Below are 72089 nucleotides of genomic sequence, written 5' to 3' on the forward strand. Positions count from 1 at the left end.
GTGAAGTAAATGCTATTATCTTATTTACTTGTGAGGAAACTGAGGCCAACAGATTGAATGACTTACCCAGCATCACCTACCTCGTGAATGTCTCAAGTGGATTTTGAACTTGTCATCCTGATTCCATGACAGAGACAAACCAAGTTTGGGGCCTAAGAAATTAGGCAAAGATCCAAACTTTGGAAATAATATTCCAGGTCTAAGGACAAAGATTGGAATGTAAATATCTCCCCTATCCCAGTAGACTAAATATCTTAGGAAGTGGCACAGATGGCCGGAAAAACAATCTTGAGAAAGAATATGATGCTTTTGTACCCATTTAACCATGAACTTGCTGAACCCCTCATGTACTCATGCTCCAACCCCACTCCTTCATTCCTGTGGTTTTTCCCTTTAAAATCTCTTCCCCTACTCAATAAACTTGACTGGCACAGCCCTTCTGACCCCAAAGATTCTAATTCCTCTGGTCTTTATTTCTCCTACCTAAGGGACCCTCAGCCCCTGGTCTGAGCCTTTGGGGCTCTTCTCCTCCCCCATGGGTTCTAACAATTCCAGGTTCATTGTTCTATCCATTCAACCAAGCTGCCTAATTACAAAGCCTCTTATATGAAAAGGACTATGTTAGAGTTTAGATAGAAGGAATGAACTAGATCTAGGTCCTACACACATAATTACAATTGAATTTTAAAACAAGTACACATGAGTGGTCCATATAAAGGGTTTTAAGAAATTTGAAGACAGAATGGATATTTCCACCTGGGAAAATTAGAGATTTCATGGAGAAATTAGACCATAAGTCCAGAGGTGAAAAGAGACTTCAGAGACCATTTAGACTTACCCTTTCCTTTTACAAATAAACAAACAAAACCATGGAAGCTAAGTGACTTGCCCAAGGTCACATAGCTAATGTCAGATAAGACTTGAGCCATGAGAAAAGGGTAAGATTTCCACAAGCTTAGATGGATGGAAAGAATCTATTCTAGGTCTGGGGAGATGGCATGGATAAAAAGTGATGGAAAAGAATGGAATGGGATTGGAGCAACATCTGATATAGAAGATAAAATATTTTCTGGAATTGCTTAAAATATATGTAACTTAGTCTTGTTACAAAATATAGGTGCAGACTGAAAGATATTGAAACTGAATTGAATTTGAATATTAGAATCTACCCACTGAAAAAGTTGAGATTGAAACTCTAGGAATCATAGCTGTCATTCCTGGAATATCACATCCTGGTTCCCTCTAGCAGATCTGTTTCAAAAATTCAATTTCTGCAATTCAATAAGAATTTTTTGAGTGATAGGAAGTAGCTCTGAATTTCAAAGTATTTTACAAGTAAGATTTTCTTGTTCTTTAATAGTTTATAAAAATCTTACCTGTAAAATAAGAATAAAGGTATTTCTTATTGCAATAGGTGAATGCAACAAAATTTGCAGTAGAACAATAAATGATTTTGCTATAAACTTTAATATGAAATTGGATATGCAAGAACAGCAACTTCTTGCCTACAAGTAGCTTACATTCTCTTTAAGGAGAGGGGTATGTAGGCATGAATTTAAAAAATTATCTAATAATCTAATTGTGACCTATACCTTGCAACCTTGTCAATCTATTCTGTCTTCTGGCCCCACTTTGCTCCTGGTCTGATTTTACTAAACTAACCCCTCTCCCTGAACCACCTATACTCAGCAATGTCAGTGCTGAGCTCAAGTACATCCAGCCATTGTGTATCATTGTTTTTCTGGCAAATACAATGTGAATTTTCACTAGGGGCACCAATAAGGCAACTCCATCAAGTACAAGATCTTTGTCAGGGAGTCAGAATAGATACCCTTGAACATTGGACTCATACCAAGGAGGTATGTTTAGAGATGGAATAAATCTTAGAGGTCCTCTAGTGCATTCCTTTATTTTATATATGGGAAAACCAAGGTCCAAAAGGTTTGGGGACTTTACCAAGGTCATATAAGTAGTAAACATTAGAGTTGAGAGTCTCTGATGGCAGTGACAGCATTCTTTCCATTCTACCACTAATGATTTCTTGGATTAGCTGTAAACCTATAAAAGAAAGCACTTCTACATCTCTATGCCTTCCTATTAGAATAAATTCTCTACATTTGTGTAGCTGCATAAGAGAAAGCATGTATATATACACTGCCTAAGAGAAAGTAGCTGTCTGTACTGTATAAGAAAAGTTTCCTCTATTTACAAGATCATCAGATCATGAGATTTTTGAGATCAGAGGAACCTTAGATCTAGTTAGACCCATGTTTTTGTTTGTTTGTTTTCCAGAGGAGGAAAATTTGGTAAACCCCAATCCAAATTCTCTTGGGGGGGGTTTATATGCAAAAGTATGATATTGGAATTTTTTATGGTAATTTAGAATACTATTTGAGAGTTCTTTAGTGGGTATGAAGGGGATTGTTAGACAAGAGGACACCAATCTCAACTAAGTATTTAATTACCTCACTCTTTTTCCAGTGGTTTGATGCCTTTGGCATAACACTGTGAAGCAAAATTTTGGTAATTCCCTATTTCTCCTCACTCTACACGCCTGGACCTGACTTGGTGATATGACACAGCCCTTTTGTCAGCTTCATATATTTCCCTCCAGATTCTAATCTCTGCATTTTTAGCTCTAGCCTCATGACCCCATGAGCCAGATTTCTTATTGTTCCCTTTGCTTACTTGTTGAGTTCTGGTATTCTTGACTCTTGCCTCTCCTAACTTTAATTAAATCGGCCATAGTGACTCAGCAGGAAGGACCCCAAATCCCTATTTAACCCCATCAGAGGGCTTTCGGCCCAGTTACTGACCCTTTTCCGTTGTGAGGGTCCAGGTCCTCCCAATGACATTTATTTTGTTGGGTTTGTGGGCTCCAGTGAATACCAGTAGCACTCAGGGAGTACTCTAAAAAACAACATTGATCTTACAGAACTCCTGCCTCTGTCCCTTTGTTGGCAGCAGTTAATCTGGGAATCTGTGCTCAGAATGGATTTATTGAATGACAATCTTGGTTTGAGGCCTCACCCACCAGGAAGACTCCACCCTCCTCAGCAGTGTGCTATATACCAGTGAACTCTAGACATAATAATATGGCATGTCACCATAAACATGACTGACCTTAATGCCACCTTTATTTGTGACCATCAAGCAAAAGAGATGACACAAACATGTTAGTTTAGGAGTGGGTAGATTAAGTCAATTAAGTCACTTTTTGTCCTTTTAAAATCTTTGATAAAATGCCAGCATCTGATACATTTATCAAGGGAGAACACTAAATGGGATTAGAAGTCTACTTAGATTGGCAGAGGGATTTATTTGCTGTTCCTTCTGTAATAAAACCATCAAGCTAGTTGGAGATTTGGGCTCTTGGCATTTCAGAGTATAGTATATTCTGCCTAATGCCCTAGAAAAGACTTCATTTGGAGGAGCAAGAGAAGCAGAGTTTGTAGTCTTGGTCTCAATCTTTCCCTACCTTGGCCAGAGCTTTTTGAATTTTAAAGCATTTGGAAGGTTTGGACTTCCCACAGACCAGATAGAATGAGGAAAGCCAATTCAAGACTCTACAAAGAATTCAGCAGAAAAGCAGCATCATACCTCAAGTGGATATCTAGTGTACTTGCAGAAAGACTTCCAGATACTGTGAAATACCACTTTGGCAAAGGTACCCTCTAATTTTCAGCCCACTTTCCCCTGAACTTTTTGTGTGCTGGTGGGAGAGTGGATCATAGATTTGGGGAGAAGTTTTGTTCTTTCTATACCACTTTAGTGAATACCCTTTTACAAAGCTAAGCAGGTCTGGCTAATTGATATCAACTAATAATTATGCAGGGGCATTTATTGGTGTGGACTCACAAGCTATCTATAGCATTAGAAAGAAGACATCCTCCAAGCATTGAGGGCTATTTCTAGTATTCTGAGGGAACAACGAACAACGTAGCTGAACTCCAGGAACATGGCCTGCCAATGTCAATGGAGATTGTAAGAGTCTCCCCAGAGAATGTGTTATATTTAAATAGCTATCAGTAGGTTACAGATCTCTAGCTTTGCTGACAGCCAGATTCCTCCATTCCCTTCAGATGCTGAGTTATCATCATACTTCTTCTGATCACAGATTGTCCTAATCTCTGAGAATCACAATTTGAGGTCACCCAAAAGGCAATAGAGCACCACATGGTAGACATAAGTATAATGCAGGACCATTACCGCCAACAAATTACATGTAAAAAGTGGCCTAAAATAGCATCAGAGCTATATGAGTGATAAAGGAGATTGTGTAGGAGCAGTGAGACTTAATAGATGGACTAGAATTATTCTGTAGTGGTACCTAGGTACAAAGGCTAAGATCACAAAGACTAAAAGAACATCTGGGTAAGATTTCTTTGGTGACTTAGATAAGACTCAAGGTGAAAAGGTGCCAAAACATTACAATTGGCACTGATAGAGCAAATACCTTTGTTAAGAGGATCACAAATTCATAACATGGGAGTGTACTGCTCCGTGGCTTCCTGGGTATACCATACAATCAAATCAATGAATATTTTTCAAACCCTCCCCAAAACTGGAAGGGAGTTCATGTGTGTGTGTGTGTGTGTGTGTGTGTGTGTGTGTGTGTGTGTGTGTGTGTGTTTCTGGAGGGGCACAGATAGCTTCCTTTCTGAGCCATAGAAATGGATAAATAGGGCACAAACAACCTTATAATTTAGTATGATTAAGTATGTGTGAGAAAGCAAAGTAAGAATTATTATTGATATTATAATAGCCAGCATTTATAGAGGGCTTTAGGGCTCATAGCCAAGTACTACATATAAATGTATACATATGAAATTTCATTGTGTCCTCACAACACACTTTTGAGATAGGTGGTGCTATTATTGAATTTTACATAGTTCTTATAAAACTTTTGTTGTTGATGTTGCCTGAAAACTTTGGAGAACTTTCAGAAAAGAAAATTTCAATTTTTAGCTTATAAAAAGAATGCCAAGTTAAATTACTATAATACCACCACCTATAAACAATTCTACATGATCTAGCTTAAAATATTTTTTTCTACTGGCCAGTCACAATTCTGGAATATCAATGATAAAACATGCTACTTACCCCCTGACAGAGAGAAGAGGGACTTAAGATTAAGAATTAAACATACAGTTTTGGACTTGACCAATGTGGAAATTTGTTTTGTTTGACTCCGTATATTTTATATAAGGGTTTGAGGTTTTGTTTTGTATTTCTTTTTTTTATCTCTCTCAGGAGATGAAATAAAAATGCTTGTTAATTGAAAAACAAATACATTGCTTTTTTATTTGATAGTTATCAAATATTAGTTTAGAAAAAGGTATGTTCCATTTAGGAAGTCAGTGAAGAACTTTGAATGAATGAACTGGCATCAGGCCAAAAGGTAGGGACATTAACTGCAACCCTTTTCAAGAAAGGGATTTGACAGTCAGTGGGAACAATCAGGGGTTCAGAACTTCAAATGGTAAGTCATTGACAACATTGGCAAAATGACAAACAGAACAATTACCAATTACTAAGTAATAGGGAAGTAGTTGATACCTTTCATTTCAGTAGCAGCCAGAAATAGTTAAGGCCAGGAACCATTAAAAAGTCCTGAGGTAAAGGACAGAGTAAAAAATGGCTTCCCTTCAAGGTACAAAAGATAGTAAAATTTTAGATAAATGAAACCTAGACCAGTAAAGTAGGAGAAAAAGCACACCATTTGTAGTTCTGGTTTTATACTTCTTTCATTTCTTGCTGTCTGGGGGTATTTTATTGCCCAAAGTGCAAACTAGAAGTTAAGCAACATATATATATATATATATATATATATATATATATATATATATATATATATATATTTGTATGTATGTATGTATTTAAAATGAGGAATTCTGTTTTTATGGGGAAAGCACAGATATCTGGAACATGTATTTTAATCCTGCTTGCCTCTGAAATTCAGACCTGAAAAAAGTCTGCTTCTTGTATCCAATATATCTTTTCAGCAGGTACTATCATTGAATAAAAGCTACCCAAAATATAAGCATATAATTCTTAGGAGGTCTTATTTCACCTCTATAGAGATAGGCTCTAAATCCTTAATTCTCTTGTAATGTTGCATATTTCATTCTTCTTGGGACTACCTTCTTCTCTTCTTTCTCTTTATCTTCTCAATAATTGATCAGCTTCAATTCAATCGCTTATCATCTCCATGAAAATAATTCCCAAATCTATATAGCCAAATACTAATATTGTATTGGGAGGAAAACACTAGTAGTAGAAGGTTTACACGTCTATGAGGATTTAGGGTTCATTGAAAATACTGTACAGTTTTCCAAATGTGATTCATTTTTATTCCTCCTTCTACTTACTGTCACTTGCAACAATTTGACTGATCCTATAGGTCACTGAACAAGAAGGTACTTCCCACCTTTTCCCTCCTCATAGCAGTAGAAACCTCCAAAGAAAACTGGGCTACCTCAGTACCTTAAATCCAGTGATAAGGGGCTCTTTTGAGAAATCTGAGACCAGTGCAATAAACAGTATCTAACCAGAGCTTATCAGGGCTACACAAAGAGTGGAATCCACTTCCAATAGTTAATTGTGCAAGGAAAAAGAGATAGAGATGAGGCAAGGCCAACACTTCAATGGATCCCTAAAAGACGAAGATACAACCCAGGGATTAAGGCAAAGCAAAAGACCTAGTACTTGCAGCAGTTGTAATGAAAGCCAGAAAACAGATTAGAATAAAAAAGGATCTAATCAACCCATCTAAAAATATCCAAGAAAATGGTGGTCTAGCCTTGGAATAAAGCCCCAATCCAAGAACTGAGGCTAGAAATACAAAGAGAAGAAAGAGTGAATGTAATTAAAAAATAAGGACAAGAGTTAAACCAAGAAGAAAAGGATAACTTCAGAGAAAGTACATGCAGAAGCTCAAATTTAAAAAAAATAGTGGTCATAAGAACTATAAGAGTAGCTGGGAAAAAATAAATAAGAAATAAAAATAGATTAATTAAAGGCTTTGAAGAAAGAATTGTCAGCCACAAAACTCTTCTCATGAAAGGAATGCAATTTTATATCCTTTACAAAGTTTTTTTGTGTACCATTTGTGTGATTTATTCTTTGAACCAACAATTTTTTAGTAATTTAATCATTTGATTTAAAATAATTTTCAATTGGCTATTTAATATAATTTTATTGCATTATAATCATGAAAGGACATATGTAATAGTTATGCTTTTCTGTATGTTTGTGAAGTTTTATGACCTAAGGTAAGATCAGTTCTAGATACATTGAAGAAATGTTACTCCTTTCAGTAATCAACAATTTTTCAATCTCTAGTTTTCCTAAAATTATTCAGCTCCTTAACTCCCTTCTTACTTATGTTTTATTATATTTATCTTAAAAATAAAGTTAGTATATGTTTCATACAGAAGGATGTTATATTCCTTATGGCTCTCAGTCATTTCTGAGAACATAAGAATATATATATAAGAATATAAAGAAAATCTTCTAAACCTTGTTATTCTTAATTTCTTAAATTCGAGGCTACCTTTATCTTCTTCTCATATAGATTTTGTTGACAAAGATGCCCTAAAATATATATATTTATGTATATTTTAGATCTTTATGGCAAAAAACTGGGAGATAAAATATGTACATAATGTGAATATTACTACAGTGGAAGATATTTATGATCCTGATGCCAGGAAACAAGACAATTTGCTTTTTAAGCTATTGTTAAATTCATATTTTGTTGTATTTATGTATGTATATATTTCATTTTTCATAAGACACAGTTTGACTTACTATTGACTTGACTCTATGAAATAATGACCTTTGTTATAATGGGATCTATACTATAATTTGTAAACAAAATAATTTGTTTTTGTATCTGGGGAATGTTTATCAAGGGTGAGTATTTTATAGAGAGGAGAATAAGCAAATGGGTTGATACATGCTGATACCTTCTCTGTCACATTTCTTTGGTAGAAATCTCTGGTCTTTTCTGTTCTTTTGGATTCTTCTCTAAGTGACTTATAAGTGGTGTTAGTTCTAACATATTTTTCTTTAGTATGCATTTTTCAGGTATTATTTTTGTTTTATATACCTACAAAATAAAAAATTTAACACATCTGAATAAGTAGTAGCCAAGATTTTTAGTACTAAGACAACATTTTTGTTCATGTTTCCTAAGTAAAATATTTTAAAGGTCTCCTTATATTCATTGTACTTATTAATGCCTCTTCCTAGAATGTGAATACTAAAAGTAATTTTCTGCTATATCTCCAACCTTCTTGTCTTAAGCACTGAAATCTTCACCAAGTAAGAATAGGAGACTGAAGATTCTTAATGATGAATATTTATCTTCATTTATGTTTAAGTTATATTATAGATTTCTTGTGTGGTTTTTAAAAGACATTAAATTATGCTTATTATCTTTGCTTATATATATATATCTTATAAGAATGCATAACTGCTATATATGTATACATTTTAACCTTTTTCTCTACAATAAAATAAAATATGATCTCAATACAAAAATCAGAGCATTTTTATATAGTTTATAAAAGAAGGAAAGGACTTTAGACTAATTATAAGAGATTGGCAAAGAAGAAAAAAACTCAAAATTTAATTTGAAATAATTTGATATAGGAATCACTAACCTAAAGCACCCATGAGACAATTTCAAATGGTAAGTGCTACCATAAGTAAAACTGTTATGAAGGCAAAGTTTGTCATCCCAACTCTTCAGACTCATTAAAATTGACTGGTATTTTGATAAAAATTGATTTGTTAATTTTAAATGGTTTATATAGTCACCATTTGTAGATATAAGCAAAGTAAAGAAATATGTTATTGAAGTCATAACTTCTTAAATAAAAATTAAAATACCCTGCCCCACATTTTTTTTTTATAAAAACCTTTACCTTCCATCTTGGAATCAATACTGTGTATTGGCTCCAAGGCAGAAGAGTGGTCAGGGCTAGGCAATGGGGGTCAAGTGACTTGCCCAGGGTTACACAGCTGGGAAGTGTCTGAGGCCAGATTTGAACCTAGGACCTCCCGTCTCTAGGCCTGACTCTCAATCCATTGAGTCACCCAGCTGCCCCCCCCAACCCCAATTTTTGAATCAGGGGGGGAAAAAAACTACCTTAAATTATCTGTGTGGTCTAAAATACTGGAAGAATTTAGTATGCTTTAGCTATCACAAAGTGTCCTGATATCAATGTTTCCTTTTGGGGACATACCAAAACCAGAATTGTTTGGATGGTTTCTAATAACAGTCATGTTAAATCTTAGTAAAATATTTTGCAAGGGAAAGAGTGACTCTATACTAATACTTTCTTCTAGACAAAATCTTCCTCCCCAAAGTTGATATTCCAGTGCTTTACTGTGCTATGTGTGTGATCCTGGGTTCTTCAAAGTTGTATCAACAGAGAACAATCTCTGTTTCAGGTTCTACCCTGCTGGAAAGACTTTGAGTATGGCTCTGTAATAGACCAATTCTGTTTTCCAAGGATCAATCTAGCTGATTATGAAGAAGCACATCACCAGCAAGCTGGTCATCTGGGAAATAGCTTCTTGTTTGTTTTGTTGTTCTGGCCAGGGCAATTGATAAAACAAAGGAATAATAGCCTTCAGCCATGAGAGGACCACTTTTATTTCTGCCTTTACTGTGGTGGGAAAGGCAGCAGAAGTTTTCAAAAATCAGATAGTTTTTCGATCAAACTCCACTTTGCCCTTAAGAACTCCAAATATGAGATTCTTTTCCAGTCACCAATGAGTAGACATATTTTTATAGGAACTGTATCATATCAATCTCGACATTCTTTCTATAAACAAAATCAGAACAAGGTTGCAGCTAAGTAGAAGTATGACTCACCTGTACTCCTTGGAAACTCAAAGTGAGAAGTTAGTGGAATGGACTTTATCATGTCTAGTTGTAACGTGAAACATTAGTTCATAGGATACTTGACCATTGTGTATTTTGGTACTGTTATGGAAAAATTTACTTTACATATTAACATTTGTTTCTGAGGACAAATGTTGGAAAGGATATGGCAAAATGGGGACACTAATGCATTGCTGGTAGAGTTGTGAACTGATTGAACCATTCTGTAGGGCAATTTAGAACTATGCCCAAAGGGCTATAAAATCATGTATACCCTTTGATCCAGTAATATCATTACTAAATCTGTATCCAAAAGAGACTTTTTAAAAGGAAAACAACTTATCTGTAGAAAAATACTTATAGCAGTTCTTTTTGAGGTGGCAAAGAATTGAAAATTGAGATTTTCATCAATTAGGCAATGACTGAACAAATTACAGTATATAGTTATAATGGAATATTATTTCTCTATAAGAAATGATGAGCAGGATAATTTCAGAAAAATCTGGAAACATCTACATGAACTGATGCAAAGTGAAGTGAGCAGGAGAATGTTGTACACAATAACAGCAATATTGTACAATGATCAGCTGTGAAAGACTTCACTATTCTCAGCAATACAATGTTCTAGGTCTTATTCTAAAGGAAATATGACAAATAATGCTATATATACCTCAAGAAAAAGAACTGTTGGAGCCTGAATAAAGATCAAAACATAATTTGCATTTTTATTTTTGGGATTTGGTTTTAAATGATATTTTTTCACAATAATATAAATATGGAAATATTTTGCATGATCATACATATACAACCCAGATCAAATTCCTTGCCATCTCAGGGAGCAGGGAGTGAAGAGAAGAAAAGAGACAAGTTGGATCTTATAATTTTGGAAAACATATACTGAAAATTGTTATTACATGTAATTGGGAAAAGAAAAGAAAACCCAAATCATTTGTTTTCAAGGATGAAGTGATTCAGAAATTCTACAAAGAACTTGATAAGACCCTCCAAATCAAATGAATATACACATTAGTAATTGATGACTTCAAAGAAAACATGGGGAAAGTTGAGGATGAAAAAAAGTGTATGGAAAGCATGGCTCAGGAATAAGAAATGAGAGAAATTGAAGACCTAGATCATACAGAAGCCTCATACCTTCATAGCAGGAATACTTTTTTTGAAGAAAAGAAAAATAAGTAGTAAGCAATGGATGTAAAAAACACCAAACAGCACCACAAATAATGAAAAAGATATTTTAATGCATCAAAAGAAAATTTTGTGGGAATAATCCCTAAGGCAACTCTTTCTTTTTTAATATCAACTGATCAGGCTAAAATCAGATTGTATAAAAAAGAAGTATTAGAAAACACAAGGTGTAAAATTAAAACTGTTTAACCCTGAATTATTTAAACAAATAATCGAAATTAATGAGAGGTTAGTTACAAAGCTAATAAGTGTCAGGATAAGTAGTAGAATTTGAATTCAGGTCTTCCTGTCTCCAAGTCCAACTCTGTATCCACTGTATCACCTAGCTGCACATGCATATGTATAAATAATTAAGACCTTTTTTTAAAAAATCAATATCTACAATTTTCAATGAGTTCAGTGATAGTATACTCTAGCTAGTATATGTGTTGGTAATTTCATGGAAATGGTTGATGAGGTGCAAACAAATTAAAAAAACATGAATGTAAAAAAAAAACTGATACTGACATTAACTACAATAATTTTGTTCAGAAAAATTTAAACAATTGCCAAAACAAGGAGACAAATAAAAGAGCTCAGAAATGCCCAACCCAGCAAACTTTTAACTTTCTTTCCAGATGGCAAGAACCAGCTGCCAAAAGTAAAGTTTAGAATGCAAACTTGTTTGCAAAACTTTAAGATGAAGGCTAATGGATGATTATATACAGAATCAACTCACAAACGTACGAGAACTAGTGGAGGGCAAAATCAGTTTAGCTTGGCAAGATATCCACCTAAGCTTAATCATTCTGAGAGCTTTCAGGGATGAAAAATGAAAAAACTACAAACAAGAAAAATGGAAAACATTTGCAAACATCATTTTTCACACTGCTTTCTCCATTAAAGAGAATTTTTATATCCGAACATCAGAGTCCCGGATATACTTATTGTGGAGGAAATGGCACTCAAAAGAGCAAAGATGGGAAAAGCTGCTAGATTGGATGAATGTATAGAGAAGAGATCTGTGCTAAAGGTGATACAGCTATGATGGTACTGAGAAACCTATATACAAAAATATGTGAGAGGAACATATCAAAAATGTGAACCTTATTAATGCTGAAAAAATATGATGTTGAGAATATCAGAAACTACAGATCCATATACTTAATCTCATCTATTAAAATATTTATTTTTAAAAATATTTAATTTTTTCCCAGTTACATATAAGACAATTTTTATATTTATAAAAACTTATAAAAATTTATAAAAAAATTTGATTTCCAAGTTCTTGCCCTAAATAATAAATAATAAATGAATACATGACCGAGGTATAAAGGAAGGTATTAGAAGAATAGAAACTTATGGATATAAGAAGAATTTATTAATAAACAAGAGATAGAAAGTAACATGAGATGTAAAATGTATAATTTTGAATATATTATATTAAAAGGGTTTTGTACAAATAAAACAAATGTAGCCTAGATTAAAAGGAAAACAGTAAATTGGGAGGGATTAATAGTTTCTCAGAAAGAGATCTCATATCTGAAATATATATAGAATTTTGTATTATATAAGAATATGGGTCATTTCCCAATTGTCAGATAGTCAAAAGCTATAAACAGTGTTTAAATGAATAGATCAAAGCTATCTGTAACTGTATGAAAAATGCTCTAAATCATTATTGATGAGAAAAATGTAAATCAAAACATCTCTGAGATATCATCTCATACCTATAAGATTAGCTAAAATGATAAAAGAATAAAATGGCAAATATTGGAGCATATATGGGAAAATGGGGGCATATACACCATTATTGGGACTGTGAATCAATCCAGCCATTTTGGAGAGCAATCTGGAATTTTACTCAAAGTTATATAAATCTGTGTATATCTTTTGACCCAGAAATGCCTTTGTTAGGCTTTTTTCCTAACATGATCAGGAAAAAAAGGAAAAGAATCTATATATTCTAAAATATTTAAAATAGCTCTCTTTGCAGTGGCAAAGACCTGGAAATTGAAGAGATGCTCATCAATTGGGAATGACTAAACAAGTTGTGGCATTTGTGATGAAATGCTTCTGTACCCTAATTAATGATGAACAGCTTAATTTTGGAAAACCATGGAAAGACCTACAAGAAAGTATGAAGAGTGAAACAAGCAGAATCAAGAGATCTTTTATATACAGCCATATTAATATCGTTTAAAGAATGTCTACCTCTAGAAAAAGAACAGTTAAATAGAAATGAGTAATGAGTTTTATATATACACTTTTTTTTTAGTAAAATGATGCCTTCTTTAATGGGGAGAAGGGAAGGACAGAGTTAACAGTTTCCTATTTTAAAAATGCAGAATGTCTCTAGAGATGATATTCATGTGTAAAACTAGTAATAAGTTTTAGTGTGTTTCATACTCAAATAGTAGCATCAGGATATAATGGAAAGAATAATGGGGAAAAGCCAGAATTAAGAGCCAGGAGACTTGGGTTTGGGTACAAAAATTTTTGCTAACTGTATGTATGTATGTATAAGGTAGTTAATGTATATAGTTCCTTGGTTTTCCACATTTGTAAAATGAAAACATTCCAGTTAGGCTGGAATATTCTTTAGTCCTAATTTTACATACTTGTTTTACATGACTATTTTTTTTAATGAGGGAAGGCTTTTATTTTTCCCTTTTTGATGTGGAGGAGATTTGAGACAGAATAAGGAGGTAATGATACTCATATTTAATAGGAACCTAGGTGATACAGCACTTGGAGTCAGAAAACCCGAGTTCAAAAGTGACCTTAGATCTTGCTCCTGGGCAAGTCACTTCATCTCTATCTGCCTCAGTTGGTTAATGTGTATAACAGGGATAATAATAATAATACCTATCTTTCAGGGTTGTTTTGATAATAAAATGAGATATTTGTAAGTGACTTTGCTTATTTTAAAGTACTATATAAATGCTAACTGTTATGAAGAAGGAGAAGAAGAGGAAGAAGAAGGAAGAGGAGGCGAAGTCAATGAATTGCCAAAATATAAACAGAAGAGAGCAGAAAAGTTCTGATAAAGAAAATACATAAACAGGTTAGTGATGAAACTACCATATTAAATTTGAAGCTTCATATAATGAATTAAAAATAAATTAGTCTTACAGAAGTTCATATTTCATATGCAGCTGTCTTTTAGGTTTTTCTTTGTATTTTGAAATTTGTTAAATTATAATAAAAAAATTAAAATCCAAAAACCTGACTGAGCAACTGGAATATGTAGTTAAAGTAGAGATTTACAGGTTTCAGGTTTTATTTGTAATGAGAAGTGATATGAAGACTTCATTTTGGCCCTAAGGACTAAAGCTGATTCAAGGGACAAATAAAGAAACATCTCCTTCTTCTTGGTAAAAAGATAGGGAACTACAGGGGCTGAATGTCATATTGCTGTCATTCTGCTGAATTAGCTAGTTTTCCTTAACTGTTTTCTTTTGGGACCAGGAGAGGATTCCATGGCAACATAGGGTGAAGAGCATATATGCAAGCAGATATCTGTGATGTCAAAAATAAAAGGTAGCAATAAAGCTTTTTAAAGAACAAAACCAGGAAGTGATAGAAAGCTATAGCAGATGATTTCAACTTGATTATTGTACTTTGAATCTTACTTTTTTTTTAAGTTAGACAAGCAACACTCAGCATTATGCAACAAAGTAGTACCTTGTCTTCTTGTTGATTGTCCTAAAAGAAAGCAGAGCTATCTATACTGTTATAGCATTGACAATCTGCCTCTAGTCTTGAAATTCAGTTTTCCATTGTCAATATCAGAATGAATTGGGTGAACTAAACATTGCTTTTCATGCTCTTTTCTCATAAATGTTATCTAAACAATTGTGATACAAGATATATTTGTAGACATCACTCTGTGAAAGAATTTGCCTTTGATTATGTTATAATTTAACAATTTTAGATGGATACTTTTTATGAAAATTTTTTCTTTTTAGTTTCTGCTTTATCAAGCAAGAATTTGACTTACTTTGTACTATGTTAGAAAACAAAACAAAAAAAGAGCTGGTATTGCTCTTCTCTAAGGTCATATTTTTAGTTTGTCTTGGGTATACACCCATTCAAGCTATTGTTTCCTCATTCAGAGGAGGCTTATCATGAATAAATAACAACTACTCAAAACTAGATCTTTTATATCAGCAAATGCAGCAGTGTCAAAAATACAGAGTAAAAATTACTAGACACTTCATTCATTCATTCATTGAATACTTAGGTGCCAATTCTGAGGTATTTTGTTATACACTGAAGATAGATATAAGGAATATGACATAGTACCTAAAATCAGCACCAGTGGAAAAAAAGATCATACTAGTTCCTAGCTGTTACAACTAAAATGAATGTATTTTTCTGACTTTCTGCTTGAACCTATATGATTTTGGTGTTATTTTATTTTAAAATCTTACATAAATAAGCCATAAAATATAAATGTTGACTATAAACTCTCCAATTCTTCTCTCTTTATGTGTTGATTCAAGAGTTTGCCTAGGATGGTAGATTTGAATAGGTTGTGATCTGAACTTTTCAAACAAATACCTACATTGATGAGATAACAGATTTGTTAGCACTATCGAGTATTTTTTAAGAAGAAAAAAGTAAAAGTTTCATTGACTTTTTTTTGCTCAATACACTACAGACTTTTTTTCTGATATTATTTCCCATTCCTATCCCCATAAACATTAAAGTCTTTCTAGTAATAAAAAACAATTATGAAAAACCAACTGATAAAATGACTGACAATGAATATGTATGGCACCCATAGCTTCTCAGATCTTTACAAAGATCAGGGATGTGTGTTTCATTGTTGATTTTCTAGGACCAAGATTAGCCAAAATTAATCTGAGTTTGTTTTTTAGTGTTGTTATAATTCATATTATTCTAGTCATTGTGTATATTCTTCCTCTGGTTTTGCTCAGTTATATGATAGTTCTTGTGAGTCTTCTTATGTTTTTCTGAACTCATATTAATGAATAATTTTCATTCAATGGAGTCAATTAACACAGTTTGTTTAGCTATTTTATAATCAATAGCTAGCCACTTGGTTTCCTTTTTTCCTTCCTTCCTTTCTTCCTTCCTTCCTTCCTTCCTTCCTTCCTTCCTTCCTTCCTTCCTTCCTTCCTTCCTTCCTTCCTTCCTTTCTTTTTTCTTTCTTTCTTTCTAGCACAAAAAGTGTTACTATGATTGTAGGACCTCTTTTTGCCTTTGACCTTCTTGGGATATATGTTTAGGAGTCTTCTTTAATTTAATTCAATAGGCAATAGATCTACCTATATAGAGGTGAATATGCCATTTGAAATGTTCTCACTTTTCCAAGGATTTTGATCTAAATTCCAGCTCTGACATTACAACTCACTTAATCTTCACAAGCCTCTTTAGTTCCCTAGACTAAAGTTCCTTCCTTCATCTCTAACATCTAATAATATGAATTGTAATAATACTAAAACACTAAAAAGTTTGCTTCCAGCTCCACATCTGTGGTCCTAGGAGGAGAAAGAAAGCTTTGATTATATAATCTGTACCACTTTTCTCCCAAAGTACCTCCTCTGAAGCCTCAAGACCACCAGGTAATGAATGTTTTTGGCTATATCAACTCATGAAATCTTCTACCAAGTCATGAAGGGAATGAAAAAAAAACATTCATGCCAGTGAAATCACAAGTTTCAAATCTGTATCAAAATTTGAAAAAGGCAAACGATCTTGAGAACAATTATTTTTTTCCTATAGTTTCTGCATCTTTTTTTTTTTAAACCCTTACCTTCCATCTTGGAGTCAATACTGTGTATTGGCTCCAAGGCAGAAGAGTGGTAAGGGCTAGGCAATGGGGATCAAGTGACTTGCCCAGGGTCACACAGCTGGGAAGTGTCTGAGGTCAGATTTGAACCTAGGACCTCCCGTCTCTAGGCCTGGTTCTCAATCCACTGAGCTACCCAGCTGCTCCCTCTGTATCCTTTTTAAATGGAATAACAATGATCTAAAAACCAGCTTTAACTTTAAAATAATGAGAGTAAATATTTTAAAGAAGTGATTGCCTGACTTTCCTTGAAAAGTCTACTTTAATTTTCATATTTTTGAAATATTTTATCTTAAAAAAATTAGACTACAATGTTGACTAAAGCTGCTGACTGGCAACATAGTTCAAGAAGAATCATAGTGTTCTTTTCTGAGAAAATATGTTTTACTGTAGCAAACAAGAGACAGGGACTCTGAGCTACAGCCTTGCCTCTGACATTCTCTCTGACATTAGGTCTCATGACCTAAGTCTTGATAATCTCTATTTGGCCTTGTTTCTGCATTTCCGGTTGGCCAGTAGAGCAGTGTTTCCTGACTCAAGTTCTGTTGAGCACTCTAAGATGTCTATGTTTGTCTGCCATGGACTACGTGACCCAATCTCAGGCTTCTCATTGGGCAGGTATTAAGAGCTAAAGAAAAAAAAGGAAGGACTTTTAATAGAAGAATCTTTCAGACGTGTAAAGCTTTGGCATAAACCAGTTGTAAAACGTTGACATAAAGTACATGAAATAGGATAAGAGTGGAAAGGTAGGTTGGAGCTTGATTGTAGAGTGTCTTTGACATAGTCAATACATCTTTTAGAAGTTCACATCATGCCATAGGCTAACTTTAAAGTATATAAAATGTATAAAGGTGTGATTATTAGATTTTTTATTCAACTTCCTGAATGATTTAATCAGCTATATTTATAAGGCAGAATTAATTTGATGCAATCTTAATTAAACATCTGCTATGTGAAAGATATTTTGTAGGTTCTGAGGGTACAGAGACAAAAAAAAATGAAGTAATATCTGCCCTTAGAGAGCTTATATTCCAGTGAGGAAGGTAGGGAGAGAGGAGCAGGACACAGCATATATGTATACGGATAATACGGATAAATGAATGCTCCTATAGTTTTAGAAGGGAGATTAGGAAAGTCTTCCAGTAAGAAGTGACAACTGAGATAAGATCTGAAGGGAAGATAAGGGAATTGGTTATTAATTCCTATTTGAAGCTTGAGAAGAGATGCTAAGAGAAAAGAAAGTCATCATGTCTTTAAAGTTGTGTGGGAATTTAGAGAAAATCTAGCACAAGTCACACAGGCAGTAAGTAGGAGTCATGGATCAAAATGGCTAATTACCATTAAAAATCACAATTAAGCCCCTATTTCTAGGAAATGGTTAGCCCTATTGCAAGACATGTGATTTTGTAACTCATCTTAGTTTGGCAACATACTCTGAAGAGATATGGACATTTCGTCATTATGATCATTGCCTTAACTTGCTTGGAACCAGGCCTACAAGCCACTTACTAGCCATCCAGTAACCCTGGTTCCTCCTAGGCCTGAGGCAATTTTCCTGAGGGACAGCTCTATGATACTGAATGCTATATGTGGAAACAGAGATTTGACTCTTGGGTGACTGAGTTGAATAGGGGCCAAATAGTTAGGGAAGTAGTTCAGGAGAGATGGTTCATGATGAGGATTTGGGGATAAGGATAAACTTTTGAATGTCAGATGGGAGAATTCAGACAGAGCCAGACTTTATTCTTATTGCCTTCTCTCTTGGAGACTAAGAGCTGACTGATCTTCCTGCCCCTTCCACCCCACCCCCACAAAAAATTAAATTTGTTTTCTCCTTGGTTGAGCTGACATTTTAACTTATTCTCAATGTACAAAACTTCATTGCTCTGCTGTATTATTTACCCTAATCTTTATAATTTTTCTGATTTCTGTTCAGCATTTTATTTGATAAAGAGGTTTCCTAATTATCCATGATAGTCTTTTGGGTAATCAGCATTTAGGAGAAGTGAGCCAAACTGGGTAAACTTACTTTGATAGGAGTGATCAAGGAAATGATTTCAAATCTGAACCCCTTATTATATATTCCCTTAGATCAAAAGATATTTAAAGTATGGACATCTTGCTCTCTTGATATTCTTCTAGGAGGTAGGAGAGTAAAGTAAAGATTATCCAGTGACTCTGTGGTTCTAGACTCTGCTTGCTCTTTCCTTGATGTTTTGTTGGTCATAGTAGTATGGCCCTCCTCTGCCTCCTTCTTTCTTTTTGTATTTTCAATTAGTACAATTCCTGGCATATAGTAAGTGCTTAATAAATGTTTTATGTTTCATTCCTCATTTATCATTCAAAATACTATTATTATAAAAACTTTATTAAAGCATCTTTATATGAGATGATATAGATTTAACAAAAATTATCTCTATTGATATTTGCAAACAGATCAATTCATATGTAATGAGATTATGAAGTAATGAATTTTATTCTGTAAGCCAAACATGAAATTAGTTTTTATTGAATTTAAAGTTACTTACACATAAAAGAAATCTAGAATGACAGGATTTTTTGATAGTGGAGAGAGACCTCAGTGGCCACTTATTCCATTCCACTAAATTAAAAGAATCTCCACTATAATAAATCCAACAAATCATCTTCTAATCTCTGCCTTAAGACATCCCAAGAGGGAAAATCCACTACCTCTTGAGACAGGCCATTCCATTTTGGGACAAATAATTTTTGGGAAGTTTTTCCTCATGTCAATTATAAATTTACCTCTTTGTAACTTCTACCATTTACAGCTTGTTCTCTCCTTTGGGGCCAAGCAGTGTAATACTAATTCTTCCTCGACTTCAAAGAGCCCTTCAAGTACTTGAAGTCATTTACCAAGTCCCCTGAGTGCCTTCTTTCAACTAAACATGCCCAGTGCCTTCAACCAGTTCTCATATAGCATAGATTCAAGGCCCTTCATTGTCTTGGTGGCCTGTCTCTGAATTCTCAGTTTATCAATGTTCTTAAGCCATAATTTTCTGAAATGAACACAATAATCCATATGAGATAGAATGAAGAGAACAGTGCAACTATTAGTACCCTATTTTTGGAAGCAATGTCCCTAAGATCACATTTTTTTAAAGCTGCCACATCACTCTGCTGACTCATATGGAGCTTATAAATACACCATCACACCAAGATCTTTTTCAGAATAATGGCTGTCTAACCATGGTTCTTCCAGCTTGTACTTGTCAAGTTTTTTGATACTCAAATGCAAGACTTTATATTTATCTTCTTTGAATATTACCTTCAGAGATCGAACTCAGAACTATAGCCTGTCAAAATCCTTTTGGATCTTGATTCTGTTATCTAATGCATTAGCAAATTCCCTCAATTTTTTTTGTCTTCCGCAAAATTTATGAGTCGATGAGCTTATACCATTGTGCATGTATTTAGATATAAAAAATTTTTTTAGTTTTAGAACAGAGGGGATTTGCTACTTAATTTCCATTAGAGCAAGCTTCTGGACTGAGGAAGATTGTAGGGACTACTTATCTGAAGGCAAGAAAGCTTTGAGGACTCTACGAAATAAGGTGTTCCAGAAACAGGGGGTATCTAGAAGAAACAAGTAGGATGATCAAAAAAATGGAGATCCAAGCAAATTTGCATGTGAGGGTACTGTTGGGTACATTAAGGGAGGTAACCATAAGGTAAGTGGGTAGAGAAACTTTTTTAAAGAACAAATTGAAACAAATTATGCAACAGTATGTTTTCTTATGGCCTCAGAAAGGAGCTAGGAAACATACTGTGGGTTGGCATGTAGCAAAGACTATTTAGGGAGTCTTTCTGGCATGAAAAGTTTGCAGAGAACCTCAACTTGAAGCTTTGATCATATTTTCCTTGTTCCCTGTGTGTTTTCCATCTCATTGAAACCAATTTTCTTTCCCTAACTTTCAAAACCCTCTGTTACCTTGAACCAAATCCTTTTAAGTTCTGTTATTATGAACTGCTCTCCAGAAGACTCTACTTTATCTAGCCATTATATTCAGTTGCCCATACCCTGTATCCTTTCTTGTCCCTGTCCTTACTCATGTTTCTTCCATTCTTTGTACCTAGGGGATTGCTTTTCCTAACTAATTGTTCAAGATTCAGATCAAGTCCTACAGCTTTCAAGAATATTCCAGCCCACTTTATTCTTTCTTTCCTTCATTTACCTATTACATTGCTACTTACCACTCAGTGTCTAGCCCTGGATTGTTCTCCTGATCTGCAAACCCTTTGAGGACAGGAACCCTACCTTCTTCCTCTTTTATATTCTTCATAGTGCCTAGTACTGGGCAGAGACTCAAAGGACAGCCTTCATAAGACTGGGTGGTAGACCTGTAGCATGATGACACTACCTAGCTACAACAGTTTTGATACTGGACTGGAGGTGGCAGTGACAATGGAGATTGGATACTAGCTCTGCTTCCTACTTGATTTAACTTTTTGTTGTTTGCTTTATTTTTATTTCATTGTGATTGTTTTTGTCTTCTCAGCATAAGAGAGGCTCTAGGATTACTCTGCTGATGCTCATTCACTTTGGCAAGTTGACTCCTTAGTGGGTGATTGGCTCTACCCTTGGGGTAGTAGGGCTTAAAAATGCAACAAAACCAGTACTATGCCTCATGGGTCTCCACTTGTGTTCTTATCCCATTGATTATTAGTTGACACCATTTAACTAATCAAAATTAATTAGCTTTACAAAATGAGTATGTAGTAAAATGGTATACCTAATAGGACACACTTTTCTACAAGTACATACAAAGTTCAGGAGAGCAAATGTGGCAAAGTGATAACTCAGAGCTTCTGATTGCTTAAAGTCTTTTCTTTCCCTTTGTAAGGTCTTTATTAATTTCCCATTAGGGATGGTGTAACTTTTCCTTGGTTTCTTGTAGTCCTGAAGTTGTCTTTCCTCAGTGTATGTAGTTTGTCCTCAAACGCCAGTTCAGACACTGCCTTCAGCTATTCTGAGGATATTGCTAGGATATCCATGGAAAATGCAAAAGCTTTCTACTTTTCAAAATTCACAAGGTCATATCTAGAAAAAGGAGCAGGGGTGATAGAAGCCTTCTTTCATCCCCCCACCCTCAAGTAGTCTCTCAGTGACTTAGCTGGAATTGCTTCCATCACTGAAGTAATCTACCACTCAAATGCTGCCTCCCAAATTGGCCTGCTACTTTACATAAGAATCACAGGGCAACTATGATCCAGCCATAGCCCTGCTGGGTTTGTACCCCAAAGAAATAATAAGGAAAAAGACTTGTACAAGAATATTCATAGCTGCGCTCTTTGTGGTGGCCAAAAATTGGAAAATGAGGGGATGCCCTTCAATTGGGGAATGGCTGAACAAATTGTAGTATATGTTGGTGCTGGAATACTATTGTGCTAAAAGGAATAATAAAGTGGAGGAATTCCATGGAGACTGGAACGACCTTCAGGAAGTGATGCAGAGCGAGAGGAGCAGAACCAGAAGGACATTGTACACAGAGACTGATACATTGTGGTACAATCGAACGTAATGATTTCTCCATTAGTGGCAATGCAATGTCCCTGAACTATCTGCAGGGGTCTAAAAAACACTATCTACAAGCAGAGGATAAACTGTGGGAGTAAAAACACGGAGGAAAAGCAACTGCTTAACTACAAGGGTTGAGGGGTTATGACCGAGAAGAGACTCTAAATGAACACTCTAATGCAAATACAAACAACATGGAAATAGGTTCAAATCAAGAATACATGTGATACCCAGTGGAATCACGTGTCAGCTATGGGATGGGGGGTCGGGGGAAGAAAATGATCTTTGTTTCCAATGAATAATGCTCAGAAATGACCAAATAAAATAATGTTATTTTTAAAAAAATCACAGGGCAAATCTAATCTCAACCCACTTTACCATGTCAATTCATTTTATCCAAAGGTTTGAGGCACTTTTCTTTTTATCAAAGCAGTTTTAGTGGATTCAATAAAAATATTCTCAGTTGAGAAGGTATGAGGGCAGTAGTATTTTGTTGGTTAATTTAAGTGGCATGAGGTGATCATCTAGTTAGTCAGCTTTTACCCTTATACTATGAAATCACATCCTTAATTCTCATCATCAGTGTGAGAAGATGCAGAGGAAAATGGGGGCACATAAGCAGAAGATCTGATTAGATAATGGAACAAAATATATTCTAGGAATTTGCATATAGCTTGGGTCACTACATACCAATCAGACATTAGACCTGATATATATATATATATATATATATATATATATAAATGCCTCTTGAAACCCAGAATGTCATAAGTTACAATGACATAGATTTTACAAGCAAAGTAGTGAAACCAGACAGAATTTACATGGCTGTTAGGGCAGAGAAAGCTAATGAGATCATGCTTTCTTTTACAATCTGCATTCCTTCAAAGGAATAGTAGCACCTTTGGCATCATCTTCAAATATAGAGGAAGATGATATTAAAAAACAAAGTAATGGTTTCAATATGATATGCTCTTCTTTTGCAAAGAGACTCTTGTCTGAGAAGAATGGAAATTTATTTTGAATCAGAGACCTTTTCTAAATAAAAGAAGAAACTGTTCTTGTCTAAATATGGTCATATTAGTTGCTTGATTCCTCTCTGATCCCTATTGCTGTTTGCTACATTAAGTTCTCATTGCATGTGCACTTGCTTCTTGGGCAATGAAAATAAATTAATCTTGAACATTAATCTGAAAATATTTCACTTTAGTCTTCCAGCTGACTTACTTCTTGTTGATTCTGCTGAAGTGCTAAGGCATTTTGGATCCAGATAAAGATGTTTTTTAAAATCACCTTTGTTAAAGTTCCATCCTAGTTTAGGCTGAAATGGCAAAGAAGTAAATGCAACTCTTCCCTTGTTGACTCTGTCTTCTAAAAGGGGGAAGTTAGGTAAGTACACAACTTATTTTTATCTCTTATTTGCAAAACTCTGTAGTAGGCTATGGATTTAAAGACTGAAAAATAAGAAGATACTGCCCTCTGGGAGCTTACTTTTTTGTTAACTGTTTTTTGCTCTTTTTTCTTTGGTTGAAGAGCATTGTCTTTGGTAATGAACATAAAAGCCAATGGGAGTTAAATAGTTTCATCTCTGTAATGCACGATCAGTATCATATTCATTATCCCTTAGACTTAAAGTAAGGATAGAACTGAGTTCAAACCCTGCCTCTTTTTGTGATTGGAACGAGTCACTTAACCTTTCACAGCTTCAATTTCTTTCTCTATAAAATGGGGATAATAAATAGAACCTATCCCTTAGGGTTGTTTTGAGATAACATAAATAACCGTATATATGAGGACATATATGAAGCACAAAGCAAACCTTACGGAGTACTAGAAATACTACTGTTATTATTACTACTCAAAGCAGGGATTCTATGCCTTCTTTGATCATTATTGATCAATTGTTCAATGAGACTATGATCCCACCACTACAGAAACCCTGCATTTTCTCAAAATGAGCCCTAACCCTACCCCTTCCCTGATTTAGCGGAGCTATATTTTCCAGCTGGGCTATAGACACACTGTGGTTGAACACAGGCTATATTAAATTAACTCCACTAAGATTTTTGGTGTCACCTGATGTATCTCCATTTATATGGTTGTTAACATTTCTAAGATATAGCTACAAGAGGAAAATGAGGGAATGTCACAAGGAAATAAGGTAGAGCTGGATTATGGAAGGATTCCCCTGTGGAAGAAGGGGAATAAATGCAAAAGATTTGGGCAGGGATGACGTTGTTGGCTGATCCTGATTCAAGCAAGTCTAGTGTTTCAGCTTTGAAATTGGAACAAGTCACTCATAGAACACTTATTTAACAGTAAACAAAAGGAAATTTACTTAGCTAAAGCAAGGAAAGGGTATTCAGCAAGGCCTTGACATTGATTCAGATGGACATAGTGCTTCTTCCTCTCTGTGGAGAAAATTGAGACCAGAGATTAAATGACTCAAGGACATACATTATCCAGGGTCATATAGCAAGTATCGGAAGTCAGATTTGAATTTACTTCTTCCTTACTCCAAGTCCTGCACCCTATTTACTATCTCCCATCACTTCTATCAAATAACAAACTGCCAACAAACTAAAAGGGAAGAAAACGCATAAGACAGATCTGAAAAGCAGGTGAGAGAATGGGAGAAAGAGACCCACTAAGGAGTAAGGTAGAAAAATTGTCCAGAGAATTAAGAGCTGACCCATATTAGAGCTGAGCATTTTTGTCATGAGTATTTCCATAAAAGGAGGTTCTAAAAAGGAAGCTACCATAGGAAGAAAAGGTCAAAGTGTTGGAGGTATCTCTTCCATGAAAAGGCTTCTGGGGTAGAGGTGGAAAAGTAGGCTGAAGGGCTAGGTCAGAGATCTCAATGTGCCTGATTTGCCATAGCCCTTCCAACAGTTGTCATTTTACATTTTTGTCATCTTTATCAATCACAGCTAGGGGTTCAGATTCCATCCATGAAGAAAGGCAATGAAAAGGCATGGAGCTGGGAGTTGGGGTTTGCTTGATAGAGAACGGTAAGTATGACAATTTGGCTAGACTATAAAATGTGTGAAGGAGAGTATATACAATTAGAAATGTCTAATAGGCAGCAAATGATTTGAGCTAAAAAAAGGAACCACAATTGTACATATAAATCTAGTTATTTTCTATGTGGAAAAGGAAATTTTAATTAAATCATGGGAACTGATGAGGTCATCAACAGAAAATGTAGAGACAGAAGAGGATCCTAGATAGAATCTTTTTTAAAAGATATTTTCCCCTTTATATGTATTAATTTTAACGTGTATTTTACGAAATTAAAATATTCAAATTATCCCCTTCCCTCCCTTCCCTTTTCCTTCTTGGAAATGGTAAACAATTTGATCTATGCAAAATGTACTTTCATATTGGTCATTGTCTTAAGAGAATAGTCACATAAACATAAATAAACTAATGTGAAAAGTCACCTGCTTTGATCTTCAATCCAACTCCAATAGTTCTTTCTCTGAAAGTGGATGGCATTCACTGTCATAAATCCTTCAGGATTGTCCTGGATCTTTGTATTGCTAAGAGTAGATAATCCCTTCACAGCTGATTACTATACAATATTGCTGTTACTAAGTACAATTTTCTCCCAGTTCTGCTTATTTCACTCTGCATCAGTTCATGTAGGTTATTCCAGTTGTTTTCTGAAATCATCCTGCTCATTGTTTCTTAGAACATAATAGTACTCTATCATCATCATATACCACAAATTATTCTGGCATTCCCTATTGATGGACATCTTGGGGTGGAGAAGAAAGATCATGGGAGTCAGCTAGAGTCAGAGTTTGTCAAGGCATGAGCTATAAATAGGTCAAAAGGGTGCAGAGCACAGGGAGAGATGAAATGATTATGGTGAGATAAACTTTATGGTCTGATAAAGGAATTTCAGACTTCTTGATCATGGAAACAGAATTCATGTGGGTGGTAGTAAGACCAGGACTATTAACATGCTTGTAGATAGCTGAGGTGGAGTAGAGAAATAGATCACGGGAGGGGCCACTAGGTGGCTGTTTGGATAGAATTCCAAGCTTGGAGATGGGAGGACCTGGATTCAAATCTAGCTTCACCTACTTCCTACCGGTGTGATTTTGGGCAAGCCAATTAAGCCTAGTTGCCTAGCCTTTATTGCTTTTCTGTCTTGGAACAAATACTTGATATTGATTCTAAGACACAAAGTAAGGTTTTAAAAAAATAAAAATAGATCATGGGAGTTGTGTGGATTGAGAAATTGATAGGTTAGGGCAGTGATGGTGGACTTTTTAGAGGTAGAGTGCTGGGCCCTGCCCCTACCCCACCCCTCCAGACCAAGTACTGTGCCAGCCCTACCATGTGCTGGTTACACCCTTCCCCCAGCCCCCTTACCACACACAGGGGAGGGGGAAAGTGCTCTCATTGAGCTGCTGGGCAGAGGGGTGGGTGAAGTAAGGAATGTCTTCAGTGAATGTAGAGAGGAGGAGGGGAGTGGCCTGAGTACTCTCTCTCCTCCAGCTCTGCTGCCTGTGAGCCCACCTTACCTCCTGTGCACTCCCATTGGGCTGCTGGGCAGAGGGTCAGAGGATGTGAAAAAATACCATCAGGCATGGTGGAAAAGAAGGGGGGGGGAGGAGCTCTGCCCTAGTCCTGCCTTTCTAGTAATAGACTCGAGAGTGGGGGGTAAAGCGGGTGGCAGGTGCTCTGCATGTCACCTTTTGCACCTATGCCATAGGTTTGCCATTACTGGGTTAGGGTATTTTATCATCTTCAGCGCCATCTGGTTGGATTTCTCTTCTCTAAGAGATGGCAATAAACTTAGAAGGGAATTCCTCTTTTTCCTTAGTAGAAAGAAACTCTTTTGTCCTTGAGTCCTTCTGCCTCTGAGTTCGGGCATCTCTAGATCTATGTTATTACTTCCTCTTCTGCACCTATTGATTTTTTCTAGAATAATAATTTGGCCTCTTTGTCACTGCTTCTCCATGACTACCATCACTAGGAGCAAGAGGACCCCCTGGGAGGACTATTTGGCTAAGGGGAAACCATACCACCCTAGGAACATCATCTCTTCTTCTGAAAGAACAATCAGGCTCTGAATCTGATTAGCCTCTTTCTTTCCTAATGATGGATCAAAGGATCTATCCTCATCACTATTGCATATGGAGGAAGAGAAGGTACTTCCTCTTCAGTGAATAGAGCTCTCCTTTCTTTGGGAAGAACATCTTTATTCATGACATAGTTTCAGAGATTCTTTGGTCCTTTCATTCCTAATCAGTATCTTTACTCTTTACTCCTCTCATCTCTTTATACTGATTATGATTCCCTCTTGCTTCTTCAGACCATTCTTCTTCTTTGCTTACCTCTTGAAGCACTTACTCCATTCTTTCTATGAACATCTCTTTACTTCTATTAACCTGGAGAGCAGAGAGACATTCCTTTAACCCTTTATCTTCTTCTCTATATGTGTGTGGTTGTGCATGTATGTGTTTCCAATATTGGTTATGTGCGTCCTTGTGGATCTGTCTAGATGTGGCTCCCAGAGAGGTGATGCATATCTTTTATTCTCTCCACATTTCTCTAAGGAAGACAGATTCCTAATTGGAGGGGGAGAAGGAAGTTGATACCACAAGACTGACCACTCTGCTCTCCATAGAAAGAGAGTACTAGATTAGAATTATATCTATTTTTCTCCCTAAATATAAATCTGTGGAAATTACTTTTAAATTAAAGCTATACTCTTGATCACTGTCCCTCAACAGGGAAGGAGTAACCAAAGCTAGATATCAAGACTTGGCTTCCTTTCCACCAAATGTTTGTTACGCAAAGGCTATATACAACAGATAGCAAATCAACTCATTTCTCCAATCTGAAAGCAAACAGAAATCACAGAAGTTATAAAGATGAGATTGGATCAGATAATCCAAAGAGTGAATGAGCTCTCCCACTGAGACAGAGACATTTCAGCACAATTATGAGAGTCCCAGATCTCGCCTAAGGTAAAATTCCCCAAAATTCATGGATAGGGAACTGATTGTCAGTTTCTACATGTCAGCTTTATCCCAGTCTTTTTCTCCTTTCAGAGTTTTCTTCCTAAAGAGAAGCCAGAGGACCATGTGCTGGGAATATCAAGTAATCATTCCATTAAAAAAAAATCTCTTTCCTTTTGTCTTAGAATCAATACTAAGTATCAGCTCTAAGGCAGAAGAGCAGAAAGGACTAGGCAACTGGGTTTAAATGACTCGCCTGAGGTCACATGACTAGGAAGGGGATGAATTCAGATTTGAACTCAGGGTCTTCTGCCTCCAGTTCTAGCTTTCTATCCACTGAGCCACCTAGTTCTCCTAGGACTACCCTTTCTGCCATCACATTTCTTATATATGTTTCCTTCTTCCCACATCCACATCCACTATCTTGGACTATCACAGCAGGTTGTTCTCTTATACTCCCCATACTCAGATGCCCAAGTGATTTTTCTTTTTTTTTCTTTCTTTTTAAAATTTATTTATTTATTTATTTGTTTTTTAATTTTTATTTGGTCATTTCCAAACACTATTCATTGGAAACAAAGATCATTTTCTTTTCTTCCCTCCCCACCCCCCCCACCTCTCCCATAGCCCACGCACGATTCCATTGGGTATCACATGTGTTCTTGATTCAAACCCATTTCCATGTTGTTGGTATTTGCATTAGAGTGTTCATTTAGAGTCTCTCCTCAGTCATATCCCCTTCCCCCCTGTAGTCAAGCAGTTGCTTTTCCTCAGTGTTTTTACTCCCACAGTTTATCCTCTGCTTGTGGATAGTGTTTTTCTCCTAGATCCCTGCAGATTGTTCAGGGACATTACACTGCCACTAATGGAGAAGTCCATCACCTTCGATTGTACCACAACCAAGTGATTTTTCTAAAGCACAAGAGAATGAACGCAAGTGGCTCTCTATTACTTCTTAGGATCAAATATAAAATCCCCTAATTTGTCATTCTCATTACACCTTACTCCTTTCCATCTAATCTATGATCCAGTGGTTCTGGCCTCATTGTGACTCTTCCTATAAGACTGTCCATCTCCTGACTGGGCTTTTCACTCTCTGTGCTCTATTCCTGGAATGTTCCTTATCCTGATCTCTACCCTGGCTTCCTTTGAGACTCAACTCAAATCTCACCTTAGATAGATCTTTCTGGGTTTCTTCCTCTTCCCAGTTCTCTACTCCAAATCCCTTGAAACCTTCCTTCTGGGATTACTTTCTATTTATACTAGATCTGTAAGTACAATTTTTTTTGCATGTTGTTTCCTCTATTAGAATGTGAGTTCCATAAGGGCAGGGACCACATTTTTGTCTTTCTTTGCATTCCTAGCACTTAGTGCTCTCTGCACATTAATTTTTGTTGACTGAAACCCTACATTTTCATCAGTTGACCATCAGTTCTGAAGTGACTGTGTCCCTCATCCAGTATACCAAGGGGCACGATTAACAAGGACCAAAGAGGCATATCATCCACCTGGCATCTGGAAGGTGCTGAACTTAATTGTATATAGGAGCAGAACACAATTCTATCACTTGAATCTTTTGCTGGTTTTATACTGGTTTTATAATTTTTATAACAAATTTTTGTGACTCTTACATAGCTTATGAACAGAGAATATCTCATAGGTTAGGACTTGGGACCCAATTTTTAACTTATTGATGAAAATAGTCCTCATTGAATTTGGGACAAACAGCAAGGATTGCTGGATCAGAAGCTTTCAAGGGGATTTAGGGGGTTCAATTATTTCCTATGCACACATAAATGTTATTTGCAACTTTCCCTGTGGTGGAAAAGAACTGGAAATTGCTGATTGATTGGAAAATGGCTAAACAAGCTGTGGCATATGATTGCTACGGAATATGCTGCATGATAAGAAAATGATGCATAGGTTAATAAAAAATGTAGAAAGAGCTACATGAAATTATGAAAAGTGGAACGAGCAGGACCAAGAGAACATTATTTATAGTAACAGAAATTATTTGAAGAATAACCTTCAGAGAAAGAACTGGTAAATAGAAATCAGAAAGACATAGTTTTATATACACATATATTTTGGTCAAATGATACCTTCTCAAAAGAGGGGAAAGAAGGGAAAGAGGGAGTCATCTGGCAAGCTTAATATAACAAACAAATAAATAAGTTTAAATTAAAAAAATATACTCTACAGGTCATTCAAAAATTCCCTTTAACTTTATTGTTTTAAAACTCTTACCAACTATGTATTGATTTTAAAGGAGAAGAGCAGCTAGGGCTAAGTAATGGGGGTTAAGTAATGTGCCCAGGGTCACACAGGTAGGAAGTGTTTGAGAACAGATTTGAACCTAGGATCTCTCATCACTAAGCCTGGCTCTCTAGCCATTATGCCCCCTAGCTGCCTGCTCTACATCCTTCTACCACCACTCCCTCTTTAACTTTATTTATTATTTTTTCAAATTTATTTTTTTAGAATATTTTCCCATGATTACATGATTCATGTTCTCTCTTTCCCCTCTTCCCTCTTTCCTCCTGGAGTTGAAAAGAAATTCCACTGGGTTATATATATGTTATTACTCAAAACCTATTTCCATATTATTCAAATTTGTAATAGAATAATCTTTTAAAACCAACTCTCCCAATCATATATACCCACATAACCAATTGATGAATCATGTTTTCCTTCTGCGTTCCTGCTCCCATAGTTCTTTCCCTCAGCTTGGATAGTTCTTTCTTATAAGTCTCTCGGGATTGTCCTGGATCATTGCATTGCTACTAGTAGCAAAGTCATTTACATTTGATTGTTCCATAATGTTTCACTTTCTGTGTATAATGTTCTCCTGTTCTGCTCATTTTGCTCTGCATCAGTTCATGGAGATCTTTCCAATTCATATAGAACTCAAACAGCTCATCATTTCTTATAGCATAATAATATTCCATCACCATCATATACCACAATTTGTTCAGCCATTTCCCAATAGAGAGACACCCCCTCATTTTCCAATTTTTTGCCACCACAAAGAGCATGACTATGAATATTTTTGTGCAAGTATTTTTCCTTATCTCTTTGGAGTACAAACACAGAAGTGATATTGCTGGATCAAAGGGTCTCCTTTTAACTTTAAACATTTGCTACTTTATAGAAGATTTTTGGGACACTTTGTCTTTGATGAACCAAGAAATATTCAATTCTCTGTAGTTCTTGTTGCTATCTCTGGAGTTAACTGCTGTTGCAAAATGCTTGATAAATTAGACAATTTTCTGGTTTGTTTCTGGGGCTTTCCTTGGCTTTTCCACTTTCTGCCAAAGCCCTAATACAAACAAGAATCCCTCTGAGCTATTGTATTTGAGGTCTTATGTAGAAATCTACTTTCAATCACTTCTTATCTCTTCCTATCTCTTTTCTTGTCCCAGGACTTGTCAGACCACAGGCATCTTTTATTTGTCTTCCTTCTTTGCTATTCTAGTATCTTCAGTGACTAAAAGTCAAATACCACATAAGAGTTATTCCATATATTTATATTTTAATGATTTATAATGGATTTATTTTTGATGATTTATAATACATTATATTTTATATTGTTATTTTCAACTCATTTGCTTTGATTGAAAAAAATTCCACTTTGGCTTCAATGTCAAAATGTGTCAAAGGAAATACTACAAAAACAAAATAATCCAGAACTTAAAAATCACCTTAACGGCTGATAGGAATTCCAAAATTGTAGATTTTTTAAAATTATAGTTATAGAAAGGAAGACCTGCACTGGGCACAAAAATTCCCCAAATCAGGGTTATATAGTCATCTCACAATAATTTGGGATTGCTTTCCAATGGTAGGTATGATTATAAGGAATTATGGATGAATTGCCAATAAACTACAGAATTTAGTTTTTCTGATTTTTCTGAGTTAAAACAAAACCACCAAGACACTGTTCTAATGGACAGAGTAATGACTGGAGTCATGAAAACTTAGATAAAGTCTTATTCCTGATATTTACTGGTTGTGTGATAATGAGAAAAATCATTTTACCTCTCGTAAATTAAAGACTATGACTTGTTGATGAAGGGGAAATCTTGCACTGATGAAATCACAGATCCTTGAAGTCTTGATGAAAAATAAAAAATAGTAAATGGAGGAATAAGGCAAGAAAAATCTTGAACAAATCCTGTGGAATTTCTCAGATTGACAGTATACTAAGATTTAGTGGCAATTTTCCTGTGAGACAAGTCAATCTCACTGGATGATATTCCATATTTGTTCTTCTCCCCACTCTATTCTGCTTTTCAATTGTATTTTTCCTTCTGGTTCAATTCTCAGAAGCCAACTTTTTCTCTATCCTAGGTTCAGATTGGCTGGATAGAATGTACAGAGATCTTCTACAAAGATCACCATAAGAGTGAACAACCAGAGGAGAAAATGGATCTTAGGCTCTGTTCCCATTTACATCTGACTTCTGCTTAGATTTCATTCCTATCTCTTGTTAAATATAGTGACCTTGGGCAGTTAATTGGCACAGTAGATAGAGTACTGGACATGGAGTCAGGAATACATATTTTAGCGAGTTCAGATCTGCCCTCAGTCACTAACTGTATGAACCTGGGAAGTCAATGAATTCTGCCTCAGTTTCCTTATCTGTAAAATGAGCTGTAGAAGGAAGTGTCAAACCACTCCAGGGTCATTGCCAAGAAAACAACAAATGGGGTCATAAAGAGTTGAACAAGACTGAACAACATCAAATCACACTAGCTCAAATACTTCTAAGATAATCATATCTCTTTTTCTGCAACATATATAATATTATATGTTTAATATTTAGTAAGTTTGGAAGTAGGTAAGGTTGTGTTAGTAAATGTCTAATGATCAGCTATCTGAATAAAAATGTACCTATGACATGCTTTTATATTTAATCTAGGTATTATTAACATTTTTACATCTCTTTCTTAAGTCTAAATAATCAATGGAACAACAAATCAATCCTTGATTTGTATAATTCATTAATTTCCAAGTTCTCACACAGAAAATTTAACAACCAGCTTTAGTGAACATGTTTGATTTGGGTTCGGCACAACCCTGGTTATAAAGTAGGCTGGGTAAAGGGGAACTGAATGAAATAAGGGTAGAAAATTAGATCACAGCCAGGTTATGGAAGATCTTAAATATCTGGCTGTGAAGTATGTATTTTATCGTAGGGGAACAACCAAGAGTTGCTAGGTCACATTTGAATCCAGGACCTCCTGTATCCAGACCTGGTTCTCAATCCACTGAGCTACCCAGCTGCCCCTAATCATCAAGTTCATTTTCACAAGCACACATGTGCTTGTCACCATCATTTACTATTGGAGGAGACAGGCAGGAGAAATAAATGCTTTCTTCCCACCGTTGCTGGAAGTCCAAGATAGAAAAAGTACATTAATACTTCACTAACAAGAGATAGACCTACTTCTGGTCAGTCTTTCTCCTACCCCCTGAGAGAAGGACTTTTCTTGACTGTGGAGTGATCTTTGGCACAGCCCCATCACTAATGCCTGTTAGGAAATGCTCTCTTTTTTCCACAAGGGGATTTCAACCATCCCAGAGCCAGAGGGCATGGCCCTTTCCAGGGATCACTGTTACTACTATTCTCTGACCCAGGCTTCTCAATTTCAGTTCATTTTCCTGAAGCATATCCATTCCTTGGTTAAAAAGTTTCTATACTGTAGCTGAAGCTCTTTCTGTCTCTGTCTCTCTGTGTCTGTCTCTCTCAGCCTCTCTGTGTCTCTCTGTTTATCTCTGTTTCTGTCTGTCTGTCTGTCTCTCGTGTGTGTGCGTGCGTGTGTGTATTGAGAGCCAGGCCTAAAGATGAGAGATCCTTGGTTCAAATCTGGCCTCAGACACTTCCTAGTTGTGTGATGCTAGGCAGGTCATTTAACTCTCATTACCTAGCCCTTAGCATTCTCCTGTCTAGGAACTAAATCACTGTATTGACTCTAAGATGGAAGGTAAGGGTTTAAAAATGAATAAATATTTGAATAAATTAATGAATTTCTCAAATGACATTTGAAAGGAGAGTGGGTTAGGAGTAGAGGCACAGGCAGCTTGAGTCCTTGCAAGAATCCTCTCTGATCCTGGGTTAAAGAAGAGAAGGACCCAACTGTTGTGTGAGATCCGAATGGGACTGTTATTTGAAACAGTTTGCAGAATTAAGCTCAGTAAATCTGGTTCTTGCCAGTTCAAAGGCTGACACTTGAACATGAAATTGATTTGCACTTTATTTTATCAGTAAATGCATTTATATGACTCCCTCAGGCACCAAAGTCTCCTCCCCTTCCTCTGTTTTTTGTTTCAAACTGTATTTGCTGTCTAGACTCATCCTTTTTTCCTTTGCTCTCAGAAAGTGATAGCTAATCATCCTGCTGGGCAAAGCTTTTTCACTAGTGTTTAGGTTTAGGCACGATTAACTCTTGGACAGCAGATCTGGATGGGAAGATAATTACAGAAAGCTTTTGGGAGTTGGCAGAATTGAATAGAATAAGATGTTTTTTAAAATGATAAGGAACTTGGAGATTATCTAGTTTAGTCCCTTCTCCCCCTTCTTATTGTAGATGAGGAAACAGTTCAGAAGACTTTAATTTTGGCTTTGAAGGAGGCAAGGCTTGTAAACCTTTCCATGAAATCTTTTCCCCTGTCTTCTCCACAAGCTTCTTCTGAAAGTAGGCACCTTCTTATAGACCAGTGATGGTGAACCATTCAGAGAAGCTAGTGATGTCAGAAATGACCTAAGGTGAGAAGGAGGGGAATCCTGACTCAGGTCCCACTGGCTTTCCAGCAACAAACTCTGGTGAACTCTGTCCTGGGACAATGGCATGCTTGCCTTTGAGTGACTCCTCTGGCATGTGTGTCTGGGTTCACCATCATGGTTATAGGTTAACTGTATATGTGATTGCATATGGGGGTGCCAATGAAAGGAAGAAATCTTTCATGGGACATGTCAATGGGATGCATTTAAAAAAAAATTCTATCTGGCCTTAGATACCTCCTAGCTGTGTGATCCTGGACAAGTCACTTAACCTTCATTGCCTAGCCCTTCCCACTCTTCTGCTTTGGACCGGAAGGTAAGGGTTTTAAAAATTCCTTAGAGATGAATACTTAAGTTATTTTACTCATGCATGATGTTACTAATAATTATTAAAAGTTAAATTGTTTTTTTGGGAGGGGGAGTTAGTTAGCAAGTACATCAAAAGCTTTTGAAGTTGATATAGAGAGTAACCATGCTCCATACAAAATGTAAGCATCCATTTTTATCTAGATGAATCATGAGTCTGACCCAGTTTAGCATTATTATTATTTTTTATGTTCTTATCCTTAGTGCCACAATTAGTTGAATTGATCCTATAATATTAGAAAAAATGTACATGCCCATTCACAGCTTAGTGTATCATTAACGACTCTGTGTTTGGGTTTTCAACAACCAGGAGAATAAATTGTGGGAGGGAAAAAGAAAAAGGATAAGAAGGAGGCCACAAAGGTTACAACTTTTATCACACACTATATTAAGTCTGTCTGTCCAAAGTCCACTGAGAAGTTTTAGCAAACTCTGAAGGCCACAGCCCAGCCCAAGGCAGTTCCACCAGCCTTTACGTGTATCCTGCTTGCATTGAGACATGCTGACTGGAATTATATATAAAATCTACTAGACTATATTTGTCATCTAGCCTTTTCAGGGTCCATTTAAATAACATGCTAACTTGCCAACTTGGCTGCATTCTCAGTGGCCTTCTGTCTTGTGGTAGCACTCATGAACTGCCTCATTTGCCTCCTGGGTTATCTTCTTGTGTCATTGAACTCTTATATTGTTATTTTACTTTTTATCTTGTCTTCTCAACTAGATGGGAAGTTCCATGTGTCCTTGGTCTATGCCTTTTAGTCTTTAATAAACAAGGAATATGTGTGTGTCTGTAGTTGTAGAGAGCAATAGATATTTCTATATACATACATATATGTGTGTAGACATATTTAGATAGATATTGGTACATAGATGTGCTTGATCTTTCTTTGCATTCTTGGAGCTTGGCACAATCCCTGCCACACAGGAAGTTTTTTTTTAACCCTTGCCTTCTGTCTTAGCATTGTTCCAAGGTAGAAGATCAGTAAGGGCTAGGTAGTTGGGGTTAAGTGACTTGCCCAGAATCACAGCTAGGAAGTGTCTGGAGCTAGATTTGAACTCAGGTTCTCCCATCTTCAGGCCTGGCTGTCTATTCACTGAATCACCTAGCTCTCCCACATAGAAAGCTCTTACTAAACAGTTGTTATCTTGACTATCCCATAGTATTTGGTTCAGGATCTGGTCCAAAATAGAAACCTAAGGAATTCTTGTGAACTGATTAGTTGGTCCTAATAACCAGCTGTAGTCTGTCTCCTGGCTTCTAGTCTTACAGCATGAAATGCTTATTGAACATTTTGATCAATCAGAAATATCTATTAGGCATGTATTCGGTGCCAAGCACTGAGCAAAGCTCTAGGGATACAAAAGAGTTAAAAGACCGTCTCTCCTCTCAAAGATCTTCCAATCTAATGGGGGAGACAAAAACTAATAAATATATGTAAACAATCTATATGCATAATAATTAACAGAAGGAAGGCACTCGAAGTAAGAGGAGCTGGGAAAAGCTTCTTGGAGAAGATGACATTCTGGTTGAGGCTTAAAGGAATCCAGGGAAGCGAATAGGTAGAAGGGAAGACAATGAACATTTCAGGCATGAAGGAAAGCTAGAGAATGCCTGGAGTCAGATGGAATGTCTTGTTAATGGATAGCAGACACCGTGTCACAGGATTGAAGTTTACATAGCAGAGAGTAAGGATATTGAAAAGGTAGAAAGGGGCTAGTTATGAAGGTTTTTTTTTTTAATTCTGATTTTTTGTTCATTCTTTAAACAATTTTAAAATTTATTTTAAAATTTTATCTTAAAATATTTTTCATGTTAACATGATTCATTTTCTATTCCCACTCCCAGAGCCGGCAAGCAATTTCATTGGGTTGTACAAATGTTATCACTTGGCACCTATATCCATATTAATTTTTGCTATAGATAGATCTTTTAAAGCTAAACCCCAAGTCATATGCCCATATATACATGTGATAAGTGATGTCACATGTTTTTCTTTTGCATTTCTATTCCCATAGTTCTTTCTTTCAACGTGGATGGCATAAATCCTTCAGGAGTGTCCTAGCCTGTTGCATTGCTACTGGTAGCAAAGTGCATTACACTGGATTGCTCCACAATGTTTTTCTTTCTGTGTACAATGTTTTCCTGGTTCTACTCATTTCACTCTGCATCAGTTCATTAAGGTTCCCCTAGTTCATAAAGAAATCCTCCAGATCATCATTCCGTACAGCACAATAGTATTCCATCACCATCATATATATCACAATTTGTTCAGCCATCCCCCAATTGAGAGACAACCCTTCATTTTCCAATTTTTTGACACCACAAAAAGTGAGGCTATGAATATTTTTGTACAAATATTTTTCTGTATTATCTCTTTGGGGTACAAACCCAGCAGTGGTGTGGCTGGATCATTCTTTTAAAGCCCTTTGGGCATAGTTCCAAATTGCCTTTCAAAATGGTTGGATCAGTTTACAACTCTACCAGCAATGCATTAGTGTCCCAATTTTGCCACATCAACTCCAAAATTTATTACTTTTCTTTGCTGTCATATTGGCCAATCTGCTAGGTGTGAGGTGGTACCTCAAAACTGTTTTGATTTATATTTCTCTAATTAGGAGGGATTTAGAATATTTTTTTATGTACTTATTGATAGTTGTGAAGAATGAATCAAACTCTCTTTGTATATCAATCAGCTACTTTTAAGTTAATCAATCAAAAACTTAAAGTACCCCTAGTTAATACCTTACCAGCCACTAAGTATGAGAGTTCACAAGTCACTTGCTAGAGTGGGTGACAACTCCAGAGGCCACTGCTCTCCCCCACTAGTGGTGCTAGCCAAGTTGAAAGACTGAAATTAGTTTCTATAAAGTGGGGAAGGAACAGGAAGTGATGTAGAGAAAGGACTATAAAAAGTTCTGAACTTCCTGTCCAAGGAATTTCTCCTTGAATCATTTCCTTTGGAGTTCTGCTTTGGAGTCTCTGCTCCTTGGGATCTTCTCCTTTGGACTTTTTCCTTGGAGGATGTCTCCTTGGGGCTTTGGGACTTTGAGTTGGAGCTTTGGGTCTTTCAACTGGAATGTTTTCAGCTTTGGAACTTTGGGACTTTGACTTTCAGCTCTGGAGCTTCTTGGCATTTGGGACTTTCTTGTTGGGTTCATTGCTGCTTTGGTGAGCTTAGCTCATGAGGGTTTTTCTGTATTGGGACCTTTCTTGGGTCCTGCTCAGCTTCCTGGTGAGTGACTAGGATTCCCACATGGTGACTGGAACTCCATCAGGGAGCGAGCTTCATTTCACCAGATCAGCATTTAGGGTAGGGTAGGCTAAGCAGTCTCCTTACCTCTTTCCCTTCCACATTTTCTTCTTTTTACTAATATTCCAGTTAGACAAAATTGTTAAAAGCTGCTAATAGTTTTCTTGACCGAAGGGATAATAATTGGAAACCACTTTTTTTTTCATAACTCTCTTATTTAGTCAAAATCCTAATTTAACCATTATATAGTTTTGATGTCATCATGTAAAATTGCCTATTCATATCCCTTGATCATTTGTCAACTGGGGAAAGGCTTGGTTTCTTGTACAATTGACTTAGTTCCTTATAAATTTGAGAAATTAGACCTTTGTCAGAGGTTTTTGTTATAATTTTTTCCCAGTTTGTTCTTTCCCTTCTAATTTTGGTTGCATTGCTTTTGTTTGTGTAACCCCTTTTTAATTTAATATAATCAAAATTACTCATTTTCATTTTGTAATATTCTCTATCTCTTGCTTGGCTTTAAATTTCCCTTTTTTATATTAAGTCATTTACCCATATCTAAACCTATTTTTTCCCATATTTTTTTCTAATTCTCCCAATAGTCTTTTGTCAAATAGTGGGCTCTTGTCCTAAAAGCTGGGATCTTTGGGTTTATTGAACACTATGTTTCTGAGGTCATTTACCCCAAGTATATTCCATTGATCCACCATTCTATCTCTTAGCCAGTACCATATTGTTTTAATGATCACCACTTTATGGTATAATTTGAGATCTGGTACTACTAGACCTCCATCCTTTACATTTTTTTCATTCATTTCCTTTGTAAGGATTAAATTAGGAGTTTTGACAAAATAAGAGAGCAGCTTTTAATAACTTGAATTTTAATGCAAATATAGTAGAGTTGTAAATTAATATTATCCCTTTAAGCCAGAGAAAAGAAAACTTCCAGCAGCTTTTAACAATTAACAATTTAGTTTTATTAAAACAGATAGTAAAAGAATATAGCAAAATAAATATAGTAAAGGAGGGAAATGTAGGAAAGAGGTAGAGAAAGAAATTTCCTAATGTCTATACTAGTTATCCTACAACTTCCTATAATTACTATTTAAACTGCCTATATATCTCCCTATAAGTGCCTATAACTACCACCAATAACAACCACCCCACAAAGTTCCAACCCAATTCACCTAATCAGAACCAACCCAATCAGTGTTTAATCCAACCCTAATTAGGTCTGTCAACAAAGACCAACCATCTCCCAAAACATTCAAGAAAGAAAAAAACCTAACAGCCCAAACCAGAAGCCCCAAACCCCCAAAGCCAAAAAGCCCTCTAAAGGCTAAAGCCCTCTCAGTAAGCTCAAGCTCACATTTTATATTCCAGCAATTAAACATCAACCATCAACCCAACACACTCCCAGCAGCCAACTTCTCCTCAACTGCCAGCACCTGTCAGCAACTGACTCCTCCCTTGACCAACTGATGCTGGCCCCTTTTATATATCACCTTCTTACCTCACTTCCTATCTCTCTGATTTCTACTTCCTTTCACTGTGGGTTGGTTAATGCTTATACATCTCTACGGTAAGAGGACCTCCAGGTCCCCCATTAAATTAGAGAAAAGTAATAAAGAATTCCTTTTTACACCTTGATATTCTTGATCATTTGTTCTTCCAAATGTACATTGTAATAATTTTTTCTAATTCTATGAAAAAGTTATTTTGGTATTTTGATAGGTATAGCACTGAACAAGTAAATTAATTTAGGTAAGATTGTCATTTTTATTATATTAGCTCATCCTACCCATGAATGTTTTTCCAATTATTTAGATATAGTTTGACTTGTGTGAAAAGTTTTTTGTAGTTATGTTCATATAATTCCTGAATTTGTCTAGGCAAGTAGATTTCCACATATTTTGTACTGTCTAGAGTGATTTTAAATGATTTAATGATTAAATGATTAAAATTAAAATTTTAAATCTCTTAAATTCTTTCTGGGTTTTGTTGGAAATATACAAGAATGCTGATGATTTATGTGGGTTTATTTTGTATCCTGCAACTTTGCTAACATTATTAATTATTTCCACTAGGTTTTTAGTTGGTTTTCTTGGATTCTCTTGGTATACCATCATGTCATCTTCAAAGAGTGATATTTTAATTTCCTCATTGCCTACTTGAATCCCTTCAATTCTTTTTTCTTCTCTGTCACTGCTAGCAATTCCAGTATAATAGGGGATGAGCATCCCTGCTTCACTCCTGATTTTATTGGAAAGGCATCTAATTTATCCCCATTGCAGGTGATACTTGCTAATGGTTTTAAATAACTGCTTGTTATTCTGAGGAAAGGCTCTTTTATGCTTATATTTTCTAGTGTTTTCAATAGGAATGGGTGTTGTATTTTGTCAAAGACTTTTTCTGCATTTATTGAGATAATCATGAGATTTTAATTAGTTTGGTTGTTGATATGGTCAATAATACATATGATTTTTCCTAATATTGAACCAGCCTTACATTCCCGGTATAAAACCCACCTGGTCATAGTGAATAATCTTTGTGATAACTTGTTGTAGTCTTTTAGCTAGTATTTTATTTAATATTTTTTCCTATATGTTCATTAAGGAGATTGGTCTATAGTTTTCTTTCTCTGTTTTTGGTCTTCTTGGCTTGGGAATCAGTACCATATTTGTATCATAAAAAGAATTTGGTAAGACTCCTTCTTTGCCTATTATGTCAAATTGGAGTATTGGGATGAATTCTTCTTTAAATGTTTGATAAAATTCACTTGTGAATCCATCTGGCCCTGGTGATTATAAGGGGGTAAAAGAGTGAAAGGTGAGAAAGTGGAGGCACCTATGATCTTTTTGAGGAGTTTAGTCACAAAAGGCAGAAGAGCTATATAGTTATTGGGGATGGAAAGATCAAGTGAGATTTTTTTTTCTTTTTCATGATGGAGAAGACATAGGCATATTAATAGGCAGAAGAGAATGCATCAGTAGTCAAGGAGAGATTGAAAATAAGTAGTGGAGTGGTGATGATAGAGGGAACAGAAGGAGAATGGAAGAAAAAAAGCATTCTTTATAGCATCTACAAAGGGCCAGACACTTTTAATTACCTTGCAAAAATTATCTCATTAGACCAGAAGGGACAATCTGCTGGAGGAGAAAATCTAATTGGATTTTCTAAGAAGGTTTGAGCTCTCTATGTCCCCAAAAGAACTGTCTACCATACCTATTTCTGTTGAAGACAGCACCATCATTCAGGCTTGAAGGCATCCTTGACTTCTCCGTCCTCTTTATTTCTTGTATCCAATCAGTTACTAAGTTTGTTAAATTCTACCTCCACATGTCTCTCATGTATCCTCTTCTTTCCACTCACATAGCCATCACCTATGTTTGGGCCTTTATTGCCTTGGCTACTGCCAAGAGTCCAACACTTAGTTTCCTCATGCAAGTCTCTCTCCTCTCCAATTCACCCCTCATATAGCTGCATATTTGACATTCCTAAAGCATAGATATGAACATATATTTTACTGCCCTGCTCAAAGTGCTCCAGTGACTCCCAATGGCTTTGGAATTGAGTATAATAAGTCCCTCTCTCTGGCATTTACAGTGCTTTATAATCTTGCTTTAACAAAACTTTCCAGAGTTATTAGACATATTATTCCCCTTCAGGTATTCTATGCCCTGGTCAAACTAGCCTGATTGCTCTTTCTTACATCATGCCTGGAATTCAATCTCTTTCTCCATTTCTGCTTCCTAGAATCTCTAACTTTCTTTAAAGTGCATCTTGGATATCATCTTTTAAATAAGGCACTTCCTGGTTCCCATTTACTAGTATCCTCCTGCAAAATCCACTCAATTATCCAACTAGGCAGCGAGGTGGTGCAGGATATAGAATACCAGATTTGAAGTCAGAAAGACCTGAGTTCCAACGCTGCTTCAGATTACCTCACTGTTTGGCCGTTGGCAGGTCATTTAACTTCTCTGGGTCAGTTTCCTCAACTATAAAATGAACAGCTGTTCTCCAAAGTTATTGTGAGGATCAACCAAGTAAACCATTTGAAATGCTTTGGGAGCCTTAATGTACTATATACATGCAACCTATTAATATTATTACTACTGAATTTACTTGATATATACTTGATATATACATGTATATTTTCCTCAAAAGAATATAAGCTCCCTGAGAGCAGGGGCTATTTCCTATTTGCATTTGTACCTCTAGTTCCTAGCACAGTGAATGGCACATCATAGGCACTTCATTTTATTCTTGATTAATCAAATGAAATTAATTAGTAATATGTTCTTTGAACATTTTCAAAGGACAGTTGATATTTTTAAAATAATATTTCATTTTTACCCAATTAAATTACCTAATGTTTAATAGTTATTAAAATTTTGAGTTCCAAATTAGGTGATAATATTTGAATTGTAATGTGGAGATAATATTCTATAATTAATTAATCAAATACATTTTAATTACATTTAACTCTATATTTAATACTCTGATTCGACATATAACACTGTATTCACTATCCAATCCCACACCAAAATTTCACCTCATCTCTTTTCTGTGGGAGGAAGGATTTAGAAAACAAGGACAACAACATTACTTGTGGAGTTAAGCTGCAGTGCTGATTACGTTAGTTTACAAAGTATCTCTTTACTTTTACACTGTTCTTTCCCTTGCTACCATTTATTTCTACTGTTATACAAAGGAAATACTGGCCACCAACAATCCTTTGTTTGATGTAAACTTCTTGAGAACAGGGACTACTATTTTTAGTGGGATGGGGCTGGGAAAGGGGGAAAAGAAGGCTTTCTTTGTAACCATTGCCAGTGCTTAACCGAGTACAGTAATACCCCGGTTATCGTCAGTTTCGGTTTTCCCCAATTTTTTCCGCAAAAAAATTTGTCTTGGATTTGGTCTGCGTGCCCACGTGACTTCACTGCTACTTTTGCGAAAACAAAGGGGACCGTTTTTTCTACTCAGTGTGGCGTTGTTTCTCGTTGTGTGAGCTGAGCATCCCCCTGCAAGTCTAGCCAAACAATTCCACTGCTTACAAGTGTTTTTGTGCTTTTAAAAAAATAGATTGCTAGTGCTAATACTAAAATTACATGTAAGTGATTACTGTGTGTACAGTATTTGGTTTATGTGTTTATTTTTGTGTTTTTCAGTTTCAAAAGGTATATAAGATACACGTAAGATCAAATCACGTGTGTTTCAATCTCTTTGTCTCTATTAAGTGTTCCTTGCTTATTAATAAGCCAACCTTTTCCTTTTAGCTCCATCATGGGACCAAAGAAAGTTTCCAGAAAGTGTCTTGATACCTAAGGTCCTTATGGAGGGGAACTCCCCTTCCAAACAATAACCTCTCTCTCCACTCCAAACTTTCTTCCATATGCTAAAAAGAGTCTTCAGAAAGGTGAATGACATGTTAAATGCTCATTTATGCTTTACATTAGTCTTTTATATTCATTTTATATTAATTTCTTATTATTTTTTGTATTAATCACTATATTTATTCTCTATATGTAGACCAATTAATTGGATTTACATTGATTCATATGGAAATAATTGCCTCAGTTTTCCTTGGTTTCAGATTTCACGTATTGTTTTCAACCAAAAAACCAAGGTACCACTGTACCTGGCACATAATAGATGCTTAACAAATGTTTGTTCATTGACTGTATGATGGATGTCAGTTGTGCCCACTGAGATTTGGGAAGAATGGACAGTCTAAGAAAAGTGGATGGCACATCCATTCTCTAGGTCAAGGCTCAGGAAAGTGAGCAAAGAATCAGTGTCTTTTTAAGGAATCACACAGATTTTGGTCACTCTCAGATGATCCCCTTAGCTAGCTCAAAGCTGATTCTCCTGATGATAGTATATGTAGAGAGAGGTTAACAAGTTGAAGGGAATCAAAAGACTCTACATCCATGGTGGTGAATCGATGAGGGGGCACTCAGAGCTCTCTCTGTGGGTAAGGGCACCATTGCCCCAGCACAGAATTGGTTACTAGAAAGCCAGAGGGATGTGGGGCTGGGCTGTCCCACTCCCCTTTTCCACACGTGCCTGAGGACATTTCTCACATCACCCACCCCTCTAAAAGGTTCTCCATTACTACCCTACATGATATAGAAGTGAATTAAAATCCCTTCAAAATAGTTGAATGTTTTCTACAAGCCAGCCTAGGACTGATGAGGAAAGAAAGAATGCCTTTTGTGTGGACCACATGAAACGTCTTTTGAAGTCCTTTCCTGGTGTATCGAGTGTTCAGGGAAGACTAGCACCTTTGATTTGAAGGCTTGCTGAACCCATTTTAGGACTGCTTACTCACCTCTGATGTTTACCTTTCATCCAACTTTCCACCTGTGGTTCCAAGAAGCTATAGCTTGGGTAGTGGTAACACACTGGTAAAACTCTTTCAGCAAGCAGCAAGCAGTATAAACAAGATGAGGGATACTGACGAGCCTCATATCCATTGGTCAGTTGGGGGATATCTACCCTACACATTTGAAGATTTCTTTCTGCTGAATGGGCTGATGGGAACAAATTGTTCCCATAATCATGAAGCTTGGTCAGATATCAGAGACACTGAAGTCATCTACTGTGTCCTGGGGCCATGGCCAGTTGTCCTGACTTTTGTTTTGTTTTGCCATTGGATTTAAAAAAATTAGATTATTTTAATTTTTTCCAGATTACAAGTTGCTTCAATTTTTATAATCGTTTCCTGATATTTTGCAATCTATGTTCTCTCCTTCCCTCCCATCCCTTTCTCCTCCCCAAGAAAGGTAAGTAATATGATATAGGTTGTACATATATAATCATTCAATATCTATTTCCATGCTTGTCATGTTGTAAAACAAGACACATATTGCTTTCATTATAGAAAAATTTATGGAAGAAATAATGAAGAATGGTATACTTTAGTTTTCATTCAGAAAACTGTTCCTTCTATGTTGGTGGATATCTTTTTCATCACGAGTCCTTTGGAATTGACCCGGAACCTTGGCTTATTGATAATAGTTGTCATTCACAGTTGATCATCATACACTATTTTTACTACTGTGTACAACATTCTTCTAGTTCTACTCACTTTAGTTTCATATAATTTTTTACATTTTTTTTTGTGATCACATTGCTTGTCATTTCTTATGGCACAATAGTCTTCCATTACAATTATGTACTACAACTTGTTCATCCATTCCCCAATTGATGAACATCTCTTCAATTTCCTATTCTTTACCACCACAAAAAGAGCTGTTATAAAAATTTTTGTTTAGGTTGGCCCATTTCCCCTATCTTTGATCTTTTGGGGATATAGGCAGTAGTAGTATTGTTGGGTCAAGAGTTATGCATAGTTTTATGGCCTTTTGGACATGGTTCCAAATTGCTCTCCTAAATGGTTTTTACCAGTTTACAGCTCCACCTAAAGTGTATCAATGTCCCAATTTTTCCACTCCCCAATATTTATTGTTTTCCTTTTTTGTCATATTAGGCAGACTGATGGTTGTGAGGTGGTACCTCAGAGTTGTTTTAATTTGCATTTCTCTAATATATAGTGATTTGGAGTATTTTTTCATATGATTTGAGATAGTTTTAATTTCTCCATCTGAGAAATGCCTATTCATATCCTTTGAACACCTGTCAATTGAGGAAGACTTTATGTTCTTATATCTATTGTTAAATTTCTAGAATGAGCATTTATACCCTGGAACGTGGCAAATACTACAAGTCAGGGTTGAATTTCTTATTCTCTTGATTGTCTTTACTTAGGAAAATGATGGAGAAAATGTTAACAACAAAGAATAAGCTAAAAAGTGTGTTTGTATACTTTTTTCCCCCGGAGAACTTATTAAAACTTTTATAGAATGCCCCACCTCTAGATCTCTATTTAATTTCACACATGGAGTCTGGTTTCAGTCCTGATATTATACCATTATTATACAGGATATATAAAGAAGCTTTTGTGTCTTGAAAAGTTAACTGCCATTCATGATAATACATCAATGGGCTGAATTACAAGAAATGGAACCTGGGATACTATTGAACTAGGTGGCCTCTAAGTGCTTGATGAGTTTCTATGGATCTATGTGATTTAAATTGGACTGCTCTTCCGATATGATAATCATTTCCAAGTGTTGAATTTTAGGAAGGATATGGGCAAACTGAATCCTGTACAGAGTACAGAGATGCTACAGCAGGGTAGCATAGTTAGTGTATAGGGAGTGGTACCTGGAATCTGGAAGATCTGAATTTGAATTCTGTCCAAGAAACTTATTAGTTTTGTGACTCTGGTGGTAGGTGTTTAATAAATGTTTATTGGTCAACTGACAGCCTCCATATGTTTCAGTTTCCTCATCTGTAATAAAGAGATAATAGAATATGTTCTGCACTTAGAAGACCTTAAAACATTATTTAAAGACTAGTTATTATTTTTCTTAATGTCTTCTAATTATTTGGAGGGCTGTCCTGTAAGAGAAGGATCAGACTTCTTCTCTGTACTCCCAGAGGACATCACTAGAAACAATGAGTGAACGGTACAGAGATATAGGCATTGACTTGTTGCAAATTGCTATTTCTTTCTTTTTTTTTTTAGGACCCATTAAATGGAGATAATAATTCTTGTAACTATTAGTAAAAATTCTTTTATTATTACTACTTTTATTAATATTATATTATTATTGTATTATTGCTACTTTTATTATTACTATTAGTAAAAGAATTATTATCTCCAGTTAACAGGTAGATATAACAGCTTGGACACATTAAGTGTGTACATTGAGTACAACTCTTTTGACTATAAAATTAGCACTCTTTTCTTTTTTTAATTTTAAACATTATTTTATTTGGTAATTTCCAAACATTATTCACTGGAAACAAAGATCATTTTCTTTCCCTCCTCGCCCCGCCTCCCACCACCTTTCCCTCTCCCATAGCCGACGCATGATTCCACTAGGTTTCACATGTGTTCTTGACTTGAACCCATTTCCCTGTTGTTGGTATTTGCATTAGAGTGTTCATTTAGAGTCTCTCCTCAGTCATATCCCCTCCATCCCTGTATCCAAGCAGTTGCTTTTCCTCGGTGTTTCCACTCCCACAGTTTGTCCTCTGCTTGTAGATAGTGTTTTTTAGATCCCTGCAGATTGTTCAGGGACATTGCATTGCCACTAATGGAGAAGTCCATCACCTTTGATTGTACCACAATGTATCAGTCTCTGTGTACAATGTTTTCCTGGTTCTGCTCCTTTGGCTCTGCATCACTTCCTGGAGGTTGTTCCAGTCTCCATGGAATTCCTCTACTTTATTATTCCTTTTAGCACAATAGTATTCCATCACCAACATATACCACAATTTGTTCTGCCATTCCCCAATTGATGGGCATCCCCTCATTTTCCAATTTTTGGTTACCACAAAGAGCACAGCTATGAATATTCTTGTACAAGTCTTTTTCCTTATTATCTCTTTGGGGTACAAACCCAGCAGTGCTATAGCTGGATCAAAGGGCAGACAATCTTTTATCTCCCTTTGGGCATAGTTCCAAATTGCCCTCCAGAATGGCTGGATCAATTCACAATTCCACCAGCAATGAATTAGTGTCCCCACTTTGCCACATCCCCTCCAGCATTCATTACTTTCCATAGCTGTCATGTTAGCCAATCTGCTAGGTGTAAGGTGATACCTCAGAGTTGTTTTGATTTGCATCTCTCTGATTATAAGAGATGTAGAGCACTTTTTCATGTGCTTATTAATAGTTTTGATTTCTTTGGCTGAGAACTGCCTGTTCATGTCCCTTGCCCATTTATCAATTGGAGAATGGCTTGATTTTTTGTACAATTGATTTAGTTCTTTGTAAATTTGAGTAATTAAACCTGTATCAGAGGTTTTTATGAAGATTGTTTCCCAATTTGTTGCTACCCTTCTGATTTTGGTTACATTGGTTTTGTTTGTACAAAAACTTTTTAATTTGATGTATTCCAGATTATTTATTTTGCATTTTGTAACTCTTTCTCAGTCTTGCTTGGTTTTGAAGTCTTTCCCTTCCCAAAGGTCTGACATGTATGCTATTCTGTGTTTGCCTAATTTTCTTATAGTTTCCTTCTTTATGTTCAAGTCATTCACCCATTTTTAATTTATCTTGGTGTAGAGTGTCAGGTGTTGATCTAAACCTAATCTTTCCCACACTGTCCTCCAATTTTCCCAGCAGTTTTTATGAAATAGTGGATTTTTGTCCCAAAACCTGGGATCTTTGGGTTTGTCATATACTGTCTTGCTGAGGTCGCTTGCCCCCAGTCTATTCCACTGATCCTCCTTTCTGTCTCTTAGCCAGTACCAAATTGTTTTGATGACCACTGCTTTATAATATAGTCTGAGATCTGGAACTGCAAGGCCCCCTTCCTTTGTATTTTTTTTCATTATTTCCCTGGATATCCTTGATCTTTTGTTCTTCCAAATGAACTTTGTTATGGTTTTTTCTAAATCAGTAAAATATTTTTTTTGGAAGTTCCATGGGTATGGCACTAAATAGATAGATGAGTTTGGGTAGGATGGTCATTTTTATTATATTGGCTCGTCCTACCCATGAGCAGTTAATGTTCTTCCAATTGTTCAAGTCTAGTTTTAGTTGTGTGGAAAGTGTTTTGTAGTTGTGTTCATATAGTTCCTGTGTTTGTCTCGGGAGATAGATTCCTAAGTATTTTATTTTGTCTAAGGTAATTTTGAATGGGATTTCTCTTTCTAGTTCTTGCTGCTGAGCTGTGTTGGAATTATATAGAAATGCTGATGACTTATGTGGGTTTATTTTGTATCCTGCAACTTTGCTAAAGTTGTTGATTACTTCGATTAGCTTTTGGTTGAATCTCTAGGACTCTTTACGTAGACCATCATGTCATCTGCAAAGAGCGATAATTTGGTCTCCTCCTTGCCTATTTTAATGCCTTCAATTTATTTTTCTTCTCTAATTGCTACTGCTAGTGTTTCTAATACAATGTCAAATAATAGAGGTGATAATGGGCATCCTTGTTTCACTCCTGATCTTAATGGGAATGGATTTAGTTTATCCCCATTGCAGATGATATTAGTTGATGGTTTTAGATATATACTGTTTATTATTTTTAGGAACGACCCTTCTATTCCTATGCTTTCTAGTGTTTTTAATAGGAATGGGTGTTGTATTTTATCAAAGGCTTTTTCTGCGTCTATTGAGATGATCATGTGGTTCTTGTTGGTTTGCTTGTTGATGTGGTCAATTATGTGGATAGTTTTCCTAATATTGAACCAGCCCTGCATCCCTGGTATAAATCCTACTTGATCATGGTGGATGACCCTTCTGATCACTTGCTGGAGTCTTTTTGCTAGTATCCTATTTAAGATTTTTGCATCTATATTCATTAGGGATATTGGTCCATAATTTTCTTTCTCTGTTTTTGTCCTGCCTGGCTTTGGAATTAGTACCATGTTTGTGTCATAAAAGGAGTTTGGTAGAACTCCCTCTTTGCTTATTATGTCAAATAGTTTGTATAGTATTAGAGTTAGCTGTTCTTTAAATGTTTGATAGAATTCACTGGTGAATCTGTCAGGCCCTGGGGATTTTTTCTTAGGAAGTTCTTTGATGGCCTGTTGGATTTCTTTTTCTTATATGGGATTATTTAAGAAATCTATTTCTTCTTCTGTTAGTCTAGGCAATTTATATTTTTGTAAATATTCATCCATATCACCTAGGTTGGTATATTTATTGCCATATAGTTGGGCAAAGTAGTTTTTAATGATTGCCTTAATTTTCTCTTCATTGGAGGTGAGTTCCCCCTTTTCATCCTTGATGCACTTAATTTGCCTGTCTTCTTTCCTTTTTTTAATTAGATTGACCAGTACTTTGTCTATTTTGTCTGTTTTTTTTTCAAAGTACCAGCTTCTAGTCTTGTTTATTAGCTCAAAAGTTCTGTCACTTTCGATTTTATTAATTTCTCCCTTAATTTTTAGGATCTCTAGTTTGGTTTTCTTCTGGGGGGTTTAAATTTGTTTGTTCTCAAGTTTTTTGATTTGCATTTCCAATTCCTTGATCTCTGTCCTCCCTAATTTGTTAATATATGCACTCAGGGATATGAATTTTCCTCTAAGTACTGCCTTGGCTTCATCCCATAAGGTTTGAAAGGATGTCTCGCCGTTGTCATTTTCCTCAACGAAATTATTAATTGTTTCTATGATTTCTTTTCTAACTAACCGATTTTTGAGTATCATATTATTTAATTTCCAATTAATTTTTGATTTGGCTCTCCATGTACCCTTACCGATCAATATTTTTATTGCTTTGTGATCTGAAAAGGCTGCATTTATTATTTCTGCTTTTCTGCATTTGAGTGCCATGTTTCTGTGACCTAGTGTATGATCTATTTTTGTGAGTGTGCCATGTGGTGCTGAAAAGAAGGTGTATTCCTTTTTGTCCCTATTCATTTTTCTCCATATGTCTATTAACTCTAATTTTTCTAAGATTTCATTCACCTCTTTTACCTCTTTCTTGTTTATTTTTTGGTTTGATTTATTTAAATTTGATAGTGGTTGGTTCAAGTCTCCCACTAATATGGTTTTATTGTCTATTTCCTCCTTCAATTCTCCTAGTTTCTCTATTAAAAATTTGGTGCATACATGTTGATTAGTGATATTTCCTCATTGTCTATACTCCCTTTTAGCAGAATATATTTACCTTCCCTATCCCTTTTGATCAGGTCTATTTTTGCTTTGGCTTTGTCAGATATCATGATTGCAACTCCTGCCTTCTTTCTATCAGTTGAGTCCCAAAAGGTCTTACTCCAACCTTTAATTCTAACCTTGTGAGTGTCAACCCGCCTCATATGTGTTTCTTGAAGACAACAAATAGTAGGGTTTTGGGTTCTAATCCAATCTGCTATTTGTCTACGTTTTATGGGTGAGTTCATCCCATTCACGTTCAAAGTTATGATTGTCATTTGTGGATTCGCTGGCATTTTGATATCTTCCCCTAGTTCTGACCTTTCTTCTTTAGCTATCTCCTTTTGAACCAGTGATTTACTTTAGGTCAGTCCCCCTAGTCCCCTCCCTTGAGATGCTTCCCTTTCTAGCCCCTCCCTTTTTATGCTCCCTTCCCCTCCCCCCTCTCCTTCCCTCCCTTTTTATACTCCCTCTCTCCACCCCCTCCTTAATTTTCCTTTCTTTCTTGCCCTAATGGATAAGATAGAATTCAGGATCACACTGGATCTAGATGTTCTTCCCTCTCAGATTTGATTTCACTGAGAGTAAGGTTTAAGTAATTCCACTTCCCACTCTCTTCCTCTCCTCCTCGTATGAGAGTTCTTCCCCTCACCTTCCCATGTGTATCTTTATATGGGAAAGATTATTCTATTAAGTACCCCACCCCCATTTCTTGAAGTAAATCTTAGTATTATCGACGGTTCCCCCCTCCCTTTTCCTTTCTTTGCCCCCACTTTTCCCAAATCTTCTTAATGTCCCAATCTTTCCCTATGCATGTTTCTTCTAACTACTCTTATGATGCATACAATTTTTGAGAGTTACACATAACATTTTCCCCACATATTAATATATATGATTTGATGTAAATGTAGTCCTTATAGAAGAGAGTTTGACTTAAAGAAGAAGATAAGATTTATCTTCTTTTCCCTTTCTTTCATATTTACCTTTTCATGTTTCTCTTGCTTTCTGTGCTTGGATATCAAATTTTCCACTAAGTTCTGGTCTTTTCTTAGCAAATGCTTGGAAATCTTCTATTTTATTGAATGTCCATACTTTCCCCTGAAAGTATATAGTCAGTTTTGCTGGGTAGTTGATTCTTGGTTGGAGACCCAGCTCTCTTGCCTTTCTAAATATCGTGTTCCATGCTTTGCGGTCTCTTAGTGTGTTAGCCACTAAGTCCTGTGTGATCCTTATGGGAGCCCCCTTATATCTGAAGCTCCTCTTCTTGGCTTCTTGTAGGATTTTCTCCTTTTCTTGGAAGCTCTTGAATATGGCAATTACATTCCTAGGGGTTGTCTTTTGGGGATTTAGTATAGAGGGTGTTCTATGAACCCTTTCTATTTCTATTTTTCTCCCTTGCTCCAGAACGTGTGGGCAATTTTCTTTTATGATCTCCTGTAGAATAATATCGAGTTTATTGTTTATCTCTGGTTTTTCTGGGAGACCAATAATTCGGAGGTTGTCTCTTCTCCCTCTGTTTTCCAAATCTGTGACCTTTTCAGTGAGATATTTTATGTTTTCTTCTAATTCATTAATTTTTTGGATTTGCTTTATTGATTCTTGCTGTTTTATGATATCACTTTCTTCAAGTTGCTTAATTCTGGTCATTAGGGACTGGTTTTGCTTTTCAGCTTTGTCTGCCCTTCTATTGGATGCTTCGAGCTCTTTTTCCAATTGAGCAGTCTTATCTGTCAGACTGCTGATCTCTTTTTCCCATTTTTCTTTCCAGGTTTCCATCTTTTGGATAAGTTCCAGTTTGAGATCTTCCAGAACTTGTTGATACTTTCCATTTTGGGAGGCATGTTCTAATTTTTTTTGGATTTCTTCCCCATTCTCTTCTTTTCCTTGGGTACTTCCACCATAAAAGTTTTCAATAGTCACCTTTTTCCCTTTCTTCCTGGAGGCTTGATTTTGGGCCATGTGAGCCATCCCTTTGGTGGTTTTATTCCCCTTTCCTTTTTGGTCTGGGGTCCGGGTGATATGGGCGAGTTTTCTGTGAATTTAGGTTGCCTCAGACTAGTTCTTCCCAGCCTCCGAGGTTTCTTAGAGCGCTGGGCCCCTGATCACAGCCAAACTGCCCAGGTGTTCAGCTCCGCCCAGATAATCAGCGCATGGGCTGCCCCTGGTGTTTGGCTCCACCCAGATGCTCAGCACAACAGCCCCGAGTAGAGGACCCCCTGTGCTCAGTGCAGGATTCTCCCGTGAAACTGCCCTGAGACTTTTTTTCCTGGCAGTCCCCAGATCCCAAGGACCCTGGAGTCCCCCCCCCCCCCCAGTCAGAGACGTTCCCCACTCATTCGCTGTCCCAGTGAGCGCTCCAGTAGCTCACTCTGGTTTGGTGGGGGAGGTGGGGGGGGGGGAAAGGCGGCTCAGTTCACGTTTATGTGCAAGCTTTTCCTCCTTCTTATTATAGTGTGGAAATGTTCAAACCCCAAGTACCTTCGCCTCTGTGGGGTACTGGGGAGTACTGGGGAGTCCTTCTGTTCCTCCAAAGGTGATTTTTATGCTCCTTTGATGTAGTCTATTTCGTTCGGTACCAAGGAGAGGAAGCGTGTGGTGTCTAGATTGCAGCCATGATTACCCCTCACAAATTGCTATTTCTTAACACTTAGAATTGTCTAAAACTGGAATGGGCTGCCTCAGGAGGTGGAGGGATCCTCCTCACTGAAGCAAGGTTAGATGGTCATTTTTCTAATGTATTATAGAAAATATTCTTGAGACAAGAATCTTGTTTAAATTATACTAGATGGCCTTTTGGATCACTTCCAGTTCAGATATTTAGTGATTTTGTAACTTGCAAAAATTTTTATGCCTTTGGGAGTTTGGAACTTATACACCGATGTCTATAGGCAACCTGTAATGTATATGATGAACACATTTTAGGACCAACATAAATAAGAGAGGTGGAGTAATTAACACAAATAATTGGTGCGATTGTGGTGCTAAATAGTTGGCATATTTTTTTCAGTGTGTATTTAACTCCTCAAGGACAAGTATAGGTGACATTCAAACTTCATTCTCTATTGACAAGTCTCACAGGGTCTCAAGTTGGACCAAGCCTACCATTGTTAGAGAACAACTATAGACATGAGTGGTGGCAATATTAGTGGCAAGGACAGAAGGGAGAATGAGGATTATGAGAAGGTGTGGCCGCACACGAAGGTTTTATTCTCTTATGTACAATATTTTCTACCATGTTCTCTTTAGCAGGAAACTGTATCAGTATTTACTTTTTTTTTTAACTTCCCTTTGGCTACTGGGAGGAGCAACAATATGACACTTGTCTTAGCAAACAGACCTGATGACTGAAGGTGGATCATAAATTGTAGTTCTTATGTAAAATGTATCTTGATAGTAGCTATCAAGGCAGGGTGGGACTTGGGTGGGGAATTAAGAGAGAGAATAGTTATGAAGCAGTACATTTATTGGCTCTGTACTATTAGCTACAGAACTAAGGCTATCTCTGTTTTATTTCTTTTTCAAATATCTAGCACCATCACATTAGGTACTTAAAAATATTTGCTGGATTAATGAATTAATAAAGAATGTATATTTTGTGTATCTGCCAACTGATTGATGATGGAATGTCACAGAAGGGGAAGAGTCAGCGATAACTCTGAAGTTATGAACATTGGAGACTAGCTGATACCAAGAGAAAAAAATAAAATAATATTTTAGGTGAAAATCAAATGAGCTAAATTTTGACTATGTTGCATTTCAGATGAGAGTAGTCCAACCAGATGGAGATGTCCCAAAGGTATTTAGTGATGATCTAATGAGGAAACCTAAAAATTCTAAGTTGTCTCTCCACAGGACAGATTGTGGCCTGGATTCTTCCCTTCTTAACTGCAATTGGCTGAAAACATTGGTTTGGAAGCAAGTTTTATATTGCTTGCCTTGGGCTAGGAAATGACTTGCCCCAAATGCAAAAACTGCTACCTCTAGCTCTGGTTGGAAATGTGAGTCTGGAGATCTTGAGAATTCAAGATTGTAAATATAGTTTTGGGACCCTTTTGTATAGAAGTAATATTTGAACTAAATGAGATTCCTGAGGTAGTATTATATAAATATAGAAGAAAGAGGACTAAGTACAAGGAACATCTATATTAAAGAATGAGTGAGAATATGAGAAGTTAACAAAAGAGACAGAGAAGAATTTGTTAAAGAAGTAGGAAGAAAACCAAGAGAGTGTAGTGTCTACCAAGTGAAGAGGAGATGGTATCCAGTAAAATGAGTTCGTCAACATGGCCAAAAGTTACAGAGGTCAAAGAAGAGTATGACTGCAAAGATGTCTTTGAATTTGGAATATCTGTTTTGATATCCTTAGAGAAAGCAACTTCATTAGTGGGAGAAGCAGAAGTTAGACGTGGGGCTGAGGAGGCAGTAGGTCTTGAGGAAATGGAAACTTTTGGTTTAGACAACTTTTTAATGAATGTTAGTAGTAAGAGAGATGAATGAGTTGGGAAGATAATTAAATGTGCTAGAAAGTCATTGGAAGGTTATTAAAAAAGATTGAAAGATTTGAGCATGTGTATAGGCTGATTTAAAGAAGCCAGTAATGCAGAGATGGAAGGGAAGGAGGGAGAAAAGGAGAGATAGAGAGAAGAAGGAAAAGGAGGAGAATCATAAAAAAAAATGGAGAAGAGGAAGAAGGAGAGGGAGGAGAACTAGAGTAAGTTCCTGGAGGAGACAGAAGACAGTAGGCTTAAGTGTGCACATAGGGAAGCTTTAATAAATAGTTGACCTACGTCTTCTGTGATGGGATTCTGGAATGCAGAGCTGGTGATAGTGCTCAGTAATTCTGAGGAATGGAGGGAAGGAGCAGGACAAGTTCACATAAGAGAACGAATTTGATCTGTGAAGCTGGAGGCTAGATCATCAGTTGTAAGGGTAGGGGTGGAGCTACAATTGGTAGAGTGAAAGGAGAGAATAAAATATATGAGAGAGTTATTTTAGGAAAAAGAATTAGGAATTGATGAGAGTAATAAGATTCTTAAGAAGCTGACCTTGTATGAGGAACATGTGGTGGATTTCATGTACCACAGAGGAATGAGATGGCTGTGCCTAACCCAACATGTGAGAATCTGCACATCAGGAATGAGGGAAATGAGGATTGCTAAGATAGTTCTGTAGTTAGGGAATCACTGAAGTGGCAAACTATGGAGTCAAGAATGAGTTACAAGTAAATTAAAATAGATTTGGGACAGACAGACTGAGCAAAGAGGGATGGACCCAATAATGACATTGTAGGCTTAGTGTGGCAGATAGCAGGCGAGATAGAAGAAGAGGAAGTTGTGGTTGGACAACGTGTTTTAAAAGTTCCGGATGGGGGGGGGGTGCTGTGTGATGCAATTTTTGACGGGTATGTTATCATATTGGTAGGTAGCTGCAGTGGAATGCAGAAGTAAGCCACTGGAACTATGGAAGGTGAGAATCTGTGTGAACAGCTTTTTGTTAGGAGTGGTCAAAATGAATGCAGAAATCCCCAAGGATGATGGCAAGGAATGAAATAGGTAGGATGACACAGGCCAATATCAATTCCATCAAGAATGTTAGAAGAATGATGTGGCTGATGGCCACTAGTTTGAACAGAGGGAGGAATAAATAGATTGCGTTAACCTCAAAAGATGTTACTGAGTAATGATGGTGCAAAGATCTGGCCATAGCACATGTAAGCAAGGACTATACCTCTCTTCTAGTCCTTTGAATTGAGGACATTGAGAGCAGTAGTAGGCCCTAGTGGAAGAGCATTCCCAGAATATGGGATGTGTATTCAAGGAAAGTTCATGTTTCAGTTCAAAGTTTCAACTAATAGAAAGTTCAACTAATAGAAAAATATTAGTTGAAAAAATGAAGATATAGAGGCTATTTTTGGAGAGTGGAAGAAAAATTTACAAGGGCATAATGTAATGGATTGAGCAATGGATCAATGTTTTGAAGAGGTTAAGGAAAGCTGGGGTGATTAGAATTTGGATGAAGATTTAGGAAAAGTAGTTTAGGCATGCTACTTGAACTCCAGGCTTTGGCAGAATGAAACCACTAGTGGATTTGTAGTCAGTATTTCCCAGAAATCAAGATAGAATCTAGAACCTCAATGTGGTTTCTTCATTAGGTCTTCTGTGGTTCCCTGTTTGCAGGAGTAATGCCTTCAGTTTCTGCTAGTCTACAATTTTCTGATTCCTGGAGAGGGAGGAATGACTGTTCAATCACTCACTTAGGCAAAATCATTTATTAGTTCAGTGCAAGTCAGGTACTTTGTTAAGCAATTGAACTGCAAAAACAAAACTGACAACATCCTGGTCCCAGGCCTCAAGTTTGTATTCTACTGGAGGAGACACCATGTACCAGAAATTGATAACAGAATATGTATAAAATGAATACAAGATCATTTTGAGAAGGAATTATGAGCTATTTGGGGAGGCTAGACTAATGTTCAGCCTCTTTGAATTTTCTCCTTTAGGTGTGAACAGGGCCTTAGTTTCTGTTTTCTCCATATTTTCCTTTACATAATTAAATATCAGAAACTAGATTTGAACTCAGTTCTTTCTGATTACAAATGTGGCACTATATTGATTATCCATCATTGCTTCTTTGAGGGCAGGGGATTTCATCTTTGTGCCTAGGACAGTGCCTTGCCCATAATGGACAAGTAATAAATATTTGTAGAACTTGAATTGAACTAGGATCTCACCTGTGTCCATTAATATGAACCAAAAAAAAATGAACCAAAGTCTTAATGTATTCTTGCTGCTAATTGCCATTTTATTTTGAAATATAGTGTGATGCACAAATGGAAATTGCTGCTGCTATTATTACTGTTTCCATAATTAGAAGGGCCTTTAAGGTTTACAAAGAGTTTTAGAAATATAATGTAAAGCTCATTTGGTCCTAGGTGCTATTATTGTCTTCATTTTACAGATGAGGAAACTGAGGCTGAGAGAAATTAAGTGACTTTTCCAGGATCACATAGTGAGTAACCAAGGTGTATTTGAACTTATATCATCCCAATTTCAAATGTGGGATTCTCTACACCCTGCAGTGCCTTTTACTAGTGCCAAATTTAGAGAGAATTGGTTAACTCCTTTGAAAGTTTTTGTGGAACAAGCAGATAAACATGAAATATCTAGGGGTCAAGTCAAGAGGAAGTTGTGAGAAACAGTGCGTGTGGCTGTTTCCTTGTGGGGTTTATGGTAGTTTGGTGTAGTCTGTTTATGTTGATGAAGCTCTCTAAAAACCGACTTTCCTTCTAAACGCTATCTCCCTTCTCATGAACGATTGACTTTTATCACCACAAGGCCACCTGACATTGAATGACATGTTGACTCTCATTCTAACCATTGGGGACCTTTACTCCTGGGGATGACAGAGTGTCTTTTAATAATGTTGGAACATAATACAGTTTCTTTAAAGCCCTTTTCTTCTCTCCTAATATACCATCGTGTTTGGGGGGGGCGGGGAGGGTTGGCAGAAGCTTATTCTACTTAATCAAGCTCAAACTATTTCTTTGAGGTCAAATAGCTCATAAGCTCAGCTGGCATTTTGATGAATTAACTATAAGTTGACCAAAACCACAATGATTCCATTTCCTTGCAAATACCCGAGGGATTGAGATTTCCTTGGAAAAGTATTCTCAGGGTTTGGTTGTTGTACTTCAGAGGATTCAAATGTAGTTTTGCACATTTACTGAACCTTGCTCCTTGCCAAGTTTATTCAGCTTTACACATTGATTTGGGTTCTCTTGTTTGTGATTGAGAAGAATGTAAATATAACATTCAGTAAGAATAGCTGACATTCATTTAGTGTTTTCCAAAGTACATTTAAATCCATTATCTCATAATAATCTATGAAGAAGGATGCTTGGTATTTTACAAATGAAGAAACTAAGGCTCAAGGAGATCGACTTGGCCAACATCACACAGCTAGACAAACCGTCATCGTCATCTTGCTGATACTTCTTCCTCCTCTTTGTGGAATGCTCTTCCTTTTCACCTCTGCCCAGTCCTCCCCCTTCCTTTGCTTCCTGTGGTTAGTGATTTTCCTCCAAATTATTCTGTATGTTTTGTATTTTCTTAAACTATGTGAGTGTTGGCTCCTTTGAGGAGACTAAGCTCCCTGAAGGGAAGCATCCTTTTTTTGTGTTTGTCTCTGGATCCAGAGGCTTAGTAAATGTTTGTTGAATGAATGCATGAATGAATGCTTCTGCTTCCTTTTCTAGTTTTGGATGACAGCTAATCCCTTGGATTTGACTACTATGTGAACTATGGCTTGATCTGGCATGGGATCCAGCCAAATTCTCAGATGTCAATTTAGACCATACCCTCTTTTCTCAAGATGGATTTTTCACCCAGCCCTGTTTCCTTTCAGCCAAGTTGAAGCAGCTCACTCCCTTCCCTAGAGAATGGGACTTGATCTATCTTCTCCCATTCCTGAAACCAAAATGAATTCCCTTTCCATTCAGATCATGGCTGAACTGCCTGGGACTCTGAAACTCATCTGGAGAGAGGGGGTAGGGAGGGGTGAGTCAATGGCAGTGCAACAGCTAGACTAGATACTACCATCAAAATAACTTCTTTGTGCATTATATGCAAACTGGTAGGAAGCAAGTGCCTCTGGAAGTGGGTGGATGCTGTTTAAGTATCAGATGTTAACAAAAGTCACTGTAGTAAAGCCATCCCTTCCTTCCTTCCTCCCCAATTCTTTCGCCTTTTACTACCAAGATTTTTGGTTAAAATTAGATTGTTTATGGATTCCCATTGAGGGAATTGGAGGGATAAGGATAACAATTTAGCCCAGGATAAGGCTAAGGACAAGTATTTCTTACAGCATGTATGCCCCTCTGTCACAGGCCTAGCCTAGCTTGGGCCAATTATCTTGTAGTTTAGGTTTGATATTGGAAAGAAATGAGATGCTCAGAGGTCATTGAATAGTTAATAAAAGAAGGTTTTACTTAGCCATAGCAAAGAAAGGATACTCAACAAGGACACAGCACTCAGCTCAGGCAGGCACCCACTTCCTTAGTTCTCACACAGAAATACATCAAGTCAACATGGCAGGGTGTTGTGACTCAGAAGCTACTGGGATATCTGCCAAGTGTGAAGGACTATGACTACTCTAAAGAGGTGAACCTCATACGCCCTTAGGTGACCAAGAAACCCTGCCAATCTGAGACATCCAATCTCAGGCCAGTTTCAATTCCTTTTATGGAAAATCTAGCCTAAGTGGACACTTAAAAGAGGCTAGCTTGGCCCCCATGTTATGGAGTAGGGTGGGGAGCAATTCTGATAGCTAATATTATTTATATCATATCTTCCCACAGTGTTCTTGGGAAAGAGGCAGGGTTGGCCTAGGATCTCACCTGTGTCCAAGCAAATGATAGAAAAAGCTGTGCCTTGGGGAGTCGAGATGTGACTTTGAAGAGAGAAAGGCTAGGAAAGTGGACCACAAACTCAGCCAGAAAGCAGTAAACAGAGGCATGAGCTATAGGACTGGTATACCCTCAACCTGACTTAGGAAGTTGCTACTGATAATGGAGGGATGGGGCCTAAGGGTGAGTGACAGCCAGTTGCTCTATGGCAGTCAGAGAGAAGAACAGGGAGTTTGCCTGAGACTCCAGAGTGTACCCTGGCATTGGGTGGTACACTTCATATTGTATTTCATTTGATAGTGCAGAAGGCACAATATATTCACCACTACCTCAGATAAGACCCTCCCTTAGTGGATAACATGGAAGGATTCCTTCAGGAGTCATAGAGGAGACAGAATGGTGAATTCTCAGTCAGATGACCCAAGTTCAAATCTGCTTTGGTTAAAAAAGTACCAAATACCACCTCTTCACATCTGATTCAACTTGACTAATATCTCTAGCCCGATTTATGACCCACTCATCCCAGAACCTCAAAATTGAAATTTAAAATCACAATGCATTGCTACATGTTCTAGCTTTGATGGACACAGGGACCTTTTTAAACTTTATGTACTTAACTTATGTCCAGAGAGGGGAAATACTAATAGATGCCATATATGGTAGTTGAGAAGTAGATGATACCAATGATTCAGGAGGCCAATCCCCTGTGGGTTTGAGTTGGAAGTAAGTAGAAAATGCATTTCATATATTCTGAGCCAGGCCTGACTCAGTATGGTCAGGAGGCTCAGGCTTGGCATTAGAAAAAAATAAGAAGCTATGTAGATCATAACATTTAACATAATACATTTATTTAATCATAATATTAAACAGATATTCAGCAAAGATGTGGCATTGGTTTAGATGAGATAATTTTTATCTATCCTCTTTTTTTCCCCAAAACCCTTACCTCCTGTCTTAGAATCAATACTATGTTTTGGTTCCAAGGCGGAAGAGTGGTAAAGACCAGGCAATGGGGGTTAAATGACTTGCCCAGGGCCATACAGTTAGGAAGTGTCTGAGGCCAGATTTGAACCTAGGATCTCCTGTGTATAGGTCTAGCTCTCAATCCATTGAGCTACCCAGCTGCCTCCCTATCTATTCTTTTAAAAGATCATCAAAACAGAACAGAAATACAGCTAAGCCTTCTGTGTGATTAGCTGCCCTCTATGGCCCCTAATGATGACAAGGACTTGAGGGGACACATGCGATTTCCTTGTTGTAGGCAGTTTATACTGTTTTAGTCAATATAAATAAAATAAATCAATCAATAAGCATTTATTAAACTTCTATTATGTGCCAGTCACTGTTCTAAGTACTGACAAAACAAAAAGAGACAAAAAGTCCTTTGCCCTGAAGGGTCTTGCAGTATAACGGTAGTCTCGTCTCTCATGATTGTTCACTTATGCTTCTTTCTGCTAACCCAAGGTTCTGATATCTAAATTTTGGCCACAAATTTACTAGCACAATGTTTGGCACACAAAAGATGCTTAACAAAATGTCTGTTGTGATCCTTGGTAAGAATCTCTGTTGCCATCAAAATGGTAACATTTTTTTTTGCCCAATCGTTTATCATAGAATTAAATTATAGTAGCAGAGTTTGTTAGCTCATCCAGTCAAAGCACATACTTTTTCATGAACTACCATTCCTGCCCCTAGTTTTCCCTTAAATTCACCCTTTGCGTTATATTTCCTATCATCAATGACTGAACTGAATAAGTAAGAGACTGTTCAAGTTGACTCACCATATAATCTATGGAAAACTAAAGTGATGTACAAAATGGTACATCTGCCATGGTACCATTGGAGGTTCTCAGGCTTTTTTCCTAAAATATGTAATTCAGTAGAAATCCATGCATCTTATTGTTAGGCCCAATGACAAATTGTTAGGCCCTTTTGTCGTTATTTAAGTGGTAATCCTTGAGACCAGCTGCACGTGAACGCCGACACCAGGCCACAACCGCACCTCCCGTAACAACTGGCGCCCCATGCCCCATGTGCCACAAACTGTGCGCCTCAGCCTTTGGACTCCAAAGCCACATGAGGGCACACCGTAGATGAAACTGCATAAAGACAATAGTCATTCTCAATCACCAAGAGACTACCACTACTACTACCACTACCTTGGGACCACTGGCCAGAAGTGACCTGGTCACTATGAATCCATTCTATTTTCCATTGGTTGAGCCTGTTTTAACTTTGCACTACATCCTCCGAATCATGGATAGGCAAGAGGAATGCAGAGTCCAGGAGGTCCTAGGTGTTAACAGGCAAGGTGATAACTCTTATCTCTTGTAGTTAGAAGACTGGCATGGTACTGAACCTGAAAATGGGATAAGGTAGTCAGCACTCTAGATCATGTCATGACTTTCTTCCACCATGAAGCCACAGCCTCAAAATCTCGAGAAGTATTCTGGAGGTTCAATAGTACCTTGGTAACACTGAAGCATCAGAGAGGAGATGATTGTAGCAAACATGCCTCTAACTTAAAAGAATGAGTAATGTTTATGAAGGATTAGAGGATCAGAAATTTGGAACTGAAAGGAACATTAGAGACTAAGTCCATGTCCTTCGTTTTATTGATGAGGAAACTGACAACTCAAAAGGGTTCATGACTTGCCAAAGGTCACACAGTCAGTAAATATCAGAGATAGGTTTTGAATGCAGATCTTCCTGACCCACCAGAGTCAGGCTAGGAATCAAGTCATTTTGCCTATGTCCATAGACGTCCTTCATTGTGTTTCTTCACTGATACTGTGCTAACTTCCCTGGTTTGGACTAGTAAAACAGTAGTTGTAAACATTAGGACTGAACCTAGATCTATGGATTCCATTGAGGATTTTCCCCACTATAATGATGCTGCCTCAGAAGTTCTGGTGTGGGTATAAATCAAAGGGATAAAACATGGAGCCAGCAGATAGCATGCAACCCACAGCATGCCTGAATACCTGCAGAACCAGATTAAAATGTCATTAGAGCTTCTAATCTAGCCTCAGACACTTCTTAGATTTGTGACCCTGGGTAGGTCACTTAACTACCCTTACCTGGTCCTTACAGCTCTTTTGTCTTGGAACCAATACACAGTATTGATTCTAAGATGGAAGGTGAGGGTTTTTTTTTTTTTAATGTCGTTAGGGTGGAGCAGCTAGGTGGCACAGTGGATAGAGGGCCAGGCTTGGTGTCAGAAAGAACTGGGTTCAAACCTGGCCTTGGATGTGTTCCTAGCTGTGTCCCCAGGCTTAGACCTAGCTTTTGCCACTCTTCTGTCTTAGAACTGATGCTAAGCCTGAAGTTAAGGGTTTTAAAAAAGGTCATTGGGAAATATTTAAGAAAATAAAAATCCAGTAAAGCATAGTTAATATTGCATTTTAAGTCTAAGACAATATGCGATCCTCAAGGATCCTTATGAATGGATGCTTGGTCCCTGTTCCTATTTGAGGGTGTTGCCCCTGGTTTAGAGGATAAAGAGCATTTCTGTGAAGAAGAGATCTGATATAAATTGTGTTGGATAGGATTACATGAAGAGAGGGAACTCCAAGAGCAGGAGGGCTCCTCTATTACTTTGTCTAGGGAGTCTCCTAGAACAGAATTTACATGATGTGCCAGAGGCAGAATTTGAATCCATGACTTCTTGGCTCTGAGGTCAGGTCTCATCACTATATTAGGTTATTTCTTGTCCAGGTACTACTAATATATCCTTTCTATAGCTTTTTAAAAAGCCCTTTCTACAGCTTCTATAGACTTTACAAAGCCGATTACATATTATTTCACTGGAGTTGCACAACAACTTTATGAGGGAGATACTACAGGTACCTCGTTAGCCACAGTAGCATGCCTGATATAGGTTAGAAGCAAGATTTGGTCTAGTCTTGCTGATGCCAAGTCTTGACTCTTGTGACTACAACAAGCTGGTCTTGACTCTTGAGACTATACTACAATGCCACTTTCTATTTCTATTTCATTTATTATATTGTATATATGATATATAGAAATAATAAATAATGTATTATGTTATAGGCATTTCTGTTATTCTTTCCCACATCTGGACTAGATGTCAACAAAGCAACAAGAGCCCTGCTTTTTCCCATCAAACCATATCTGCTCTGCTCATAACAGTTAGAGCATTTTTTAACATGGGGCCCTCAGACCTCCAAAGGGCTTGTAAATAGATTTTAGGGGGCTTAAGAATTTAGAAGGGGAAAAAATTACTTCTTTATTTTCACTAACTTCTAACTAAAATTTGACTTTTCCTTCTGTTTTTAATTTTTTTTTAAACACTTACCTTCCATCTTGGAGTCAATACTGTGTATTGGTTCCAAGGCAGAAGAGTGGTAAGGACTAGGCAATGGGGGTCAAGTGACTTGCCCAGGGTCACACAGCTAGGAAGTGGCTGAGGCCAGATTTGAACCTAGGACCTCCCGTCTCTAGGCCTGGCTCTCAATCCACTGAGCTACCCAGCTGCCCCCCTGTTTTTAATTTTTAAAAGCCATTATTCTAAAAAAGAGTCCATGCTTCATCAGTCTGACAAATGGGTTCATACCATACAAAAAATGAAGAACCCCAGAGAAGGTCCCTTTCTTACTTCCTCCCCCCCAAAAAAACCTTGGTTATCTCTTTCCCAGAGAGATTATTTTCAGTACTTGTTGCCAAATACTTCTTTTTTTTTCTTCTTCCGGTGTACCCATTACTTCTCCTCTGCGTTCACCATTGGGTGGCTAGGTGATACAGTAGGTAGGGTGCCAGGTTGGGAGTCAGGAAAATCTGAATTCAAATTTGACCCAAGACACTTACTAACCCTGTGACCCTGGGCAAGTCACTTAGCCTCATTTTGATTCAGTTTCCTCATATGTAACATGAGCTTGATAAAGAAATGGCAAAATCACTCTAGTATCTTTGCCAATAAAACTCCAAAAGGAATCACAAAGAGTTGGACAGGACTGAACAAGAACAACAACACATTTACCATTAAGCCCTTACCTTAAGATATCTGATTATTTCCAAACTTCCTCAGTCATTCCTGGTATCCTTGCTTACAGAGATGAGCACAATTGTAAATTGGCCTAGAGAATATTTCTATCCAAGAAAAAATGGCATGCTTTGTTTCGAAGAGTTTTCTTGGAATATTTCTGGACTTTTCTAATAGTTAATATTTTGTCTTTATTGGTGAGGAAAGGAAGGAAGGAATAGGATATTTTTTTCATCAATAGAATTCGATTTGATTTGATCTTTTTTTCTATTTAGGAAGTATGGAAAGGAGGTGGGTAGATGAAATGTTCTGTAAATTTTGGGCCAACATATTTATAAAGTCACCTCTTATAAACATAAATATAATAAAACCGCTGGCAGGAAGATGGGGAAATAATTTGAATTATGATAGGTCTGACAGTTTGAAAACAGGCGTAATAGGGCATCAGTGAGCATAGTTATCCTGCTTGTGTCTGGCTGACCAGAAGTGCTGCCTCAGAGCTTGGAAGCTTGGGGAATGACTAAGCAATTCCTGTAATGAATGGTCTCTAAGACAGAAGTGAAGATGATTCAATAGTTCCTTAAAAAGGGGATGGCTTTGCCCCTGCCCCTCTTTTTCCCCCCTTTCAATCCTCCCAGTGGTATGAACAGCAGCTAAAGAGTTCTAGAGTCAATCATGAAGATAAGAATTCAAATTCTGTCTCAGACACTTACTAGCTGTGTGACCCTGGGCAAATAGTATTTTCTCCAAGTCTCAGTTTCCTCAACTCTAAAATAGAATTACAGAGCCTACCTCAAAGGGTTGCCGCTGGAATTAAATGAAATAGCATATGCAAAAGCTCTGTAAACCTTAAAGACTACATAAATACTGCTGCTGCTGCTACTACTACTACTACTACTACTACTACTACTACTACTTATTATGATGATGATGATGATAATGATATATCTTTAGGACTTCCTGTGAGGCATAGGGGAGGGATGACTCCATTCTATTCCAGTAATGCATCTACTGGTCCCCTGGCTACACCTCTTCTGGTTCACACCTCTGGCTACCTCTTCTACTTTGTCTGTCTTTGCCTGATCTTGGGTGAACTAATATTTCTCTTGAGGTGGACATGTTCAGATTTGGAGATGATCATGTGAGTCTAAGAGGTCTGGAGATCCTGGGTTCCCAGTCATTTCTAGTTGCACTTTGCAGAAGACTCCAGCAACTATTCCAGAGAATGTGGAGACAATGATCCCTGACTAGATGAGCCCACTGCTTGACCTGTCAGAATTCATTTATCTTTTTTAAAATTCAATTTTAATTTTTTCAAAATATTTTTCTATGGTTACATGATTCATTTCCATTCTTTCCCCTCTACTTTCCCCCGATGCGAACTGAAAAGCAATTCCACTGGTTTATACATGTATTATTATTCAAAACCCATTTCCATATTATTCATTCTTATAATAGAGTAATCTTTTAAAACCCCAACCCCAAATCATATAACCATATAAACAAGTGATGAATTATGTTTTTTCTTTTGTGTTTCTTCTCCAACCACTCTTTCTCATAAGTCCCTCAGTGTTGTCCTAGATCATTTCATTGCTTTTAGTAGCAGAATCAATTACATTTGATCATTCCACAATGATTCAGTTTCTGTGTATTGTGTAATTAGAATTTTGTACCCCAGGACTCCAATTCCCAGAGTCCTAGTTTTGTTTCCATGTTAAGTCCTTAGGTTTTGGAGATGAAGTTTATGTAATCCCACCCTTGCGGGCTCTTCGCCCCTAAGGTGGTAGGGAAAACTTCTCTTTACTCAGGATTTTTTACTTTTGTCTTTCTATTTCCTTTACTTCAAGTGATTATTAATAAATCTTATAAAATATCATACTTGGAATTATTGGATATTAATTTAAATCTTACATTACAATGTTCTCCTTGTCCTTATTTTACTCTGCATCTGTTCATGTAGTTCTTTCCAGTTCTTATAGAAATCAAGCAATTCATTATTCCTTATAGCACAATAGTAGAATTTAGTTATCTTGAAGGAGATGGTGTAGACTGTAAAAGGAAATGCAAAATGCCTCTTCTGCTGTCCCTCAGGATATATATTATATTTTGATTATTTAAAGTCTCAGATTGCAGGCAAGAATATAACTGTAGTTATTACTGCTGTTTGTTTGTCAATGGGAGCTTCTGGGAGCCTTTTGTGTTAAGCATTTCTTTTGTATATGTGAAATAAATACCTATCTCATATCTCATTTATATTATACATTGAATATTTTTCCACTCTAGCCTTGAGGAATATAGACATGTAGAGGTGACAAAACTGAAATTTTAACTGTATTTTCCTTAGGGATTGGGGGATTGGGGTGAACAGATCGTCGTAAACTCAAAATTCCAAGAAAAGGAATTTGGCCCTTCTTTTAGATGGGTAGACTCTCCCAGGGCTAAACTCAGGCTAGACTGTGTCCAGAGGCCCACAGCAGATGGCTGCAGTGGCCTCATACTGGGTCTACTGTTAGGAATGCCTCAGTGAAATGAAGAAATTTCTTTCCTGATCTTTGAAAGGGTTGTTGCTGTGGTTACAGTTTTGCAAATGACCTTCTTAAAAATTGGGCTATTTAAAGACTGATAGTGAACCACATTTCCTACCTCTCAGCAGAGAGGTGGTGGACTGTATGTAGGTGAAGAGTGAGGCATATTCCTTTCAGACATTGCTGTCAGTATTTGTACTTGTTGCAGGGAGAGTAGAGGTGAGGGCACTGAAGGAAATGGATAGAAACGTTATTAAAAAAAGAAAATACCAATAACACAAAATATAAGTGGTCCTGATACATTACTCCCATTGATTTGTGGGTAGACTTATTTTTTGCATCTAATGAATGTACTCTCATACTGACACATAGATGGTAAAGCAAGATAGGGATGACCAAGAGACCAGTTTGGTAGGAGAGGTGTGGCAGGTTCTGCAGATTACACAGGAAATAAGCTGAGGCCTGAACCATAGATTAGTCTGTTCTGATTAAGCAGGCCAAATCTAGGGAGTGACCTAAAGCAGTGAGTGTCAGGCAGGTTTGGAGTGTCTCGGGAGGCAGAGTCCAAAGTTCCAAGAGGTTGATGAGTCAGAAAAAAATGACATTAGGAAGCAGGCAATATTGACATAAGTTCAGATCTTAACAGCTAAGGCTCTTTTATTTTGTTTATTTTTGCTTTATATATACTGCTTTATTTATAATTCCTAAAGAGGGAGGAAGGGAGAGAGAAACAGAGACAAAATCAGAGACAGAGAGACAGTGACAGAGATAGAGATAGACAGAGACAAAGAGAGAGATAGAGACAGAGACCATGACAGAGAGAAAAAGACAGCGAGAGAGATAATACAGAGACAAAGACAGAGAGAGAGAGCCAGGGACAAAAAGAGACAGAGACCATGACAGAGACAGAGAGAAAGTGGCAGAGAGATAGAGATAGTGACAGAGACAAAGATGGTGTGTGTATCTGCGGTGGGAGGAGGTGAGAGAAGAGGATGTGGTTTACAAGTATGTGCTTGAAACCAGAGGAAAGACCAAAGCCTAGCCCATGGGTCTCGCTCCTTGATGAGACGTTCTGGAAAGAGAGAATGCAGCCTACCAATTCTTAACTGAGGAGCTTAAAAATAAGGGCAGCCTTGCAGATTAAAGCAATCAGTTTATCTGTGACTTTGGGGAAATTATGCTAGACTTAAAATCACGCTTTGAGTCTCTTTCTTTTATCTTCTCTGTGGCTTTGAATGAAGTTTGCTTCTCCCTGTTACCTTTTGGCTAAGATTTCGTGGGAATTTATATCCGTGAAGGAAACTCTGCCTTTGCAGTAGACAGATCTTGGTGTCCTTGGGGTCTTTTTTTGTTTTCATTTTACCCGAATGATTTCTAAAGGACCAGAATTCCTTTTAAAAAAGTATCTATTCACTTTGAGCTGTGGACATATTGAAGGGAGAGCAGTCCTTTTGATATCATGGAGTGACATCCAGTGCTGAAATAGCTTACTTGGGAGTGAATCCCAGCCACCAGAGTCAGGAAACATGCCTTTGTTGGCTAGAGAAATCATGTGACCTGACCAAAGGGTAACTGTCACTGACACCGTTGTTCAGCTGAAAGGAATTGTCCAAGCTGTGTCTCTTCAGAGTGTAGATAATGGACAGGGCTGTCCAAACAGGCAGCTTTTATCCAAAGCATGCATTTCACTTGTGTAGACTTTGCTTGGCCAGAGGGCTGCATGCAACCTATGGAATCCAACTAGAGTCATTAGTTTGGCTTGCAGAAGACTTGGCTGTAAGCCAGGCCTTATACTTGGAGAGAAATGATTTGCTTTTTGACTTGCAGCAAAACTGGGTGTTGTTTGTAACAGTACACATCTTTTTTTTTTCTTCCTAAAGCTTGTGTTTATTTATTTTTAAAAGTTTTATTGATGCCTTTTCTTATTAAACCACAGTCATATTTCAATATATGGCCTATCAAAGAAAACAACTAAGCAAAATCGACTGAGATTGTAACTGTGTCTATTAGTTTATGGAGTTTTCTGCATTAATAAACCTTTGACACTCTACCAAAAGGGGGGCAGTTTTAACATTCTTAGATAAGAAAAAGTATATGGATAACATTTGTTTTTATATCATTTCTGAATATGAAATTCAAAATGAACTTGTCCCAGTAATCAATCAATAAACATTTATTAAGTGCCTACTATGTAACAAAGAAAAACAGTTGAGCAAAAATAGTCAGACCGACTGAGTCAACGTAGTTTACCTACCACCTCTCCAATGAAAAGTTTTGCATTTCTTCATCTCCTGCTCAGGGAAGTATGCTTCATCATCTGTCTTCTGGGACAAAAATTGAATTAAAAAAATTAAGTCACTATGCACACAAAACTATCAAAAACCTTAAAACTTTAAATATATACATATAAATAAAAAGGAATAATATTAAGGCTCTTAATTATTAAGTTAGTAAATCAAATATACAGGGTGATTAATAAAAAATTAATCTGAGTTAAGCTATAGCACTTTAAACAATTAACATTTTAAACTTTTTGAAAAGATATAATTTTGGCTTGTAAAAATAGCACAGAGTGAAGATGATGTGGCTCAAAACTCTGACTTTTATGTGTTTTGTTGGTCTCCAAAGCAAATTTGAGTTTCCAACCTTTCTCTCTCAAGAAGCATTATTGAAGCTTGGTAAAGAGATTGCAATCATGTTCTGTATTAGCCTTGCTCTAGCTGGAGGGCTTGGCAAATCTTTTCCCACTGAAACATTGTGTCCTTTATGGGAATTATTACTTTTTTATTTTATGAAACAAAGGAGATTGGGAAATTGACTCTATAGTCTAAGGGAATGCTTTAGACACTGGACTGATTTTTCTAAATTGAGAAAAAGTATCATAGCAACTGTGTTACTACACAAATTCTTTTCTGTTTTCCTCTAGTAGAATATATAATTTTTGATGAACAGAAACTTTCTTTTGGGATGGGGTGTGGATCTTTGTATCCTTAGGACTTCTCAGAGGGCACAGTGATATGTACTTAGATACTTTTTTGGATTGTGGGGTTTGCATTCTCAGAACGAGCGATGATTGAGACATATTTCCTAAAATTAAATGAATTTCCTTTCAAACTTTAAAAAAAAACTTCAACAATAGCTTTGATGAAGACTTTTTATGAAAACGATGAGCAAAATATATTGTAGCTTGTTTCTTCACATATATATTTTTTAAAACCCTTACCTTCCGTCTTGGAGTCAATACTGTGTATTGGCTCCAAGGCAGAAGAGTGGTAAGGGCTAGGCAATGGGGGTCAAGTGACTTGCCCAGGGTCACACAGCTAGGAAGTGGCTGAGGCCAGATTTGAACCTAGGACTTCCCGTCTCTAGGCCTGGCTCTCAATTCACTTAGCCACCCAACTGCCCCCATGTTTCTTCACATATTAATATTTCATAGTCCCCTCCTAAACTCTCTTTCTACTAGGTGAAGGGGGAAAATCATAATTGTGATCATTTGTGTATCTCATATATGACAAAGGAAAGTTATCTTCAAGCTCCACTAGAAGACCAGAATTTGACAAATTTAAACAATTACAAACATTTTTAAAGTGCCTACTATGTGTTAAGCTCTGAGCAAGATGATTGGAATAAGCATTTTAAGATTGCACATGGCA

General features: G+C 36.8%; 1 long non-coding RNA gene across 1 annotated transcript; it reads left to right on the forward strand.

Annotated features, from left to right (window-relative positions):
• The first annotated feature begins 23259 nt into the window (after positions 1-23259).
• Positions 23260-37291, forward strand: LOC103103563 (uncharacterized). The gene is made up of 3 exons (XR_472392.3): positions 23260-23829; positions 25371-25451; positions 35436-37291. It is a non-coding gene; the product is annotated as an uncharacterized LOC103103563 (long non-coding RNA).
• The last annotated feature ends 34798 nt before the right edge of the window (positions 37292-72089 follow it).

This window comes from Monodelphis domestica, chromosome 5 (genome assembly GCF_027887165.1).
Source record: "Monodelphis domestica isolate mMonDom1 chromosome 5, mMonDom1.pri, whole genome shotgun sequence".
NCBI lineage: Eukaryota > Metazoa > Chordata > Mammalia > Didelphimorphia > Didelphidae > Monodelphis > Monodelphis domestica.